Raw genomic sequence first — 72,089 nt, forward strand, 5'->3', positions numbered from 1 at the left:
AAGATAATGCAATGCATGTAAAGCCCTAAATTGGGTGAAATGAACAGAAATTCCTCAAGTCTTGGGCCCACAATTCATTGAACAGAATTTAGATTGCCATTGGATAAATGTTTGACAAATATATGTTTAAAAGAATGAATTATGATAGCATGGAAAATAATGAAGATTAGGAATTAACTGGAAGTTAACTGTTAAAAAAAAAAAGGAATGAATAAGTAAGGAAGATGAAGAGAGAAACATATTCCCAGTAAATAATCCAAAATTAATAGATGTGGATTCATAGATAGAGCACAGACCAGCCTGATTCAAATGGAGTTGTGCTTATTTTTGTTTCAACAAAATGTAATACTGTGAGTTATATTTACTAGGTGCTGACAGTATAGAAATAACCGAAGAAAGCTCTGCTCCGGTTAAGATACCCCTGCTGCACCCTCACCAGTGGATACTTAGTGAGAAGCTTTGAAAATAACGTTGAAAAGGCATGGTAAACTCAAATGAAAGAATCTTCAAATTCTAAACCAAGAGTTGATATTCCATTTAATTCGATCCCTTTAACAATGGTAATGTTTTGTCAGCATGACAGAAATATAATGAAAGATTATAAATATAATTTCTAAAACATTAGAATGATAAGAAAAATAGGGAGAGAATGACTACTGTCATTCCTGTATACAGTTAATATTCTTACATGTTGTATCTAATTTTGGTTAACATACCTGGTTCTTATTACAAACACTGCAACATATATGGTATTCACTGTGTCTATTCGGTACATACTTCCTATGTGAACTGTGTAGTCCAGGAAAACAATGAAGATTTCAAACAGGAGATCTAGACTGTCTTCCACTGGCACACCACTCCATGTGGATTAACATCTGCGTATTTTCATACAGTACCTGAACCCATTATGTTCCTACTCAGTCACCTTAATAGGCATTCAAGAATAAGACACATGGTCATTAAAGCACTTTGGATGGATGGTACATTGGTATTCCATGAATGCAAAGCCTTCTTATTTCAATCAGAAATTATCATTTGAAGCAATCTCTGGTTTTACTTTATACTTGCTTGTTAGGCAACAAAGCTTGGTGAAATCACTCGCTGTAATTACTTTAAGAATGCTTCACTTTCTTCATCTCTAAATTGCTAGGTTAAAAAGAAAGAAAACCTCCAGGTTATCAGGGTTATGCAATAAAATAGCAAGTCTTATTCTATGACAATTATTTTGACAGAATGGAGAAAGAAGCAATATTCCATGGAAAGGAATTAACAGATGTAATTAATATAATAGATTATACACACACCATCTAAATTGATGCCTCTTCTTGACAGTTACGAATAAACCCTAGGATGGGTAAAGTTAGAATTGGAGCAATGCTGCAGTCCACAGACTTACAGGCCTATGTAGCTCATCCTGTCTATTCATGATTGGTAAGTCTCTGTGCCTGGCATTAGCAGGTACTCAAGAGCATGTGGCATTATCACAATATTGGTGGTGCTAGGGAAAGACATAGCAAATTAAGAAAATTTACAGATGGGCCTGATACTCCAGATTATCAGCACACTTGTGTTGTTGTAAAATAAAATACCCTCCAACTGTTCCCATATCTCTTTTGCATTACTGTTGAAGAAAATGGTATTCTATAGGCTCCATTTTAAGCCCAGCTATCATGATAGTGGTTTATTCTATTTTAAAGGTCAAGTAAAAGTGGCAGATGACACAATGCTGAAAATATTAATTCATAAAACAGAAGTTGTTTAAAATTAAGCAACTTTTTTCTTTACCCATTTCTCAATTTCCAGTGAGGTTTACTTGAAATCCGTCGTAATTCTGTTTTTCTTCTTCTTCAGAGAATACTCATAGCCAGGTATGATTTAAAAAGATATATCGGTAACTTCAAAGACGTAAGGAGTTTCCCTTCATGCCGAGGTAAGCTGAAGGCACATTTTCCCAACCTTTCTCATGTCCCTCATCAATACTACCAAGACTTTAAAAATACAGCAGGAAGAGAAGTTGATCTGAATCTATGAAATCTGCTTTACTTCAAATCTGTGTCTTTATGGTAGACCAGTTCAGCAACAAGAAAAATTTAGTCTTGTACCTGGAACAAAACATAATTTTGTGGTATACTATTGACTAGAGCTGTATAAACAACAGCAGTGGTAATTTGGATTTCAATATATGTAAATAAATGTGCTACAAAGATTTAATAGCATAGTCAGGTGTGTCCCTTCTTATATCTCAGAAACGTAAGCATGTTGGCTCTTCCCGTTGTCCTTTTTGTTTTGCCTTCAACCCCAAATAAAACAATTTCTGAGCAGAATAGTGGTTTCCTTTAGGGTAGTCATGATAGATAAAGCTTGCCCTCAAACCCGATCAGGGCTCTCATTGGTCATTCAATAGTTATCAAGTATACAGTCTTTTCTTGAGAAGCGTGGACAGAAGGACACTGATTTTCAGATGGTAAGGGTTAGGTGTTCTTCACAAGCTCTTATTTTTTCTTATTATAACTTTCGAAATTAAAAAACTGACATGCAGAATGAAGTCTCTGATGCTAAATCTTTCTCTGTGGGTAAAACGATGGAAATGTATATTACTTCTCCTCATGATAAGTAGACAAAGCATACATATATATCATACATACATTTGACATACATCAAATGTATACTTTATCTCCTCAAGTCTGATGGATCTGGCATTTTAAAATAGAGAAATTTTATTTTAATTCTGTGAGTCCTTTCAAAATTGTTGTTTAAGTAAGTTAATATGGAGAAAAATACTCCAGTGAATAATGCTGTAGTATCAATTAGCTATTAGTTTTCTTGAGTAAAAATAATTTATATTTTTTAACTTTTAATTATACATTATTTTAGATTTTAGAGAGTTTTGCTATCAAATATCCTGCATTTGAAATACTATTTAATTATAATTTGCTTCTTTGGGGAACATACCATCATTTGATTTAATTTGGTATCTACCCTGAGGGGGAGCATATTTCAATTATAAAATATTTCCTCCAGAAACAGTAATGATTCAATGATTTATTTGAGGATGCTGTTATTAAATGGCTATTGAACTAGAATTTGAATAAAACTGAATTCTAAAATATAGTATAGGTACCCCCCCACCCCCATGCATGAGAAATAAACACAAGTGCTTTTGGGCTCACAAATAAAAATTATATTTATATATTTTTTCAGTCTTTTCATTAATACTTCAATTATTATATCTTGAGAAAAGAACTTAGCTGAGAGCTATGAAACATTTATATTATTATCTCTTCAAAAAGTTCATTTTTGGACAAGTATCATTTGGATAGGGATTAACTTAATCAGAGATTTTGAATCTTCTCTACTTTAATTTTAATCTCTTTTTAAAAAATATGTCGGAATCTTTAAAAGACCTAAACCTGTAGTCACAAAGCACTGCTTCAATAAAGAAAAAAAAAAAGAAGGGAAAGTTTTTAAAGCAGCCACCGGCTGTAGGAGAGATAGTGCAGGCAGCAGATTTGTGACAGAGTGGAGCATGAAACCCATCAGCTGATGAGTGAAAATCCCTGGTTTCTAATTAATCGAGGTACACAGGCCAAGGGATGAAGAGGATCAGGGAAATGAAATCAGGAAAAAGATACCATCAGTCATTTCTGCGGCCCATTGTCATACTTCAGAATCTGCTGTAATGAATCACTCAGGCATTCCACAGATACATTCAAATGGTGAAGAAAATTCATTGTCCGGTGAAGAGCGTTTGATAAAAATCTTTCTTTTCCCCCCCTCTTTGTCAGAAGCCTATGATCAGAAAAGGAAATCCAGACAGCACAACAGGTGTGCTTTTGCAAGCCTGGTGAAATCTGCAAATGAACCACGTATGGAAGAATTTTTTTTGTATTAATTTTTTTTCTCCAAAATGTGTGTGGGGAGGGTGGTGGGATAGAGCATTCAGTAAAAGGGTTTTTTTTTTTTTATTATTAAAAAGGATTGCAAAAAAGTATAAGATTAAGAGAAGCAGAGGAATCTCTTCCTGCAGTGGAGAAATGAATTCTCCTGTAACATCTTAACTAGGGAAGTAAGGTACAACATTGGGAAATATAGTAATAGTTTATTTAATTTAATGTATGAAGAGAGGCATTTCCTTTGAAGGGCAATTAGTTCAATCAGGAAAGCATTATGCACTACATCCTGGCTCTGATCAGAAAAGAAAAGCCTCATCCACAAAGTCAGATATGCTCTTAGGCCTATGGTTTCTGGGGTTTCCTAGAGAACTGGTTCTCTTTAAAGTCAGTGGAAATTACCCACGATGAATGTGCATTTCAGCTTGAAGGTTTTGTTCAAAGGTTTCCTGATTCAGGCCTCATTTCTTCTGAATTAGAGCTCACTTTTGTGGTGGTCATGTATTTTAATGGAGAAAATATTCATCGTGGCACCTAAGACACAGTATCTGTGTATTTAGACTAGGCAGAAGCGTTGTGACCCAGAACAATCCCTGGGAGCAGCTCCAAGTGCTGTCTGGCATTAGGTGACATGCAAAGATAATTGTTTTCAAATAATCAGGTACTATACTGAAACATATAAGGATGGCTGATTCATTTTAAATTTAATTACTATAATATAGGGTTTCGCTGTCTATATTATCAATCACCAAGACACTTTGGAGTTGATAATATTAAAATTGCAACAATAATGAGAATTCTACTTCATGATGAAAATAATTTTAATCATGGGTAGATTACAAATCCATTTACAGTTACGGTTACTGAGAATTCTATTATCTACCTTCTCTTGTAAAAGATGTTAAGACATGTTTTCAGGAAAGTATAAAAGATTATAGAAGTGTGCTGCATCTATAAAGTTTCAAGCACAGGCTTTCAGAAAACCTTGAGAAAGCTTCCAAATTGTCAAGACTTATGAGGCATGATGTAGGGCAGAGGAGACAGCTGTGATGACAGGTGGATGTAAAGGTTTGTCTTTCTGGCTCCTGTTTGCTTTATTCTTTCAATCAACAATTTTTGGGGGGAACCCTCTATGTAACACCCACTGGGCTAGGTGCTGGGGAGGCAGTAGACCAAGCAGTATGGTTCCTGCCCCATGTTTCTCATATCCTAGTTTTCTTTGATGACTGCCCTAGTCTTGAAGGTGTTTTGGGCTTTAAATGGACTTCAGTGGAGGGCAATGAACGAACCTAGCCAGACTAGTCCTCAACCCTGTCTTCACATTAGAATCTCCTGGGAAGTTAAAAAATTATATATCTGGGATGTGGCTCAGGCATAAGTCTTTTTAAAAAGCTTCCCAGAGAATTCTATTGTGCAGCCAGGGTTAAAAAACACTGGACCACCCAGCAAGAATCACATCTGAAAAACCAACTGTTGCTCCAGATATTAACTGAGATGACTCTCGGCTCATCTTAGAAGCCTGGAGTAAATTGTTTTCTAGTGTCAAATTGAATTGAACTAGCTCTTAATATTTTGATCCTAGAAGAATATCAGTTTCTCAAGAGTCCAAGAGTTTAATAATTTATTTTGCAAAGAATATAAAACTTGTATTATAATTTAGTGTCATCTTGGGAAGCTAGCTCTGACTATCTCTCCTCTTCTAATATAAAAAATCACCAGATTTGGTCTGATAATTGGTCCTAGCAAGAATTATTCATCACTGCTAGTGGATTATCAATATCATTTTTTTATTCATTTTAATTTTTACTTATTTATTTTTTTGACACGGGGTCTTGCTCTGTGGCCTAGGCTGGAGTGCGGTGGTGGAATTGTTACTCACTCCAACCTCGAACTTCTTGGCTCAAGCAATCCTTTTGCCTCAGGCTCCCAAGTAGCTCAGACTACAGAGACATGCCACTGCCCTTGGCTAATTTTATTTTTTTTAAATTTTTTGTAGAAGCAGGTCTTGCTTTGTTGCCTAGGCTGGTCTGGAACTTCTGATTTCAAGTGATCCTCCTGCCTCAGCCTCCCAAACTGCTGGCATTATAGGCATGAGCCACAATACCCAGCTCCTCAGTATCTTCTATCTAGGAACTTCAAAGGGTAAGTTTTATTATAGTAGGAGTGCATTTAAGAAGCTAAGTCAAAGAGATGCTAAATATATTTTCTGGGGACTAAATGGTAGGAAGGTAGTAGAAATTAATTAGTAATAGGTGGCCAAATCATCCCAGCTGTGTTCCCCTATTTCTTGTGGCTGTGCTCCAAAATCCCTGGTAAATCATATTCTGCTCTGAGAAATCTGGTTTCCTTATGCATTCGGAGAACTCTTGGTGTAGGCATAATAGACTTGAGTTATTTTCTGTGGGGGTGTGTGTGTACATCTATCTATCTATCTATCTATCTATCTATCTATCTATCTATATCTGTCTTACATGTATACATTTACACAATCACTAGACATAAAATTATAATTTCTACTGTCACAGTTACATTGTTCTCTTCCTCATATTTTTATTCTCTTGTCCCCTTTAGTGGGATTTTCTTTCTTTTCTCTCCCTTTCTTCACCCTTAACCTGATCCCCATTTGAGTATTTTTTTTCTCTGATTTTATTTTCTCTCCCTTCTCTGAAACTAACGAAGTCCCTAATCACAAATATCTCTAAACATTTACTTGATCCTTTACTCAGCGTTTGTTTTTGATAATACTCATATGTACTAGAGTGTGTGTGTCCATATGCATAGACATGGAAATAATTAGTTTTTAAAAATCAGTCTATTATTGTCACTGTCACTTAAAATATTCCCACAAGCGTGTAAACTGCGCCCCACACTGGTTCCCTGCTTTGGTGGAACTCTATGAATAAATTACATTTCTAGAGTCTGCCAGCTTTCTAATTCAGTTTACTGCACTTTGGAACAACATCTTTCCTTCATGTGTTGCATAATTTTTGTCTTTCCAGGTTTATATTTATCTTTCTGTTTCTCTGGCTCACCAATAACTCTTCAGTAAGAAATGGCCTCTCTCATGGCCAGAGAGCTTCTTCCGGCTTATGTATGTAATTAGGTCAAATTATTTGAGTGACAATTAAAACAGCAAAACCTACTTTCATGGCATTCAATCAGGAGTATAATTATTGAACATATGTGTTTACATTTTAATTTTCAGAATTAAAAATCACATGGATACAAATGTAAGATTAAATTTTATTTTCTTCAAAGCAATAAACTAGGTTTATTGTAGTCTTCTGGCATTTAGAGAAATGCAAAGCATTGAGCTGTCAGATTTTACAATGACAATAGAGAACTGTTAATTCTGATTTTGAGGCACAAACATTGCAATCATTAACTTACATTTATAAAATGAGTTGGCAAAGGGAATAGAAACAAAAAGTTGTAAATAAGTTAATTGATTTGAGAAGATAGCACAGTCGTTGCACAGCCACCATTTTAATCCAGTCACTTTGCAAAATGAAGGCTATTTGGACATGTTTCATCAGAAATGAAACTGACCAGATAGTCCACAGGTGATCAGTTCCAAAGCTTCCCCTAGAGTCAGCCCTCCAAATATTTATCATATATGTATGTATGTTTGCTTGGATCATGATAAGGTACCAATTTGGGATTTTTGGAAACCGAGCTAGAATGTCACCTGAGACATCCCTCTGATTTGGACTGGGTTCAGAAGCAAAGTACCTTGAGAGGCCAAAAGAGAAAGAGGGTGAGCAGGAGAGCAAGCCGGAATGGACAGCCCGTGTCGCCAGCTCTAATATCCCAGTGCAATTATTTTGTGGACATCCACTCCTTGCCTGCACAGGAGATAGGGCTATAAGTGTATGTTATTTTTTAATTACAAGGGGGTAGAAAAAATCCTGATGATGGGCTGGAAGGTGCCATTGCATTGTTATTTTTTCCTCTCCCTTCGTTTGCTGATTATGTGAGCCGGGCTCCTTTGCTAGCCGATGATAAGCAGAATTTCCATGTTCTCTGCATAATTAATCCATCTCTGCCTCTCTTCATGCCAACTCGCCCGTTATCGCCGGCACATGCCTGAATTGCAAAAGAATCCGCTCTTCAATTGGAACTTATTGATATTCTAAGAAAAAAAAAGAGAGAGAAGGGGGAAAAAACTGAAAATCCTTAAGTTTAAGCCGCAGATTTTTAAATGGATTAATTTCGCTGCAATCGCAGCCATCTAAGGCGGGAAGGCAGGCAGAGCAAATTGAAAGCGTCTCCATGTTTGCAGAATTGGGTCCAGAACGCTGAAATGTACTGGCACAGCTCTCTTTTAAAGTCAGAAAATTACCATTCATTTACATCACATGAAATACTTTTTTATGTTAGAAATATTCAAGAGACGTTCTTAAATGCCTGCTAATGCTTGATAACATTTCTAACTTTCAACGTTTTGCTAGACTTTGATATGACATGATAGGAATGCCTTCCAGTAGAGAATATTATATCTCTCTTTATCACATATTAGATTACATCATCTTTTTCTTAATCATTCCCAAGTAGTCTTTAAACAATGAAGTCTGTCATTGGCTATGTAGGATTTTGTGTGCTGATGGAGGTCAAGGTTAGTCAGTTATTTTTTTGAGTCTACCTACAAATGAAATGTTTGTTTTTGTTTAATCTTTCTTCTTCAAATGCCTAGAGACCTTGGGCAAAAATAATAACAATATAATAATCATAATAATTTCTCAGTAGTCATTGTTTTGACTATTTGCCTCAATCTTATGATAAACTCTTGTTTTTTTAGAGACGTGTTTCCTTCTCATTTTAACTTATAAATAGTTACACGTTGAAATCCCCTTTGACTTAGAAAAAGGTCAGTAGTGGGAGTCATTCCACAAAGTGTGCAGTTCAAAAAATCACAAATACAGGAACTTTCACTTCCAGAATTCTTGTAATTTCCCAATAGAATTAATAAATCTTGCTTAGTTGTTAATGTCTTTTTAAAAAAAATTTGAAATATATTGTATGTTAATTCCCTAACTCCTGGAATAGAACACTGGATAGCACTGAAAGTCTTCCTAATAGTCTAGTTTAGCTTCAGCAATTCGTTCTTCCCGCGGTTAGATGCTCACAGATCTGCAGTTTATGCTGGTCTGCATGACAAGGCTGATGTGCTTTCTTAGCTTAGAGAATAGAGTGGCTAATATTGACCAGAATTGAAAATATGCATTTGAATATCTAAAAATATTCACAATTAAGTAGTTTTTATTCATTTTGAACTCAGCAGAACTTCAATGGGAAAATAATAATAATTTTTAAAATGCCAACTAAGTTGGGTGGTACATTTCCTAGGGAAAATGAATATGTAAGCAGTGATATTCTTTGGAGATATTTGTTTCAGTTACAAAACAAGGATCTACATAACTACAGGTCATTTCAACATAAAATATTGGCATTGACATGCAAAAGTCTGTGTATTAGTGAGCAACTTAAATATTGACATTGTATTTTTTCCTCAGAAATAAACCAAAGCAAATAAAGAGGTAAAAAACACATTGCAGAGGAAAGCATTTTTATAGTAATAGTAAAATAATTAAGAAAGTGATGATTACTATAAACATAAGAACAAATTATATAATCTTAATGTAATCATCTTAATTATAAAATCTTTCATAATTCCTAGGCTACCTAGGCTTGTAAATAGAGGAAACTGCTAGTTGCACATTGAGTAATTTTGTATAGTCAGCTAAACAGTTTAAACCAATTTTTAAAATGAAATGAAAAATGACCCTTCTTAAAATAGATGTAGCAAAAACATTTTGACCATAAATAACAATTTCACTGACCTTGTATACTCAACCCTTTCATTTAAAGGTGTGAATTAAAAGGACTTGAAAATTGCAGGTATATTTAGGGAAAGGAAATGTCTCCTGGGTATTCTGTTGTGAAAAGAATAATTTTGATATAAAACGCAATATGCTACAGTATGCCTTTACTTCGTATTTTGAACATTCTATACAAGAGAGTTATAAATATATCAATTGTAAATTTTTTTCTTAAAAATTATATTTTGTATCTATGCTCTAAAATCATTGGCATTTTATCTATATATAATTAATAGTTGTAACTTGGTTCATATAGTTTAACACAATTTTTTCTTGTGAAATATGAGTTATGCTGTTTTCACTATTATATTCCAAATTCACTGAGTATTTTAAATAAATATAAGGTATTGCATTCCTAATTATTACCATATGTGCAGATCAGAGCAAGAAGAGTGATGCAAATGGTTTTGAGATGTTCTTTGTCAGATGACAGGCTAAATCAAACAGCAGTGATTCACTATGAAGTGGTGACTACAAATACAATATGAATTAGCTATTTCACTGAAAAAGCTAAGACACTCACATGGATTCATAAATGATGAACTGACATAATAGAAACAATTGAATGAGACTTTTTCTTTCTTTTAAATTTAAGGATGAATCGAAAAGTGAGAAAGGCTATTACAAATGGTTTCCTTGGTGTCAAAAATTACTAAATAATTCTTTTTTCAACATTAGGAAAATGAGTGACAGGCCTTTATTTGTATTGTGCATGATGGATGGATTCCTTCATCACCCCCCTTCTCCTTCCTCTTTTCTTTGTCATTGGATGGAATTAAACTATTTACCACCTCTAAGCTGGCATTTTTCTTATCAGATGCCACCATATCCTAAAACTGAAACCTCTCCTACATTTGTAATCAAAGAGCCAGACATATCAATTACATCTTTCTCACAGATGTAGCAATATCATGTATCTCTTCAAAAATGAAATATTTAATGATTCTTGATCCATTGCCTTTTCTTGCTGTAACTCCAAGAGCCTTAAACATTGTCAGTCCTGGAGAAAACATACTTGAACACTTTTCTCCTTTCTGTTGATTCCTTCCAGGTCGGGGTTCTTTTGATAAGGAAAAAAGGTTCAAAGACCTTTTAATTGTTCATATTTTATGCCAAATTCTCCAATATATTGTTCCTCACACCAGTTTCTCAAAAGCTCTCACCATGGGTCACTGAATATTGATATTCATCAATCTAAAGTAGCCATTGAGAATTTTCTATTTATCCTTAACACTGCTCTGGGCACCAAAGACAGATTGTAATTTTGTTACTTACCTAAATGTGTTAAGTGGTCTTTCCTGGGCAACAGTTTGCTGTAAAATGCCCACGTTTTGGTTAACTCTAACAAGATACATTCTATTAGTATCCAACTATTCTTTCATATGAATCTGGAGTTCATTTCTTTGAATATATTTGAAATCATTTTCCAGATTGGTAATTCTCAAGTATAAACAGCTTAACCATGTCTTTGATTGATGTCAGGTTACCCCAAATTTTACACGTACAGTATAGCCATCTATATTTTAAAATAGCTGAATTAGAGTCTCTCAGAGAACATCAAGTTGTGCTTTAAAAAGGAGGCACTGGAACAGAAAGACCTTCCCACATACCTGGGCTGGAGAATAATAAACCAAGTAATGTTCCCCTATCTTCAAAATCTCCCTAGAAAGTCTTCCACAGCCTTTTGTGTAATAACTGCAGTCTTAATTAACCAAAAGAAGTTCAGGTGTTTTCTTTTCTCTGTTAAGAAAATAAGAAAAAAGCAGCTATTATTTCTTATTGTAACTAATCATATATCATCTTTATGACATTTATAATGGGCCTTGATTTCCTCATTTTTATAATTTCAAAAATAATACCTGTATCAAGGAGTTATGATACTATATTTCCTGAAGCATTGTCATGAAGTTAGTATCCTTATGTGTTGACATTTGGTCGTTATTTTATAAGAGACCTACTACTGGAAGAAGAGAGGGGGCTGAAAAGAATATTTTGTGTGTCTGTGTGTTTTCTATCTTACATATATTAGGTATTTCTATTCAAACATTGAGAAGAAATGAAATTTTTTCTTGTTTTTTTTTCAGGTACTTAAATAACCCATGTAATCTTCTGAAATAATCTCTTCATATTTATTGCAAATCTTATAAAAGATTAAAAATTAGAAAAGAAACAATAATTTTTTAACACTGCTGCTTTCATATAAAATGGCTTTCAGTCATCAGAGGTTCTGGTTCTTAATTTGTAACCTCCATAGCAGCAGGCTGGAATTAGTGATAAAAATGGTGATTTTTGGAGCATGGGTAAATAGTTAATAATTTGAATCATATATATTTTATGAATATAATTTTGAAAGATAGGACAAGAAATTATTAAGAAAAAATTAATATAGTGTTTAAAAAGATGTGTCCTCTAAGAAGTAAAATACAAGTTAATCATTTTTATTTTCTAAAAGGCTGATTTATATTTGAGAAAAGTATATATTTAAATAAATAGTTATCCTGTTTAAAAATAAAAGCCAAAGCTAAATATATGGTTTTTGTTTTTAAAAATATTTCAGGAAAAATTAAACCTGTGTAATTTATGATGTATAACAGGATGTTTTGAAATAGACATACACTGTGGAATGGCTACATCAAGCTAATTAACATATACATCACTTCAAATATTTATTTTTTGTGGTGAGAACTCTTAAAATCTACTCTCTTAACAATTTTTAAATACATAGTATGTTGTTATTAACTGTAGTCACCAAGATGTTCAATAGATCTCTTGCACTTACTCCTCCTGTGTAACTGAAATTGTGTACCCTTTGCCCAATGTCTCCTAATCCCAAGGCTTCTACCCCCAGACCTAGGTAGCCACCATTCTATTCTCTGCTTGTATGAGTTCAAGTTTGTTTAGATTTCACATATAAGTGAGATCATGTGATACTTATCTTTCAGTGCCTGGCTTATTTCACTTAATATAAAGTCCTCCAGGTTTATCCATATTGTCACAAATGATAGGCTCTCCTTGGATTTTTAAGCCTGAATAGTATTTCATTGTGTATATACACCACATTTTCTGGATCTAATTTCAAATGCATCTTTTTGTTGTTGCTGTTATGGTCGTTGTTTTAATTTTTATTCTGGGTTCAGAGATGCGTGTTCAGGTTTGTTATATGGGTAATTTGCATGTCACAGGGGTTTGGTGTACAGATTATTTCATCAGCCACATAATAAGCGTAGTACATGACAGGTAGTTTTTCAGTCCCCACCCTCCTCCCACTCTGCACCATTAAGTAGACTTCAGTGTCTGCCATTTTCTTCTTTGCGTCCATATGTACTCAATGTTTAGCTCCCACTTAGAAGTGAGAACATGCAGCATTTGGTTTTCTGTTCCTGTTAGTTCCTTTATCTGTCTCCATCCATGTTGCTGCAAAAGACAACAAATGCATGCTTTTATTCGTAAATAATTGATTCACATTTCATGAAGAGCTTATTAAGGAAATGATCGATTAAGATTCCTCTAGTTCTTGGTTTGTATTATTATTTGTATAATTGATTGTATCACATATTATTATTAAGCACTTATTGGACCAGATTATTTTAAAAATTGGTTACTTTCATAGAAAATTCTTGGTATTAGAATCTGCACCACTATTTTCTTAAAAATACATAACTACAACATGATAAATTTTTTATTTTAAATGTTGATAATAAAACAATTAAAATATTAATAATGAGCAACTACTGTGTGGAAATCTATGTGCAGATAAATAATTTTTTATAATCCAATTATACAATAAGGGAGAATATGATAATTTCCAAGTCCCATGAGAACACAAATTAATTCCAACTTCAATGATATGTGTTGCTCTGAAATGTTATGGAATTTGCATCCCACTTCCACCTCACTCTATATTTGTCCCTGGGTTTTATTGAGTCTTACTTGAAAGAGGTGGACCACTCACCAACATTTGAGTCTCCTTGGTCCATCCACAATTATCATCACAATGACATTGTGACAATAAAACTTGATCAATACAAACAAAAATATGTAATCCATGTTGAGGTAACACAAAGTAAAGACAGGGTCATGGCTGATAGTGTATGGCTGTGTCCCCACCCAAATCTCACCTTGAATTGCAATAATCCCCATGTGTCAAGGGGCGGGCCAAGTGGAGATAATTAAATCATGGGGGCAGTTTCCCCACATACTGTTTTCTTGTTAATGAATAAGTCTCATGAAATCTGATGGTTTTATAAATGGGAATTTCCCTGCAAAAGCCCTCTAGGCTGCTGCTTTATAAGACATGACGTTGCTTCTCCTTTGCCTTCCACCATGATTGTGAAGCCTCCACAGCCATGATGAACTGTGAGTTTATTAAACCTCTTTCCTTTATAAATTACCCAGTCTTAGGTATGATTTTATTAGCAGCATGAGAACAGACTAATACAATGGCTATCAGGAATTACAAAAGTAAGTTTTTCCAGAAAGGCTTTCCAAAAAGGTACATTTTAATTTGAATTTTTGTAAAGAAGACAGAGCCATGGCATGGATTCACAGGAGAATAAGTAAGATGTACAGAGGGAAAAAGACTAGGGGAATGTGGTTCTTAGCTAGAACCTTAAACCAATGTTAGAACTTCGGGTAAAGGAAACAATAGAATGTATATAAGTTGATACCTAAGAAAAATTGAAAGGGAGCAAGAGCTTTGAAGAAATTATTTTCACTTTGGATATGGGAAGGAGTAGAGATTAAAGGCCAACATCAGGGGCACTGTCAGACTGTCAGTACTAGTGTCAGGATTCAAAGGTTGTTCTGCACTGCAACCCCAAGGCAATGCTTCTGAGATAGATAATTGGATGAAAGATGTCGCAGCAGATAAGGAATGTATGGACACAGACTTTTATTTTACTTAAGTGACAGACTAATTTTATAAATTTAATTTGAAAACTGAAAATAAAACTATATAATGTTCTAACATTAAATGAGGAAAGTAAACACACATAACCCCATTTTACAGAAAGTAATCTTGTTATTACAATGCATTTATTTGTTGCATAGTCGAAAAAATAAGTCCAAGTAGTAGGAAAATATTTCTAGCTTCTAGACTTATAACATATTGCTCTAACTAAAGATAAATAAATGTATATGTTTTATTTAAAAAATTTATTCCTACAAGTAAGTCAATATACCTATTGAAATGCTTAATATGAAAATTCACTTTGCAAAATTTTGAGATCTCCTTGGCAATTGCCCCCACTTTTTTCCCTGAAAATGTATTATTTCTTTTGTTAGTTTACTTCTGTTATTTCAATTCTCAGTCTTAAAGTTGTGATTTAACTACATGGTCTCTGGTGCCAGACTGCTTGATTTAAATCCCAGCTGTGCCACCCACTAGCTGTGTGATGCCAGTCAGATTACTTCCCTCTCTTTGGGCTTGTTTTCTCATCTATGCAATAGAGATGATAATAAACTGTACCTTAAAGAATTGTGAAGAATTGCTGTGAATCATTTCATACATATAATCAATTAGAATGGTGCCAGGAACACACAAAGCACTTAATAAAATTAGCTTTTATTATTAGCCTTTGCCCTTAAAACATCAACTTCTTTCAATAAATGATAATAGGTGTGATTGTGTGTGTGTGCACTTGTGTGTGCATGCATTTTTGTGTGTGTGTGTGTGTTGTGATGTATTGGATAGAGGGACCCATGCAAACTGAAAACATTTAGAGGGTGATATAAATCCGTTCAATAAGCTGTGCTTTCTGGTTATTTTTTTTTTTTTTTCAGTTTTAAATAATAAGGCCCCAAATAAAAGTAACGTTGCTGATTTTCATGATGAGGTAATTATTAGTATACCCACCCCAAGAAAAGTGCCTATTTGTGTCATTCTCATTCATGTTATTGTCATGCCACCCCCATCTCTTTTTGGTATCTATATTCCAGAAGAAATTCCCAGTCCTTTTCACTGAGAGCTGTAGTTCACTCATCTCAGTTCTGAAGGGGGCTGTCCGGATCTGAAGTCCAGGCCTGGTCTGACCACTGAACAACTCCATGAGCCTATTTTGTCCCTTGTCCTAAGCATCAGTAAACCATGCCACTTGCATGTTTATCAAGTTTTTGGTTTATGTTTCACCATTAATTAACTAAATCCCTTGGATCTTTTGTCACGTGGAAACTGTTAGCCAATTATGACATGCCACCCATCCCTAGTTCACCTTTTCTAATGAAAATTCAAATGGAATAAACAATTTAGCAGCTGTTACAAGTTTGTAACATTTTAAAAGCCATAAGGTCTAATTTTTCAATATGAAAAGTTAAGTGGTGGTACAGTAATTCTGTATTACTTAAAGTAACACTAGTTGCTGTTTGAAACAACCAAAAAAAAAAAAATACAATGATGGGAAGATGAAAGAATTTTATTTTTTATTCATGTAAAATTCTCTGATGATTCAGGTCTCAGGATCTTTCAATCTTGTAGTCTTCTCATGTTTAACTTGTGATTTTCAAAATTACTCCAAGGTAAAAGAGGAAAGAGCATGGAAAATCACACGTAGAACACCCCCATCTGTTTCATTCATTCATTTTCCACCAGCTGTAACTTAGTCACAGAGCTGCACCTAGCTGCAAGGAAATGTAGTCTAGCTGTGTGCCCAGGAAGAAAAGGAAATAGGTGTGTTATGTAGAGTCAGTCTCTGTTATACATAATGCTGTTTGTGAGTATAATTGAATTTATGGTAGGTAGTACTAAATGCTATGTTGATGGATATTTAATGACATGAAGTTATACTCATTTTTAGATTAAATAAGCATGTTACAAACTAGATTAATATTGTAATTCAATTTCTTTTCTTTTCTTTCTTTTTTTTTTTTTTTTGAGACGGAATCTTGCTCTGTCACCAGGCTGGAGTGCAGTGGCCCAATCTTGGCTCACTGCAATCTCTGCCTCCTGGGTTCAAGTGATCCTTCCGCCTCAGCTCCCAAGTAGATGGGACCACAGGCACGTGCCACCACACCTGGATAATTTTTTTGTCTTTTTAGTAGAGACGGGAATTTACTGTGTTGGTCAGGATGATCTCCATCTCTTGACCTCGTGATCTGCCCACCTTGGCCTCCCAATGTGCTGGGATTACAGGCATGAGCCACCACACTCAGCCCGTAATTCAATTTCATTTAAATATATATTCACATATATATGTATTGTACATGAAGCATGTATACATATGTGTATGTATTATGAAGCTATTCAGTTCTATACATATGCTATAAAGACTGTAAGGTTAAGGTAGGATTAAAGTTGATATTTCATTTTTTATTTTTGCTTTTTCAATTTATGATCTGTCAACTTAAGTATATATTATTCTAAAATAAAATTATATTTGTAAACATAAATCGTATTTAGCTTGATCTCTTGAAGTGTATGATTTTAATTTAGGTCATTTGTTCCATTTATCAAAATATTTTTCTCTTTTGACTTACCATCTCACATATTTATATTTCCTTCTAGCTTTGTTCTACCTGGAGTACTCAAAGTGTGCCATGCATTGTATATAAGTCAGCGATTAAAACATTGAAAGGAGCAGGACCTCTTTGTCATGACACTAAGTTCCTTTATTTCTCCATCTCTGTGTCCCTAGTGCCCACTTCAGGGCTTGGTACATACAAGGAGCTGAGTTAACATTTATTTAAATAAATGAATAAGGGGTGCCGATAGTAATTCATTAATCAGTACTACGTATTTCTTTGTGTTCATTCAATCCATAAAAATACAGATGGTTTAACTTATGATTTTTCAACTCTAAAATGGTATGAGAGCAATATACATTCAGTATGCTAGACTTATGATGGTTCAAATAAACCCATTGTAAGTTGATTTAGGATATTTTTGATTTATGATGAATTTATCAGAACTACATAATAAATTGGGGAACATCTGTATACGTCTTTGTCATTTCCTAAAGTTTGTTTCTCCACTTTGTCCTAATTTGAGACATGTTAACATTGATAATAAAAGTTAACGTTTATTCCCCTAACTTTGTGCCAGACATTATTCTAAGTTTTTTACTGGAAGATTCATCTAATCTTCCCAACAAACCTATGATGTAGATCCTATTATTATTTTCTTTTTTATGTTGAAAGGTACAGAGAACTTAGGTGATTTGCCCAAAATCAGACAGTAAATGGCAAAACCAGACAGTCTAGCTCCAGAATCTTTTCTTTGAATCATCATCTTCCATTCCCATATACAAGTTTTTTCAAAGTTATCACATTATGTGGCTGTCTACTACAACTGGGTCTGTTGGATTTGTGTACACAGTCACGCAGTTAGAAAGCGGAAGAACTGAAATATACTGTTATCCTTTTTATGCAATATTTATGTGCTAATAGAAATTCCATTAGTGGGGCATAGCTTACTTATGGTGAACCTCTGTTAACTCTTAATGATCATTGCTTTCTTTTCTCAATGTTTTATTTTATTTTATTATATTTAATCTATCTGTTTTGAGACAGGGTCTCGCTCTGTCATCTGGGATGTTGTGCAGTGGCAAAATCACAGCTCACTATAAACTCAAGCTCCTGGGCTACAGCAATCCTCTTGCCTCAACCTCTTGAGTAGCTAAGACTGTAGGCATGTGCCACCACATCTAGCGATTTTTGTTTGTTTGTTTGTTTTTATAGAAACAGGGTCTCACTCTGTTGCCCAGGCTGATCTGGAACTCCTCCACTTAAGCATCCTCTGCTAAAAGTGCCTCAGCCTCCCAAAGTAGCAGGATTACAGGCATGAGACACCACACCAGCTTCTAGATGTTTTTTAAACCAATTTAATAATAAATCCTAGAATTTTTAAATGTGTTAAAATTGAGCCTCCCACTGTCTAATTTTATCCCTTTAATTTTTTTTTTTTAAACAACTTTTAAGTGTTTTGAGCTTTCTCACACCCCTTCCATTGGGGATTGCACAGAGGTTACTTGTGCTGTTCCATGCTCTCGGCTGAAACTTCCTGCAGTGCTGTGGGAAAAAATCTTTCTGGGCAGAAACTGGAACTCCTTTTTATAGCATCTCAGCACTTGGCTGTTTACCTATCTTAGGTTTCAGTTCCTTCAACCATGTTTGTTTTACCTTTCCCAGTTTAAAAATCATTCTCTTCAATGGAAAACAGGAGACAAACGGAAGTGCATCCATGTTCTCTCGTTGGTTGACTTTACATTGTCTGTTGCATGAGGTTCACCAATTCCTTCTTGTTCTTCTTGCTCCAGCTGTATGTAAAAAGGCCATTTCTATTATTAGCATTGCACTATTATTATTAACATAAGCATAAGCATTTTTGAAAGTCTACTTCTGGTTTTGTAATTTCCTGAGACAATCTTTAGTTGCTCACACAACGTTTTTGGAATGCATTTTTTTTTTTTTTTTTTTTTTTTTTTTTACTGTGTACATGCCTCTTTATTCCATCTTTTATAACTATCATTTAAAGTTCAAGTTAGTCAGAGATAGCCCTAATGAATCAGGCTAGAACTGAAAACAAATGTCCATTTTTAAGAGCTTTCTCTATTTTATGATTCAATGAACATAACATAATTAATTATTTAGGAAAAATGGTTTGCATTATTCTTTGTAGATGATGCAGTATTCACATAGGAAAGAACCTATTCCTTTACTCAAACAAAAACCCAGCTACTTTGGCCACTTCTTAGTTAATACTTCATTATGTTATTTACAGTTGAGACCTATGTTGAAACGTATTTTAGTGATCTAGAAATACTTTCATATTGGTCAATGCTCTTTCGGATTTTCTCAGTGTTTGGGTTTGTTTTGTCATTTTTGATCAACCAGTTTGTTATTTTAGCTTTTAGTACAAAATATGCTTCTAGCCAGATAATCCACTTATCATTGAAATATCTGCAAGGAAAAAGGTTTGTTATGATGAATCTGTCACTATCTAGAGCCTAACCCCTTCTATTTTCCCTAAAACAATTATTTTTCCAATGCAATTTTTGATAGCTAAGAGTTTAGAGGAAATGAAACCATTGTGTCATTGCGAAACAGATGGTAACTAATGTATTATCAGGGAACAGAATCAGATTTGGGGGGGATACTTCTCATTTCTCTAATACTGAGATTATTTGTATTTGTGATTTTATAGTTCAAATTTCTTTAATTTAGGATTTTCTATCATTATTAAATTATCTTCCTCTAAATAAATGCTGGCTGTGGAACTATTGCTATAGTTAGATCTGAACTATGAAACTTTACCCAGTGTTTTTCTGACTATTTTGGCCTTTAAGACAACATCATGGTAACAGTCTCTTCATGTTTCTATCATGGGTACTTCTCAAAGTGATTCACATTGGTTGTATAGTCTCCATCAATACCAGTTAGAACTTGGTGGTGGTAAGTAACCAAAACCTTAGCAAATAAAGGGAATATTTAGCTCCCTAACTGGAAAGAAGAGGGGTGAGGTTAGTGTCAGACATGTTTGGCTCTGATGTCAGCATTAAAAGCTCATTCTCTGTTTTCACGGCCTGGCTCCACTTCCCTACCCAGGCTCCATTTTCAATCGGGCTTCCTCAGATGGTTTGGAAGATGGTTTCTAGTACTCTTACAGCTTATAATGAAAAAGAGGGAGAGAAAGGGAAAGAGAGAGAGAGAGAGAGAGAGAAGAGGACAGGAGAGGAGTAGGGTTGGGAGGGGAGAAGAAAGGAGAGAGAAGAGAAAGAGAGACCCTCTTTTTCCAAGTCAGAGATTGGTTAGCTCTGCCTAGGTGACTTGCCCATCTTGAGCCAATTATTGTACTATGGGTGGATGCAGCACTCTTCTTAGCCAGACTGACTCACATCTTACCCATGTAGCCAGGGGTTAAAGTAACATTAGTGTGACAGCCCAACTCAAAGTACATGGTATAGAAACTTGTTAATTACACATAAAGAACCATAGAGTAATACCACCAAATGGAAGGCAAAACAATGCCATTGCATGCTAAGATAAAGTACATCTCCTTTATTCATACTGACTCTTTACTCTTCTGTTTGAGAGTATAGCAGAGCAAGTTCAGGTGCCCTGCTTTATCAGAATGTGATTTCCAAGTAAATTAAGTTGTTTACATCCCTACTATGAGGAAAGCATTGTGCTAAAACAATGGCTTGTCCAAAATACAAGTTTTCTGTATCCTAAACACTGTTTTTAAACAGTCCAAGTATTATAATCTATATTAGGAAATATCATTACTCTCCTGCTTAGCCAAATGCTTCTTATGGGCTTCTTATTTATTGCTGTGTAACAAACTCACTTAGAACATAGCAGGTTATTTAGCTCACAAATCTGCAATTTGTGTAGAAGTCTGTGACAGTATCTTACCTCTGCTCCATTTGTCAACAACTTGGGCAGTTTGAAGGGTGGGTAATTTCTAAGGCTTACTCACTTACATGTCGAGTGGTTGACACTAGTCATTGTATAAGATTTCAGCTGTGGCTCTTGCCTGGAATATTTGCATATGACCTCTCCATGTGGTCTGGGCTTCCTTACAATATGGTGACTGGGCTCCAATGGTGAACATCCAAGAAAGAGAGCCAAGTGAAATCTACGTTGCTTTTCATAACTTAGACTTGGAAGTCACTCAGGATCACTTCTGCTACATTTTATCATTAAAACACCTACAAAGAACCTCTCAATTACAAGGGGAACAGAGATAGAATCCAATTATTTGCTGAGAGGATTGTAAGGTTCTGGAAGAGCATGTGAGAAAGATCATGTGAAACTGGACATATTTCTGTGGCCATTTTCAGAAAATGCAATCTGCTGCACTGATACCTCTAAGAATGATAATGTAACTTGCTTGTGCTTCTTTGTCCTTTATCTTTTTCCAAGAGCTATTTATCACTCTCTGTACTACCTTCTGCATCATGGATCTAATTTTCTCCAATAAATGTGAAATATATATATATATATATATATATATATATATATATATATATTTACTGTTGTAAAATACAAGGAAAAATACAAATGTGAGAAAGACTGCATAGCTAACTTCAGAGAGTTTACCTAGGCCTGACCTCTTATATCAGAAGAAGAGGTATTGAATGAGAAATTTCTTCAATTATAATATCATCATTAGAATGAAGAGCATATTTTCACCTTCTTAAAGACAGCAGCTTATATTTCTTTATTTACTGTATCCTATGCATTGACATTTAAGTACATAAATACAAATGACTTGTTTCAAAATTTCTTTTCTACTATTTTTTCTAAGGAAACACTTATTTACTACGTTTTCCCCTCTATCATACATGTTGTCTATGGCAGAGAAATTCATACTTTTATCTAAATCACTCTTCAAGTTGAAATTCTTCTAGATAATAAGTCACTCAGTCTTTCTTATTTTCTCATCGATAAACATTGCCTTTTTTGCTCTACAAATTCATCTCTTCTGTAAATATGTCTTTCTCAAGAAACAGCATTTATCTACATTTGTCCACATCATCCTGCTCCTATGCCCGTTAAGCTAAAGTATTAATAATAAACAACTCAGCTTTCTCTGTTGTCTCCATATTGAGAACTTCAGAAAACTGAGTGACCAATTATGTTGACTCAGAAATAAAGATTGTCACTATGTGGCAGGTGCCATACTCTGTCAAAAAGGGATATAACATGCCAATGATAGCAGAAACATTTTCGTATACATCAGATTTATAATAGATATTATAAAAATCATTTTTAAAGGCTTGGTTTATTTGATGGCACAGGGTGGGATGTTTCACAGAGCCATATGCAGCTCTTTTTTTGAAGCCTTTTTTCCAGATTTTTCTTCCAACTGTTATGCTGCATCTTCAAAATCCTGCATTTTTCTATACTTCTTTTTCCTGCAAGGGTCACTGGAGGGTCACTGAACATACCTTCATACTCAGCAGTCTGTAATTTTATACATAATTTAGTACAATTATCAAGGTCACCCCCATTCAGCCCTTTAAAGCTACCCCTCTGAGCAGACACAGCCTTGCAAGGGTAAAGGTATGGAGAGGTACACACAGGCTGAATTTCAGCCCTCACTACCCTTGTCAGGCCAGCTAGAATGGGCAGCCCTGCCTCTCTGATGACTCCTACAGGGCTAGAACATGGTGAGCATTTCAGAGCTGTGAAGTGTGCCAGATCCAGTCTGTAGGCAAGGACAGCTATAGCCTTTCTTCTAAAGAATATGTTTTAAGAAATAATTTATGTCTTTCTCTCTACACCCTGAGCTAGCACAATACGCAAAACTGTCTTCAGAAGGGAAATCTTATTTTTTTAAACTACGTTTATTATGAAAATCAAACCAAACAGAAATCCCCTCATATCAACAGAGGATGGAGTCAGAGTGCAGCCTTTGGGTGCCAGATGTTGGTGAATTCTGGTTGGTCAGCTTGCCTCTTTGGAACACAGAACACACAAACCTGCTGTTTGGGTTAAAGGGATCCATTACTGAGCAGATAACTGGCCAGAAAAATACCGACAACTGGGCAAATCAAAAAGGGTGGTGTGATTCTCAGAAGCTTAGGGGAAAACTGATAAGCAGATTGTTTATTCTATATCATTGTAGACAAACATGGACAGTCCTAATTTAATAAATAAATAATACACAAGGTGGTACAACTGAAGCCCCTCACCAGACTGTGGAATGTAACACTTGCTGTAATGGAAAGGGGGTGGGGAACAAGCTATTTTGCCAATAAAATTCAATTTGGGAAATTATCTCTTGTTAATTTATAAAAGGTCCAATTCTCTATTAATAACCTCATTTCTGTGTTTTCATGCTAGCTTTTGTGCAGTGCCAGCCACTGAAGAATTAAATGTTGCATAATCTAGTTTGAAAATTTAAAAAAACACCTATAACTTTATTTTAGATCTACAAATAATAGTAAATAAATCATAGTAGCTATAATTTCAATGTTTACCACAAGCTGCACATTACACATTAAATTTGTTATTTCATTTAATTTTTACAACAAAGTTACAGATGGCTTCCAATTTCAGATCAGCAAACCACAGCTTAGTGAGTCTAAGGAACTTGCCCAGGGTCACTCAGCTGGTAAGTGGAGAACTGGGATTACAACTCAGTTGAGTCTAACACCAAAACCCATGCTCTTAGCTTCTCAGTAGACTCCCTTACTGCATTGAGATTCTTTAGTACCAATCCATGTACTTTGGTTTTAATATTTTTGCAGTCTCATTCAGTTTGGATAATTTTCAGGTCAAATTACCTACTGATGTGTAGCTAGTTGATTGAGAAGTTTGAACTCAGTAGGGTATAAAATGATTTGCTTCCTTTTCATCATTGCTTTCATTTGTACTCTGTGGAATTGCCCTGTCCCGTGTTTTTAATGAATCCTTGGGCAGATTTCCTAACTTTCTGGTCATTCTTGCTTATTACAATGTAGTTCAGTCTACTTTGTACATTTCCTGTCCAATTCAGTGTTTTCTTCTCCCCTAGGCTGATCAGGTTTGTCATTAGAGGATAGGATTCTGGAGGGGGCAGTTCTGTTTTACTGTTCTCCACCTCCTCCCCCATCTGGTCCACAAAGTCTTTTTTGGGCCCAGCGTCTACACAGTTGGTCACTGAAAGCTACATCATTGTTATGGAGGTTTCCTCTGCCTGTCTCTGCCTCCCTCAGGTTCTGCTTAGGGCTAATGTGATGTATAATTTCTTTAGATCATCCAGCCCCTTCAATCACTGAAAACTCCCTCTAAAAGAAGGCAGCCGTTTTCTCCTTTTGGTCCCTGCCAGCAATTTCATGTGGTCTACTCCCATAAGGGTGAGAGGACAACTCCTATTGCACTCTGGGCCCCTCCACATGCAGCAAAGGCCTTCCACCTTCCTACACGGCATTGCAGTTCCCTCTCCTCCTGTGGCAAGGCTGTCAGCATCTCCTACTTTTAGGACTATTCAGACAGGGAGCGTATGTCACTTTCTCAGATCGCTGTCTCTCCATGCTCAACTCCCTTCTAATGGAGTGAAGAGCCAGAAATACAAACATCCAGACAAGGACCAAGGCATAGTACCACCTTCTAGAATTTTCTACTTCACTTGCTTTTTGTGGGAGATAATGTACCATTAAAAAGGAGGAGAGAAAAGACGGCAGGAAAAAGCTTCTCGGCTAAACTCTGCACACACTCCCCTGGCTTGTTCCCCAGAGAACTTTCTCTGTGTCTAGAAGATGGTAGGTGGGAGGGAATTACGACTGTGTTAGTGGGCTGGTTCTTTTGCATCTTCTGTGAGTTGTGAGGAAGGTTCTGGCACCAGCTTTCAGTAGCTTAGTGATAATTTTAAAAATATGTGTGATTTAAATTCTCCTCTATTCAGCTTTGGGGCAATTCAGCTTTGGAGCAACCACCATTTCATCAGAGGAGAAAAAATAAGATTCAACAATGTATTAAGAAACAGAAAACTAATTTTGAGTGGAAGTGGGTGCAATTTTTTTCATCAAGAAATATTTTATGTTTTTTAAAAAAAAGCATTCCAGCAGTGCTAAATAAAAGTGTTCACATTTGTAATAATACATCCATCTTAAGTGTCTTAATTTACATTTTGAATCTCAACAATTCTGTACTGGAGATGAAGTGTCATTATTACCATTTTACAGATGAGAACACTGAGGCTTATACTGTTAAACAATTTTTTTAAAGTCTCACTCTTAATTGGCAGTGCTGGATATTTGTGTGTGTGTGTGTGTGTGTGTGTGTGTGTGTGTGATTATACTTTAAGTTCTGGGATACATGGGCAGAATGTACAGGTTTGTTACATAGGTATACATGTGCCAAGGTGGTTTGCAGCACCCATCAACACATCATCTAGATTTTAAGCCCCACATAGGTATTTGTTCTAATGCTATCCCTCCCCTTGCTCCCAACGCCAAACAGTCTCCAATGTGTGATGTTCCTCTCCCTATGTCCATGTGTTCTCATTGTTCAAATCCCACTTATGAGTAAGAACATGCAGTGTTTGTTCTGTTCCTGTGTTAGTTTGCTGAGAATGATGTTTTCCGTCTTCTTCCATGTCCCTAACCAAATTCCTTCCTTCTTCACCATTTAATGAGCTGGTGCTCTACAAATACATGTAAGACCAAGGAATATGAAGTATATTCCAGGCCCCTAAGTAATATACATCTTTTTTATGGCTGCATAATATTCCATGGTGTATATATGCCATATTTTCTTTATCCAGTGCTGGATATTTGACTCAATGTGTTGCTCAATCTTTAGGTACTTGTCTTAGGAGGGTTTTCTAGAGCACGGCCTCCAATCCCCAGGGCATGGACAGTGGCCTGTTAAAAACTGGGCCACACAGCAGGAGGTGAGCAGCTGGCAAAAGACCAAAGTTTCATCTGTTTTTACAGCTGCTCCCATGGCTGGCATTACTGTCTGAGCTCTGGCATTCAATTCTCACAGGAGGGTTAACCCCATTGTGAACTGTGCATGTGAGGGATCTAGTTGCAAACTCCTTGAGAATCTAATGCCTAATTATCTGTCACTGTCTCCCATTACCCCCAGTTAGGACTGTCTAGTTACAGGAAAAGCAGCTCAGGGCTCCCACTGATTCTATGTTATGGTGAGTTCTATAAATATTTCATTATATATTACAATGTAATAATAAAAATAAAGTGCATAGTAAATGTAATGTACTTGAATCATCCTGAAACCATACCCCCACCCCCAGGTCCATGGAAAAATTGTCTTCCACAAAACTGGTCACTGGTGCCAAAAAAGCTGGGGACCACCGTCCTAGAGAAATAACCTGAGAATTGGACTCATGTGCTGGAGAATTAAGTTATACCGTTGGGAGAAATCTGTATGGGAATGAGGGAAGCAAAACAGAAAAGGGGAAGTCCAACAAGGAGGTGGTTTCTGGAGAAATCTGGACTCAGCCTGAGCCCAAAGGGGCAGCACTACAGTATAAGATGCCCCATAGAGTTTGCTGGCCCTTTACACAAGGAGCTGAATTTTTGTGCCCTTCACTACTCAGTCACCGGCCATTGGTTGCGCTGTAGAGTGTGGATTGGGGGATGCAGTAACTCTCTGGCTCCTCAGGGTGAATGGAGGCACCAACAGAGCCAGCTACCATACTACTCCTCTGCCTTTCAACATGTTAGTAGTTAATAGAGACATATAAGGCAACCAAAGAGAAGATTAAGGGAGATGTTTTAGAATAAAATTCAAAAGGTCAAGAGAAATGGCAGTATTGTTATATTGCCCTTTGTTTGAATAAATATATTTACTCTAGCTTTACCTGGTGTTTTCAGTATAAACAGATCATTAAAATCTGTTATTTCTTAGAAAGACTTTTTGAAACACAGCTCAACTAGATTATAATGAATGTGCTTGTTGAAGGAAAACGCCCAATTTTATGACTTCCTTTTCTAACTTAGGCAAAGAAGAGTTCAAATGCAAAGCAAATTATGAGATTCAAGGCCATGTCTTTAATGAAAAAGCAATTTTTGGCTCAATAGGCAGAAATTACATGGTAAGTTTGAATGAATATTTATTATTTTTCACTTTAAATATATTCTGTGTGTACAATTTTGCCATTATTGCTAGGTATTTTTAATAGACAAAAAACTAATATGATCAGCCTTCTTTAAGACAATTACTCATGTTCATTTAAGGCACCTAACCAAATTCCTTCCTTCTTCACCATTTAATGAGCTGGTGCTCTACAAATACATGTAAGACCAAGGAATATGAAATATATTCCGGGCCCCTAAGTAATATACAGCCTAACAGCTGGAGGACCTTAGGTGTTTGGGCTTTGAAAGTTTCCTGGCTGCAGCTGATTTGTGTGGAACTGGGGCAGAGCACTTTCATTTTCTCTTTTGGAAACTGAAGTGTTTGGATGGCTTCTAAAGTCCCCCGAAATTTTGAAAACAAAAATAATTCTTAATCTATAGTTTCATAATCTAAGTAAAGTACCATTACTTTAACTTGAATTCATGATAAATTTAAACTTTGTTCAAAAAACCATTATAGTATAATTGCATCACAACATTGATTTTTAACACATATTGATAGCAGGTCATGTGGCCGGAAATATTCAAAGTGCTGTATCTGTCATAATTTATTTGATCTTTATAACAATCATGGAGAATGGGTACTATTATCATTTTTCTTCCACAGATGAAGAAACTGAGGTACATTCAGTAACTTCCCCAATGTCATATGGTTGGTGAGTGATGGAGTCAATATTTGAACTCGGGCAGCATGATTCTAGGGCCCTGCACTGAGTATAAAATAGACTGAAATACAGGTTATTGATATTCATAAATTTTGGTGTTCATTTTTTGCCACAATACACGTGCTGTTTTGACTCCCTGTTTGTAGATTTTACAAATTGAATATTTAGAGAAAATCAATAATACAGTTGACAAAAACAAAACATAGAGGATCAGTAAGACAATAACTAGACAAGGACAGGTTTACATGGTGGTTATAAAAAATGAATGATTTTATTATATAAATTTATTTAATCTTAGATGTTTATAATTCAAATTCCATTGCTTTGTATTTTTGTTTTCATAATTTTCTATAGTTAATAAAAAGTTATTAGAGCATTGATTTTTAATTGTTTGATTATAAAATATACTCTTATTCTTTCCTATTTCCAAAATATTTCCTAAATCCTATATCTGCTCTTCCTTAAAAACAACACATATGCACATACATATAATTAAGTATGTATGTGCAATTCGAGTAAACAATGAAGACTTAGTGGAATATCTGACTTACGATGGAGTGGAAAATCGTTCATTTACCCCATCCTGACCTCAGCTCAACAGTTTCCTGTAATGTATTAGATGTCTTTTGGCGTCATATTTTAAACTATATTGTAGCAATCCATTCTTCTTCTCTCCCTCCCTTCCTCCCTTCCTTCCTTCCTCTCTCCTGCTCTTTTTTCCTTCCTTCTTCGTAACTTAATGAGCTCATGCTCTACAAAGCCATGTAAGACCAAGGCATATGAATTATATTCTGGGCCCCTAAGTAATATACAGCCTAACAGCTGGAGGACCTTAGGTGTTTGTGCTTTGAAGGGTTCCTGGCTGCAGCTGATTTGTGTGAAACTGGGGCAAAGCACTTTTGTTTTCTCTTCTGGAAACTGAAGTGTTTGGATGGCTTCTAGGGTCCCCTGAAATTTTGAAAAAAAAAAAAAAAATTTAAAAATAATTTATAGTTTCATAATCTAAGTAAGGGTAAACAAAGAATGAGAAATGCCAGCAAAATAAGTACATAAATATAAGGCATGATTAATAAAATGGTTAATAAACTAGTTTTTTTATTAATGTAAGCGATTAAGCCAAATACAAGAGGTACTATCAGGAAATTTGAAATGAAGACCCATAATGAATGTATAAAGGTGGATATATTAAGAATGGACAATAGAGATTTGCCTGAAATATATTTCTTTGAGCTGTATTACTGGATTTTTAGAAATCCTATCCTCATTTCCCGCTGGTCCAATTTCACACATGCAAGTCAACCCTATTCTTAGCTTGTCCTTTTGCCATATTATTCTAACACAAAAAGGAAAGACATTCATAGATTAGTTATAATATTATAGCTTTGCAGAAATGCTTCCAAACATCTTTGAAGTACCTTATTCTGTAACTATTATTATCAATATTTTTCCATATAAAAATTAACTTAGGGCCAGTTGTGATGACTCATGCCTGTAGTTCCAACACTTTGGGAGGCCAATGCAGGTGGATCACGAGGTCAGGAGTTTGGGACCAGACTGACTAATATGGTGAAACCCTGACTCTACTAAAAATATAAAACTTAGCCAGGCATGCTGTTGTGTGTCTGTAATTCCAGCTACTCAGGAGGCTGAGGCAGGAGAATTGCTTGAACCCAGGAGGCAGAGTTTGCAGTGAGCTGAGATAATGCCACACTGCACTCCAGCCTGGGCAACAGAGCAAGACTTCCTCTCAAAAAATAATAATAATAATAATAATAATAACAGTAATTTAGAAACATATCTCTTATTATATAGTTACAACTGCTTTCCTTTCAGAACAAAGCTTACATTGACTGTAGAATTTATTGCTACTTTCTTCCCATAAAGCATATCAAGTAAAATATAGACATTTTTCGCATTAACAAATTTCATTGACAAATACAAGATTTTTTATAAGTGGCACTGGCATTCTATATATTCATTTATAAGTGAGACTGGTATTCAACATATACATAATATAAAAAGTTAGAAATATGTTTTAATCATTTCACAATAAATTCTCTTAAAAGGTAATTTTACCAGTCAAGAAAACATTTATATTGCACAAGGCAATTTTATTAGTTTTGACATACCTTATTTCTTCACAATGTGTTCTAGGGTTTATACACATTTTGAATATTAATTTCCTCACCTGAAATTTCATACATTGTTAGCCAGCTCTCAAATCAGGGGATTTTAAGAGATCAATCGCATTTGCTTTTTTGCCAAAGCAAACAATGCCAAGATCCCAGTTTATTAATAATAAAAGGGACTAACTAGCCAGGACATGAATATTTGTAATTATGTTTCACAATATTGATTTTTGTTAAATCATGTCATATGGTATAGCATGTATTTAATTTGAAAATGAAAGTGAATCGAGATTCTTTTCGTGATGAGTACAGAAAAAAATAAAGAAAAAAAAAGGGAGATTATTCAGAGTTTCTGAGGCCAGCCAGGATCTGGGTCCCTCTCTGAATGAGCATTAATTACTTTTCTGCCAGGAGTAATGACTGAGTTGCATTTCTGCTAAGGAGTTATAAAGGTCGACATCAGTGTTTAGACTCAAAAGTGAAGTTACAGATACTAGTGACTCTTTGATTTTTTTTGTTGTTGTTGTTGTAATGGTGTTCCACTTTTTTCAGTTCATTTTGCATTTCCCACTCTGTGTCTTCCCAGACACTGAGCCCTATGCTGCAACTCTGCATCCAGACATATTCTAGGCTATAGTCATTTGCCAGGGTTGCCTCTCAGGCAAGAAGAGAAACTCAACATGTGTTAAGTTCCCCCACATTAGACTATATGGGTTTGATTCCTCATAAAACAAAAATAATGAACTTGGAATGGTGATACCCAGTGACTAATATGAAATATTATTATCTTTCAGGTTCTCTTCCAAAGAGATGAGTTTGAGGCTGTCATTGTAATCTAGTTTACTAAATGTACAAGCTTTGTGTTAAGAACCAGGATTGTTGGCAGAGAGGAACCAGGGATAAGTCATTAAAAGATTGGAAGGGTTTCGTAGGAGATCTAACCCAATCCTAATTTTAGAGCATCAAGCATACGAATAAATGATGATATCTTTTATTTACCTTTGTGTTTCCTTACTTTGAAAATCTTGTTTCCTAGTAGATTATTCTCTGGTTGGTAAATTACTGTTTGAGAGTTGAATTTAATTCAAACAGCACTTTCATGACACTTTAGAAATAGGGAATGATAATTTTAAATCCTTTAGAAATAAAACTGGCTTGTTATATTTTCATCCCTCTGACAGAGGCATAAGGAGAGATTTATTAACATCAATTTCCCACTTTTGATGCCCTCTGTAGGAGGTGCTAGTAAAATTCAGATATGTTCCCAAGGCCTCAATTGAGTGTCCTGCTGAATGACTTACTGAGATGGAAGTGATAGAACTGTTCTTCCTCATCATGTGATAAGTGAGCTTATGGAGGATTTATGCTAAATAGAGCCATTGATTCTAAAGAGAGCATTTTAAACTCTTTTTTTAAAAAAATTGTACTTTAGGTTCTGGGGTTCATGTGCAGATCATGCAGGACTGTTACATAGGTACAAACATGGCAATGTGGTTTGCTGCCTCCATTCCCCAATGCCTACATCTGGCATTTCTACCCATGTTATCCCTCCCCGACCTCCTCCTTGCCCCCCGCCCGCTGTCCCTCCCTTGCCCCACCAATAGACCCCAGTGTGTGATGCTCCCCTCCCTGTGTCCATGTGTTATCATTGTTCAACACCTGGCTATGAGTGAGAACATGCGGTGTTTGATTTTCTGTTCTTGTGTCAGTTTGCTGAGAATGATTGTTTCCAGACTCATCCATGTCCCTACAAAGGATACAAACTCATCATTTTTTTATAGCTGCATAGTATTCCATGGTGTGTATGTGTCATATTTTCCTTGTCCAGTCTATCGTCAATGGGCATTTGGGTTGGTTTCAGGTCTTTGCTATTGTAAACAGTGCCACTATAAACATATGTGTGCATGTGTCTTTAAAATAGAATGATTTATAATCCTTTGGGTATATACCCAGTACAGAGATGTAGACCAATGGAACAGAACAGAGGCCCTGGAGGCAATGCCACACATCAACAACCATCTGATCTTTGACAAACCTGACAAAAAAAAAAAAAAGCAATGGGGAAAGGATTCCCTGTTTAATAAATGGTGTTGGGAAAACTGGCAAGCAGTGTGCAGAAAGCAGAAACTGGACACCTTCCTGACACCTTACACTAAAATTAACTCCAGATGGATTAAAGATCTAACCATAAGACCTAACACCATAAAAATCCTAGAAGAAAACCTCGGCAAAACCATTCAGGACATAGGCATAGGCAAGGACTTCATGACTAAAACACCAAAAGCAATGGCAACAAAAGCCAAAATAGACAAATGGGACCTAATTAAACTCCAGAGCTTCTGTACAGCCAAAGAAACAATCATTAGCATGAACTGTCAACCAACAGAATGGAAAAATTTTTTTGCAATCTACCCATCTGACAAAGGGCTAATATCCGGAATCTATGAAGAACTAAAACAGTTAAACAAGAAAACAAACAAACCCATCCAAAAGTGGGAGAAGGATATGAACAGGCACTTTTCAAAAGAAGACATTTATGAGGCCAAGAAACACATGGAAAAATGCTCATCATCACTGATTATTAGAGAAATGTAAATCAAAACCACACTGAGATACCACCTTACAGCAGTTAAAATGGCAATCATTAAAAAAATGTGGAGACAACAGATGCTGGAGAGGATGTGGAGAAATAGGAACACTTTTACCCTTTGTGGGGGTGTAAACTAGTTCAACCATTGTGGAAGACAGTGTGGCACTTCCTCAAGGACCTAGAAATAGAAATTCCATTTGACCCAGCATTTTAAACTCTTTTTAAAGTTTTGTGCTCATATATAACCATGCTGCTGAGGTTCTCTGACATTTCTGGTATGACCAACAGTGTATCTATTGGCCACTCAGGAAAGATACTTCCCTCCAGAAGGGCCTTCTTAAAGTGGTAGGTTGTGTGGCTGCTGGCTAGCTTTAATCATTCAAATACTTTCTCTATCTTGAAATTAATGTTGTTCTCAGAATCCAGATGGCATGGAACACACTTCTTGTACATCTATGATCAAATATACAGTTAAGAAATTTTTTTCAGAGTAAACCATGTAGTCCAACTCATAAAATTTATTAATTTCAATAATACATTGGCCAGTAAAAGTATTATACATTTTACATCTGAGAAAAAATTATAGTATTAATAAGTTTATAAACAATTCATCACCTACTCAGATGATATAATATAGCAATTTTTCTGTATACTATGTGAATTTTGTCAACAGGGAATCCTCTGATGGAAAAAAAAGCTTAATATTAATTACTAGCACCATCTGTGCAAAACAATGGAAAAACCAATATTTTAATACAATGACTTCATGCATGTCAGTTATCTTCAACATTAAATGCTACAGTTTTATTGATTCAGTTTACCTGTTTATTAATTTAAATAATGCATGTCCTTACAGAGGTTAAAACCATGAATAAATGAATTAAAATTAAATATAATGAAACATCTAAATAGGTGTAACATGAATCTGATTCATTCTCCAGGAATATATCCTGTATGCATATATGTATATACAAATTATGGTACCATCTGCTAGGTTTTTACAGGTTGAGTATAAATTTTCTTTCCGCACCTGAAAGGCATATTGTGAATTCCTTGTAGTGAAAAGATTATTCAGTTGAAAAAGGTTGAGACAATTGGTGTAACTAATGCCTGGCAGTGGTCAGACTCAAAGAGTACCTTCAAAAGATAGGGGCACGGGTCATCGTAAGAAAGATCGTTTTCTATTTAAATTTTGAGCTCTCAAGCTAACATTTTGCTAATTATGACAACGGATGCTGCTCCGAGCACCAAGGGACCCCTTTCATCCGTCCTTTTAAACTGCCGTAACCTGCCACCTGGTATGGTCTTTTTATATCCACTTTATGTTCTGGCTTCAATAAATATTTATTGAAAAAAATTAATGGAATAATCTGGAGAAGGGAATGTGAGCAAAGCGGCTTTTCTTAGCTGTCAGTACAAGTTATCCTTGTAGTTGGCTTATTTAGACAGTTTAGTATCCCGCACTGCCAAAGTTCTCATACTAAACAAGGCATAGACTTCAGAGCCTCAGAGTACATAAGGTATGGCTGGTAATCATTATTGCTAGAAAACATATGGACAACCAGTAGAATTTTCATTTAGAGAGTCTCTTGGGAGATAGAAACCAATTAATCTAAACTTTTCGTTAACACTGAGCAATGATAATCATACGTCCTTAGTTTACCGTGTTCTGCTGCAGCTAGGAAGAACTTAGGTCTTTAGGCTCCACCAGCTTATCAGATAGTAAAATTTTCTGTGGAGAGGGGCGGATAGTGACATTACACTATTAGAATTTAGCTCTAACTCAGAATTTTCATTTATTATTTAAAGCAGTTATTTTGTATGCATGTTTCTTTAGATATTATTTTCAGATGAGCTTTAAGGGTGGTTTTACTACACAGTGCAGTGTTTTTAGAACACAGGTATCACATTCCTGGGTGATTTGATTCAAAAACTGATTTTTAAATTTCATAACTGTGTGACCTTCGACATAATTTTCAAGTCACTTCTATTTCTAAAATATAGTCATCCTTATACAATGGAAATGATGCTGCTTACCACTTACTAATTATGTGCCAGTATAGAATGACATAATATCGTGAGATCATTAATTATTATTTTTTGCTCAACCATTGAGGTAGAGAAAGTAGAAGATCAAAAAGGATATTAGCCTTTTAAAAAGTGTATGAATGGGCAATAACAGAATAAACATTAATGCAAATATAGATGCAGTTTCCCAAAGTCATTAGTTTTAAGAAAAAATAAAATTAGAGACCACAGGATAATTTTTCTCCCGAAATTGTAGTATATGGTATATCAAAGTGTGAGGCAGTAGACACCTTTAGGCAGCATATGAAGGCAGGTGTAATGTCTTATCTTTTTGGAAATTTAAAAGCACTTCAAAACCGTAAATTGCAAAACATAGGCTTTTTGACCCAGAATTTTACGTTTAGAAATCTGTTCTAAGGTGATTTTTAGCCCCATGTGGAACAAATGTGGATGTCCCCTTAGCCTCTCCACTCCCTCAGAAAAACATGAAAAAAAAAATACGAGTACAAAATAAAAAATACATAAGTTCAAAAAGAAAGACATACACACAGACCAGACATATACATGCACATAAGCGAAATAAGATAGCCTCAGTTTTCAAAATTAAAAAGAGAACTAAAAATCGAGCGTGAAAAGTGGATAATAGTCCATGTGAAATTTGATCTAGTAGCATTGAGGTTTTTGTTTCCTCTGATGCACAGAAGACTTCACTTCTGGTTAAATGGAACAATGGGCTGGAAGAAAGATTCTGAGATAAAACTTCCAGCTGAAAAAAGGAGCATTAGGAAAAGTGGATCCAAAAAACTCTATCCATTTTATCCTTTCAAAGTGTCCAAGTAACTCTCTGTCTTTCCAGTGTAGTCAGAAAAATAAAGAAAGAAAAGAACAGGAAAAACTCTAAAGGAAGGGATTGGAGGCAAAATCTGCAGCATTAGCTATCTATATTTTAAGTGATGGAGGCAGGATTAAAAACCTAAAAATGTTTTCAAGTTTCACTTATCCTTAAGTAATAAAGTTGCCTTTTTTCTTATAAAATTTATAGGCATATAACCAATTCTATCTGTTCTTTTGAGGGAGAAATGAAGCTGAGAGATACATTTTCCAATATGTTATAACAGTTGTATGGAATTCTCTGACCAGGTAAAGAATCTAACCAGTCAGGCTCCAGAGACTTTTACCGATATCATTTATGAAAACAACCAAGGCTGAGATGAGTTAGCAGATGCAACAAAAATTAGAGTAGTCTCAAAAACAGGAGAAAACTAAACAATTTAAATGAGATTATTATTTTAAATATTTTTGAATGATTGAGGAGTATACGAAGAAATAGAAATCTTCACAGAAGAATATGATACCACAAAAAATATTAGACAGACTTGAAAGAAATAAAGTAGAAATCTGAAAGTTAAAAAAAAAATTCAAAATGCAGTGGACTGCTTAAATGATAGCTAGACACAGCTAAAGAGGGGGTGAAGAAAATGGGGAGCTAGATCTCAGAAAAAGCCCCTAAAATGCAACCAAGAGCAATAAGAGGTTGGACACATGAAAAACGGTTAAGTGGAGTGAACATTAAAATGGAAATATTGAGCATTCATCTAAGTTTGTGTGTGTGAGAATAGAGAGGGAAGAAATATCTTTGGGAAAAAATATAAGCAAATGTCCCTAATTGAAATAGGCATGATTATTCAGATTGAGTTCTGCGTAAGAGAACTAAAGCGGAAGTCGTCTTCACTGAATGAGTTATCTTGACTGACAATGACTCAGCCAATCAATGGGTTTTCTCTGTTCTCTCTTGCCAGTTCTTACAGTATGCCCCCGACTTACAACTAGGAAGTGACTATATGGTACATCAGTGCACTCTTGCTCCCACCAGTTGAATTCTAATTTTAAAAGGTCTGTTTTGTTTTGTCTCTGTTAAGGAGAGTTGCATGGTTTTTTTTTGTTTGTTTGTTTTGTTTTGTTTTTTTCCTTTTTTTCCCCCCAGACTGATAAAATACCAATATAAAACAAAGAATTGTGTTGAGAGAAACTAAATTGAGTGTTTTGGGGGAATTCCATAAAGGTATGCCACTTAAAGAAATTAGCTGTAAAATTAGGTTTTAGAACAAGTGTAAAATTGTTAGTTAAAAGTCATAAATATCTAGAATATCATGAATACAAATACTTCCTACAAAGTCTTTTAAGTTCTTGTATTCACTATAAGACACTGGAATTAGAAATTGTAGAGAATGCATAATGCATGTAGTTCATGAAAGAAAGATAACATAAAAATGAGACCAGTAGGCCTGTCTCAAAGGAAGAGCCTTGTCTATTTTAAAACAAGTATTTTATTCCCAACAGTATAAATTTAATGCTTAAGATAGCTGGAGTACAGTAGCACAATCGTGGCTCACTACAACCTCTGTCTCCCAGGTTCAAGCAATTCTATTGCTTCAGCCTCCCAAGTAGCTGGGATTACAGGCATGCACCACCATATCTGGCAAATTTTTTTTGTATTTTTTCCCCAGATACTTCTTCATAATCATATGAGTTTACACATGAACACTTATTTACGTATGCCTATAAGTAAATAGCAGACAAAATGGGATCACACCCAACACACACTTTCGTAGTTTGCCTTTTCATTTAACACTATTCAGGAAATTAACTTTTTGTATTTTTAGTAAAGACAAGGTTTTACCATGTTGGCCAGGCTGGTCTTGAACTCCTGACTCTTGATCCACCCACCTCAGCCTCCCAAAGTGCTGGGATTACAGGTGTGAGCCACCAAGCTAGGTCTAATTGTTATTTTAAATGATTCCTACCTTTAGCAAATTTTCCATTTCTTTGGTAAGCTAATGGCTATAATAAGAGATCTTCCTCTAAAAACAACTTCAGAACATCAAAGTCAGGGAAAAAAAAGCAAATTACTTACCAGGAAAAACAAGCAAACAAACAATAGCAGAGTTAAATCAGCAAATGTATCTATGATTCCACTCCCAAATCTAAGGTCCTGATTTCCTCTATAATTTCTTCTAGGAGTTGTATTTTTTAGCTCTTGTATTGTGGTACCAGCACCATTGTTGAAGACTATTCTTTCTCGGTTGAATGGATGTGGCAACCTTATCAAATATCAGTGGGCTATAAATTTGTATAGGTTTATTCCGGGACTCTCGAGTCTTTTTTCTCAATTTATTTTTTATTTCAATAGGTTTTTAGGGAGCAGGTGGTGTTTACTACATGAATAAGTTCTTTCTGAGTGGCAATTTCTGAGATTTTGGTACACCCATAACCTGGGTGGTATACACTACACCCAAACGTGTAGTCTTTTATCTCTCACCCACCTCCCACCCTTCCCCATTAAGTTCCCAAAGTCCGATGTCTTGTTCTTACGTCTTTGTGCTGGACTCTCAATTCAATTCCATTGTTTTACATGTCTGTTCTTATGCCAGTATCACACTGCTTTGATTACTGTAACTTTGTAGTAACTTTCAAAATTGGGAAGTGTGAGTTCTCCAACTTTGCTTTTTTTTTTTTTTTTTTTTTTTTTTTTTAATATTGTTTTTGCTATCGAGGGCTCCTCTCAATTCCATATGAATTTGAGAGTCAATTTTTCCATTTCTGCAAAAAAAAGGCTATTGCAATTTCAATAAAGATTGCCTGAAATTTGTAGTCACTTTAGGTAGATATTGACATCTACACAACATTAAGTCTTCCAATTCATGGACATAGGATATCTTTCTATTATTTTCGGTCATCTTTAATTTATTTCAGCAATGTCATGGTTTTCATTGTACAAGTTTTTCACCTTCTTAGCTAAATTTATTACATGGTATTTTATTCTTTTAGATACTATTGTAAATAAAATCTTTTTTTGCTTTCTTTGTTGAATGCTCATTGCAAATGTATAAAAATGCAGGTAATTTGTGTCTGTTAATCTTGTAGCCTATATCTTTTCTGAATTTGTTTATTAGCACTAGTAGCTTTCTGATGGGTTATTTGGGATATTCTATATATAGTATTATGTTGTCTGTAAATAGAAATAGTTTTACTTCTTTCTAAAAAAATATTTGGATGCCATTTACGTTTTTTTTTTTTTGTTTTTTTTTTTTTTTTTTGTCGAATTGCTCTGGCTAGAATTTCCAGTGCAATGTTGAATAGCAGTGGTGAAAGAAGTCATCCTTATCTTGTTCTTGATCTTAGGAAGAAAGCTTTCAGTCTTTCATCATTTAATCTTTCATCATGTTAGCTGCAGGTTTTTCTTTATTATGTTGATTCACTAACATAAAAATATGACACTATTTGGATATATCTAAAAACAAGAAAAGGTAAAAAAAAAAACTCAAATATTTCAAAGGAGATTGAAATTAAGGCATTCTAATATCCTCAGGTTTTTCTGAAGGAGAATAGACAATTCATTAACACTTGTAAACATTGTTAAGTATTCTTCTAGTGCTTAATTTAAATGTTTAACATGCTTACTCGACTTATCAGAGTCTATATAACTAAGGAGGAAAACACAGGAAATAGAAAATAAACAAATGTCGTTACTTGGATCAAAGGAATTTTTATGAAGAGAAATTATCAGATTTGTCTTTTTAAAATTCAATAGCATAAAACTGAATAGTATATAACTATGAAGGAGACATCTGGAATATATTTAAAAAACCATGAGATAAATAGATGAAAAAAATATATACTAGGAAAATAACGGAAAGAAAGTTGTTCTACAATTTTAATAACAGGCACAATGGGCTTTCCGGAATTCTAGTCTACCTGATATTGGAAGGATACAGCTCCCAGAGTCAGTGACAGCAGGAAGAGGATGACTGGGAACACCAGGAAAAAAGGAAGCTCAGAAAGAATTCAGGAAGCAGGAAACATTGCAACACACTTGGGCAGGAATAGCCTGGTCAGTATGTTGCCACAGCTGCTGCTGCTGTCATCACCTCTGTTACTGCTGCTACTGTGAGGATTCTGGCCTTCAAAATTTCTAGATTTCTTGTTTCACTCACGTACAGTTCAGAGTCTCAGGAGCATACTATGAGGGGCTTGTAGGAAGGCTTGGATTCTATGATGGAGGCAGGCAGTAGGAATTAGTCTCTAGCCAACATGATCAATAGTGGAAAGCAGAAAAACACCAAAAAGAAATAGGAGATTCTTTATGAAGAATAATATATGAGAATTTTTTAAGTATCTGGAAAGAGATGAGCAATTAGAAGCATTTACTAATGTAGAAGGAAAAGGATAGACCAAACAGAATTTTTAAAATTCTGTATATTTATGTAGATTTTACATATTTTATGATAAAATTGTACTCATGTATGGCTTGTGTATTTTTTAAAAAATAGGCCCTAAAATTATGTTTAAAAAAGAATTTTTGCCTTTAAGAGTTAGAAATATCTACTCACAGCACTTTTAAACTTTCATGGTAATGTTGATGAAAATCCTGCTTCAGCAAAATTCAAGGAAGGAAAAATCTTCCTGGGACTGTAGAAATTTCACCATTGGCTAATGTACTTTCTTTTTTTTCCCTTGAAATGCATTGGCTTCATCTACCTTTAGAAGTTCCTTCTGTTGAAAACTCTGGTTGATTTTTTTCCTCCCTCTGAAGCCAGCTAGATACTTTGTAGTCAAATAAATTGTCAGAAAAATTGCTGAATCTGGAGATTTTGCTGTAGTAAAAATGTGGCCACTGCCTTCTCAGAGTAGCTCACCATTTGGGATTATATATGAAAATACATGAAAAATAAAAGCTGTCAAAATGACAAAAATTATGTTATATTTGCATTAATCATGTTTCTAGGGAAATTCAGTTTTATATGTGTATAGGGGTGTTGTCTGTGTCTATGTCTGAGAGAGAGTGAGCAGGGAGAGAGAGAAACAGAGAGACAAAGACAAACAGATTGACTTACTCCAACTCTGTAAGGCCATTGTAGCTATTTGTATTCCAGAATAAACAATCTGGAGTGTAAAATGGACTGAAATGTGTACCTTAACTAATAATACTTACCTAAAACTGTAACTGAAGTTAATTGTCTATGACATAAATCAAGAGCGTCACATTTTGGAGGTTTCTTCTGTGATACTTGTGGATCCATTCACTGGTATTTGATTCATTCAGTTATTCCTTTAGCAAACCTCCATTACGAGTCTCTTGTGTGGTAGTTTTTATGCTAAATAATAAGGACCAGAGTGAATCAAACAGATGATGAGGAGAGACACACAAGAAGTCAAACAATCAATATAAGACAATAAAAGCTTTGGAGACTTAGAAAGAAGACAATTACTAAATGGGAGTGAAGATTTTGGTAAAGGAATGTGTTAGGGTAATAACTTGAATTGTTAGAAATAAACTTGAGTCTGAAGGATAAAAACTACAGTAGAAAAAGTGAAGCGATTTTAAGTAACATTAATTGATAGGCTATGATCTCTGGGAGATTCTGGGACAATGGGGCAGAATATTTTAAGAATGTCATTATTTCTAGTGGGTTAGGACAGATTTCTTCTTGCAACATGTGTGACTCTGGATTGATGAGAGGGGAGTTATAGTGGCCATCAGCTATTTTTACTGTCCAGTGTCTATTAACCTTCTTTCAGGGAACATTAACCTGACCCCCATTCCATTTGAGGAATTAGCTCCTTCCCCACTTCTGGTCCCTTTGGCTTTGTAGAATATGACATACATCTTGTACACACATGTACATAGACACATACGTGCACACTCACCCTCCCAGCATTCCTAAGGGGAGCACAGGATCTCCGACTAACAACTACTATTGATGCCTTCAGCCATAGTAATTGATCAAGACTTGGGCATGTGACTTAACCAAAACTAAAGTAGAATTTATTTGGTAATTTCCAGGGAAGATACTCACTTTTTTCTGTTGGCCCTGAGGCCTGGAGAATGTTGGGGCTGAAGCTCCAAGCAACCCCTTGCTACCAAGTGGCACTTGAAACTGAAGCCAGAATGACAGAAGGCATAGTAAAGAGACGGAGAGAAACCAACTCAAAATTATATTTCCTGCACCCTGAATCCATTCTTGTCATTTTATGTGAGCCAATACATTTCCTTTTTTGCCTGAGTTTAGTTGTATTTTCTTTCACTTGTAACTAAGAATCCAGTTGACATAGCCCCCAAAGAGGAAACAGCAGGGTGGGGAACAGAAGAGAACATGCTAATATTTAAGCAACTACTTTGTTGCCCCCTTATAAAGCTAAGTACTGCTACTTTTTTTTTTTCAGTAAAGTTCACAATATTCCAGCAAACTAAATGACAGAACCCATCTTAATCCAAAGGTCTGCCTAATTCCAAATCCTATTTTTTTTTTTATAACACTGTGCTATCAATTTGGGCTTTACTCCAGGCCAGCATTGCGTAAACTGTTTCAGGGAATAATAGTGTTCTTTGAAATGTTCTTTGAAATAAATGCTATGTTGGGAAACAAGTCTATTTTTTGTTTTAGAAATCCTTAATATAGAAGAAAACATCCAACATATTTTGTATTGATCTTCTTGTTTCATATATCTTTTAGAAGTGATTCAAAGGGTCTGATGAGACATCACCCACAGAATGCATTATGGATGGCTAAAAATTATACATTGGTGGACAGGCAATGTTTTCAAAATACACAGTTGATACAGTTTGGCCCTGTGTTCCCACCCAAATCTCACCTTAAATTGTATAACCCCCACATGTCAAGGTGGGACCACGTGAAGATAATTGAATCATGGAGGTAGTTTTTCCCAAGCTGTTCTCGTGATGGTGAATGAGTTCTCACGAGATCTGATGGTTTTATAAAGGGCTTCCGCCTTTGCTCAGCACTCACTCTTTCTCCTGCCACCCTGTGAAGAGGCGCCTTCTGCCATGATTTTAAGTCTCCTGAGGACTCCACAGCATGAGAATGAAGTACCACAACAATGCGCTGATTTATAATTTTTATTTAAGGACTTAAGATTATGCATCCAACCTGTCCTGGAGATCTTATTCTATGTATTGCTATTAGAGGTTTATACCACACGTGGTTATGTGGCTGTCAAAGGGAAGTTTTGAATAAAAACACAAACTCCAATTGTTCTCAAATAAAACAATAAAGAAAACCAGAATTATTCTAAGTGAATATGATCAATGGCAACTATAAACTTGCCATAAAAATTGTGAGGTGAACTTTTCAAGAAGAAATAATTAACATATTTTGTAAACTGCCATTTTTAAGAGTTAAAACATTAAATTTGTGTTATTCTCTTTGCTACAATTTATTTTTGAAAAAGGAGAATTTTGCAATATTCTGGAAGTAAGACAAAATATTGGAATATATTTGATGCTGTGCTGAAAATGAAGATCTGACTCAGAACCATTCTTACTGTTTAGTAACTGCATGAAAAATGGCATAAAAATGCTGCTCTGTTACAAGGGATGCATAATTATATGGCACATTATATTATAAAAATGTATACATATGGTTTATTTCATGCAGATATTTTAATTATTTTGTTACTAATTTTTAAAAATAATTTGGTATCTTTAAAGGCATTTTAGTTCAGTTATAAAATTTTCAAGATATAGAAATAATTTATATTTTTTAAAGAATTTATTTCACCTGAGATCCTTTTGATTGTCTTCTACCATGGAAGAGAGACTTTTATTTTTTGTGCTTATTATTAGTTTTGCAAGTGGAATGATTGCATGATGATTTTTCTACCCTTAAAAATGTGAGGAGGTTTTGTGGGAGGCTCCTTATTCCACTGCCACGTCTCTGGACAGTCACTGCCCTGCCTTCTATCAGAGGGACTTATGAGTATCTCAGGCTGTCGACAGCTTGGGTACTTTCCTCACAGACTCAGTTGAAAGAAAATGGAATACAGTCTTGCCTGCTGGATGATGAATGTGAAATGGGTTGCTACTCTCTGAGAGGTTCTAGACAGGGTAAGTTTCATGAACTTGCCACCTCTGCAGTTACCCAGAACTCTGCAGTTAATTTAATGCTCTGCTGTCACTGTTTTGAGATTCTTCATAATTTTGAACACAACTCCCTGCATTTTCATCTTGCACTGTGCCCCATAAATTATATGGCTGTTCCTGCTTATAGGAGCTGAGTATACATAGTAAGTAAAGATAGACAAAACTGTTGTTCTTATGAGACTTACATTCTATTAGAAGAGACAGAAAATAAAGTATGAAATTTAAAAGTTTTTCAATAGAAGATTAAAATGTGTATATAAGGGTAGAGTATGAAATTTTAGGCAGGGTGACTAAGAAGACTTTAATGAGGGTGTGACATTTGAATAATGACCTGAAGATAATGAAGGAGTAACCCACACTAAGATAGGATAGAAAGATCTTCCAGGCAAAGGGACCAGCTTATGCAAAAGCCTGAGGGAAGAGGGTACGTAGAACAGTAAGCTGACCAAGGTAGCTGGAGAAGATAAATGAGCAGAAGAGTAGTTGTAGATGAGGTCATGTAAGGTAATAAAAGACTTTGGATTTATTCTAAGTGTAATGGGAATCCACAGGATCGTTTGGGCCAAAGAATGACAAAAACTAAAAAAAGATCACAGTGGCTGCTGTGTTGAGAATAGACTGAGGGAACAGAACTGACTGGACAAGAAGAATAGCTAATGGCACTTCAGTGAAGACTGTATAAGTTGTCCACTCAATAGAGACTACACAGTCTTGGGCTCATATGCTCCTAGATGCTGTTGAAGCATGAATCTTGCTCTAGTGGGTGCTCAAGCGGAGGTGGATTTTTCTAGATTTTAACTTGGCTTCTGTCTTCTGGTCTAGTCATCTTATCTCAGGTCCCTTGACCCTACTTTTTCTATACAACCTCTCTGTATCTTACCACTCCAACTGGGAATCCTTTCCAGTTGTGGGCAGAGAGGAGTCCTACCAAGGCTATGCATCCCAACAGTCTTCCACCTGAAAGTGTACTGGCTACTTAATCCAAGCCTCACTAGTTAAAGCTAGGAGTAGAGCTGTGGGAGAAAAAAAAGTCATTGAGGACTGGGCACAGTGGCTCACACCTGAAATCCCAGCACTTTTGGAGGCCAAGCCAGGTGGATCACCTGAGGTCAGGAGTTTAAGGCCAGCCTGGCCAACATGGTGAAACTTTGTCTCTACTAAAAATGCAAAAATTAGCTGGGTATGGTGGCAGGTGCCTGTAATCCTAGCTACTTGGGAAGCTGAGGTGGGAGAATTGCTTGAACCTGGGAGGCAGATGTTGGAGTGAGCCAAGATCGTGCCATTGCACTCCAGCCTAGGTGAGAAGAGCAAAACTCTGCCTCAAAAAAAGTCAATGAGAAGACAAAGGCCCCACTACTCAGTTCTCTGAATACTTGGGAGTCATTTAAAAAACAGATTCTGATGAATAAGAGTGAGAAAATGGTCAGCATGACTAGCAAATGGGAGCTTCTTGTCAAGTTGAGGAGAAATTCCACGGGTGGCAATGGGAGGACATACCTGCATGTCCATATGTTTCCTGCTATGAGGGAATGTACAACATATTGGTAGGATGCCACAGGAAGGGCATATGCATGCCTGATCCCAGTGGGCTGAGGGTTGGTGAATAGATCCCATCCTTCCCCTTTATATTTTCTGTACATTTCTTTACCCAATTTGCTGCCGTGGTGCTCAAACAGGCTTTCACTCTGTATTTTATCAAGTTCCAGCGCTCAGTGCACATTTGATAATTGCAAGTACAAGACCTTAGTTTAAAATTTCTTGTAGAGAAAAATTGTTTGACTGAATTTGGGTAAAATTTTCAACTCTGACCTAGGAAGTTGGTCACTGGGATCAAGATCAGCACAGCTTTCTGGGAGTAGTAGGTCATGTATTTTATTTAAGAAAAGCTTTGCCTGAAAGGAATGCTGAGGTTCCCTAGATTACTGTCTAATGATTTTATGCATTGTAATGTATAAACAACAGGAAAAGGTATTTTGGAACCTATTCTATAGTTCTGGAGTCTATACAGTCTAGGGATATACATGTAGAGAAAAAGTGGTTTTTTTAAGTTAATTTATTTTTTTACTTTGGATTATGGCAAAGATGAACTCACTCTCTCTCTGTCTTGACATTGTGATGAATTTCATTTATAAAGTAAATCAGCTGCTTAGATGACCACATTGATTAACATGATCAATTATTTGTTTTTTAATTATATAAGCTTAGAAGCAACTTTTTTTCAACTTTTATTTTGGATTCAGGGGTACATGTGCAAGTTTGTTGAAAGAGAATATTTCATGATGCAGAGGTTTGGAATATAATTCATTCCATCCCCCATGTACTGAGTATACTACTCAAAAGTTCATTTTTCAATCTTTGTCCCCCTCTCTTCCTCCTGCCTCCAGCAATTCCTGGTGTCTAATATTTACATCTTTGTGTCCCTGAGTACCCAGTGTTTAGATACTTTACAAAAGAAGACATACAGGAGGCCAACAAACATATGAAAAAATGCTCATCATCACTGGTCATCAGAGAAATGCAAATCAAAACCACATTGAGATACCATCTCACACCAGTTAGAATGGCGATCATTAAAAAATCGGGAAACAACAGATGCTGGAGAGGATGTGGAGAAATAGGAACACTTTTACACTGTTGATGGGAATGTAAATTAATTCAACCATTGTGGAAGACAGTGTGGCGATTCCTCAAGGACCTAAAAATAGAAATCCCATTTGACCCAGCAATCCCATTACTGGGTATATATCCAAAGGATTATTTTCTGTCTCTTTAATAATAACCATTATGACTGGTGTGATATAGAATCTCAATGGCTTTGATTAGCAATTCTCTGGTGATTAGTGATGTGGGACATTTTTTCATGTTTACTAGCCACTTCTGTGTCTACTTTTGAGAAGCGTCTGTTCATATCTCACTCAATTTTCAATGGAGTTGTTTGGTTTTTGTTTGTTGTTTGTCTCTTATAGATTCTGGTTGTTAAACTTTTGTTCAATGCATAGCTTATTAATATTTTCTTCTATTCTGTAAGTTGTCTGTTTACTCCGTTGATAGTTTATTTTGCGTGCAGAAGCTCCTTAGTTTACTTAGGTCCCATCTGTCCATTTTTTGTTATGTTGCAATTGACTTTGAGAACTTAGTCATGTATTCATTCCAAAGGTTGATGTCCATAATGGTGTTTACTAGATTTTCTTCTAGGATTCTTATAGTTTGAGGTCTTACATTTAGGACTCTAATTTGTCTTAATTTTTGCATATAGTGAGAGGTAAGGGTTCCGTTTCATACTTCTACATGTGGTTAGCCAACTATCTCAGGACTCTTTATTGAAAAGGGAATCCTTTCCCCATTGCTTATTTTTGTCAAATATGTCACAGATCAGATGGTCATAGGTGTGTGGCTTTAGTTGTGAGTTCTCTATTCTTTTTCATTGGTCTACATGTATGTTTTCATACCAGTACCATGCTGTTTTGGTTACTATAGGCATATAGTATAGTTTGAAGTCAAGTAAGTTGATACATTTTGTTTTTTTTCTTTTAGCTTGAGATGGCTTTGGCTATTCAGGCTATTTTTTGTTCCATATAAAATTTAAAATAGTTTTTTCTAGTTATAGAAAAATAACATTGATAGTTTTATAGGAATAATGTTGAATCTCTAGATTACTTTGAACAGTATCACCATTTTAATGATATTGACTTTTCCTATCTATGACTATTGAATGTTTCTCCATTTGTTCCTGTTATCCTTTTAGCAGTGTCATGTAGTTCTCCTTGTAAAGCTCTTTTGCCTCCTTGGTTGACTGTATTATCTTTGTGACTGTGTAAATAGAATTGCATTGTTGATTTGGCTCTCAGCTTGGTTTCTGGTGTATAGAAATGCTACTAGTTTTGGTAAATTGATTTTGTATCCTGAAACTTTGCTGGAATCATTTATCAGTTCCAGGAGCATTTTGGTGGAGTCTTTAGTATTTTCTACACATAGAATCAAATTGTCGGCAAAGGGAAATCATTTGAATTCTTCTTTTACTATTCAGATGCATTTTGTTTCTTTCTCCTGGCTGATTACAATGGCTTGAACTTTCAGTACTGTGTTAAATAGGAGTGGTAGGAGTGGGCAGCTCTGTCTTGTTCTAATTCTCTTGTCCCTTTGATGCCTAGTTTCTTGTGGGTTTTTATCATGAAGGGATGTTGGATTTTATTGAAAGTCTTTTCCATGTCTATTGGGATGATCATATTGTTTTTGTTTTTAATTTTGTTTATGTGGTGAATCATATTTATTTATTTCAAATATTGAAACTTACATCCCAGGAATATAGCCTACTTGATGATAGTGAATTAACTTTTAAATGTATTGTTGGATTCGATTTGCTACTATTTTGTTTAGTATTTTATTAGCAATGTTCATTAGGGTTATTGGCCAACAGTTTTATTTTCTTGTTGTGCTTTTCCAGGTTTTGTTATCAGGGTAATGGTAGCTTTGTAGGATGAATTATGGAAGAGTCCCTTCTCCTGAATTTTTTTGGAATGGTTCCAGTGGAATTGGTATCAGCTCTTCTTTGTATGTCTGGTTGAATTCAGCTGTGAATTCATTTGATCAAGGGTGTTTTTGATTGGTGGGTTATTACTACTTTTTTGAACCTGATATTGGGGTGTGTTATAGTTTAAATATTTGTCCTAGCCTAAATTTCATGTTGAATTCTAATTCCTAGTGTTGGAAGGGGGCTTGATGGGAGATGTGTGGATTATGGAGATACATCTTTTATGAATGGTTTCAGGTATCCCCTTGGTGATAAGTGAGCTATTGCTCTGAGTTCACTTAAGAGCTAGTCATTTAAAAGTGTGTGGCACCTCCCACCTACTCTCTCTCTTTTGATCTTGCTCTGGCCATACAACATGATTGCTGCGCATTTGCCTTCTGCCATGATTGTATGCTTCTTGAGGCTTCTCCAGAAGCTGAGCAGATGCCAGTATCATGCTTCCTGTAAAGCTTGCAGAACCGTGAGCCAATTAAACCTCTTTTCTTTATAAATTACACAGTCTTGGGTATTTCTTTATAGCAATACAAAAATAGCCTAATACATTCTGTTTAGTGTTTCCATTTTTTCCTGAATATTGGGAGATTGTATGTTTCCATAAATTTATCAATTTCCTCTAGATTCTCTAGTTTCTGTGCACAGAGGTGTTCATAACAATCTTGAAGGTCTTTTTTATTTTTATAAGATCTGTTGTAATGTCGTCTTTATTGTTTCTGATTATGCTTTTTTTTGGATCTTATCTCTTTTTTCCTTTGTAATCTATTCACTGGTCTATTGATCTTGCTTATCCTTTCAAATAGCAAACTTCTGGTTTTGTTCATTCTTTGTATGAATTTTTGAATCTCAATTTTATCACTTCTGCTCTGATTTCTTTTCTCTTGCTAGCTTTGGGTTTAGTCTGTTCATGTATTTCTATTTCCTCTAGGTGTGATTTTAAATCATTAATTTAATATATTTCGAACTTTCTGAGGTATGCATTTAGGGGTATAAGCTCTCCTCTTAACACTGCTTTTGCTACGTCCCAAAGATTTTGGTACACTGTGTCTCCCCATTCATTTATTTTAATGAATTTGATAATTTCTGACTTAATTTCATTGTTTACTCAAAAGTCATTCAGGAGCAAATTGTTTAACTTCTATGTAATTGTATGATTTTGAGAGATCTTCTTAGTATTGGTTTCCATTTTATTCCACTGTGGTTCAAGAGTATGGATGGCATGATTTCAGTTTTTTTGAATTTATTGAGATTCACTTTATGACCAAGCATATGTTGGATCTTGGAGTTCACTCTGTGTGCAAATTGGAAGAATATAATACTGTGGTTGATGGGTGGAGTATTCTCTAGATGTTTATTAGGACCAATTGGTGAAGTGTCCAATTTAAATCTAGAATTTGTTTGTTATTTTCTATCTTGATGATCTAGCTAATAATGTCAGTGGGGTGTTGAAGCCTTCCACTATGATTTTATAGAAGTCTAAGCCTTTTTATAGATCTAGAAATACTTATTTTACCAATCTAAATGCTCCAATGTTAGGTGCATATATATTCGGAATAGTTAAGCCTTCTTGTTGAATTGAATACTTGATCATTACATAACACCCCCTTGGTCTTTTTTTTACTGCTGTTAGTTTAAAGTCTGTTTTATCTTATATAGGAGTAATAAACCTTGGTGTGTGTTTGTTTGATTGATTGTTTTCTGTTTCTATGGTAGATCTTTCTCTAATGCTTTACTTTGAGCCTGTGGGTTTTATTATACTATTGAAGACAGTAAGTAAATGAGTCTTTTTTTAAATCCAACTTGCTACTCTGTGTCTTTTAAGTGAGGCCTTTAAACCATTTACATTCAAGATTAATATTGATATGTGAAGTTGTGAACCTCTTGTTAAGTTGTTACATGGTTATTTGCAGTTTTTATTGTGTGGTTGCTTTATAGAATCTGTGGGTTAGGTACTTAAGTATGTTTTTGTAGTAGCAGTTATTTTTTTGTTTTGCTTTGTTTCCAAATTTACAATTCCCTTAAGTATCTCTTATAAGGCTAATCTAGTGGTAACAAATTTCCTTAACACATGTTGTATGAAAAAGATTTTATTTCTACTTCACTTACGAAGCTTAGTTTGGCAGGATACACAATTCATGGTTGAAATTTCTTTTCTTTAATAATGCTGAAAATAAGCGCCCAATCTGTCCTAGATTGTGAGGTTTCTGCTTAGAAGTCTCCTGTTAGCCTGATGGAGTTCCCTTCGCATGCTATTTGATTTTTATCTCTTTCTGTAAGACTTTTTTTTTTTTTTAGCGTTGACCTTGAAGAATCTGGTGACATATTTCTTAATGACATTTGTTTTGTGTAGTATTTTGCAGGTGTTCTCAGGAATTCTTGTATCTGGATGTTAACCTCTCTAGCAGGATGAGGAAAATTTTCTTGAATTACTGCCCTATGTTTTCCAGCTTGTTTACTTTTATTTCTCTCAGAAATGCCAATAATTCATAGGTTAGGTAACCTGGAATCCCATGTTTCTTGAAGGGTTATAATCATTTTTAAAAATTCTTGTTTTAAAAGTATTTTTGTCTGACAGTGTTAGTTCAAAAGTCTTCAAGCTCTGAAATTCTTCTCCTTGATCCTATCTATTAATAAAGCTTTCAAGTGTATTTTGATACTCCTTAAGTGAGTTTTTAAATTCTAGAAACTGTAATTGATTACTTTTTAGGATGTTTATCTCCTCCTTTATTTCACAGATTGCTTTAGAAGTTTCTTTGTGATTATTTTCAACCTTGTCTTGGATCTCTTTTAACTTCCTTGAAATCCATACTTTGAATTCTTTGTCTGTCAGTTCTGAGTTTCCATTTTCCTTAGGGACCACTGCTGGAGAGCAAGCATGATTCTTTGGTGATGACACCACATTCAGGTTTTTAATGATGCAAGAATTCTTGTGCAGGTTTCCTCTCATCTAGAGATGCTGGCACTTCTAATTTTTGAATGCATTTTGTTTTGCAGAGAGATTTTTCTTTTTCTTTCTTTCCACATAATACTATTATTTGTTTATTCTTTCCTTTACCCTTTCTTCTCTCCCTAGAGGATGTGAATTTAGAGGATTCTGGGTAGGGCCTTTTGGCTTTTTTTTTTTTTTCTATAGCCCTGTGAACTTCTGATGGCAAGTTTTATACTGGGCTGTGCAGTTTGACCTACAAGCCGGAAGATGGCACTTACAGGGAGGAGCTGGCTGCAGTCAATGTGGCTGGCTTATATTTTTCCTGGTTTACCAGGCGAAGATCTCTGTTACTTCAGGCAATGAGTTTATTTGTGGGTTTCACAGTAGTCTTAGCTCCCTGCTTAGTTTTGGGAGAGCAGGGGCCAAGATTAGCAGGTAGGTCTGTTTCCATGTCCCCCAATAGCAGGGAGAAGCAACAGCACTAAGGGATAATCCAGTGGGTGGCTACCAAGTGCTAAGAGGTATGCCTAGGCATGGAGCTCGTAAACCTCAGCCCCAAGTTCTCTGCATGGGGATGAGGGACAGCCCAACTTCTTTAATCTGTGAGCGTGGGTGCACCACATACCTGAAGATATGCCTGGGTGTGTAGCAGAGAGGGCCCCCTTTCACCAGAATCTCTGCACAGGAAGGGTGGAGCAGTCCATGTTGCTGTTCTAGGCAAGTGGTTACCCTCCATACCTGAAAATATGCCTCAGTATACAGCACAGAGGACCTCCCTGCACCTAGATCTTTGTCCCAAAAAGGACAGTTTGTCTCAAGCTGCTGATTTAGGCGAGATGGTGCTCCACATGCCTAGAGATTTGCCTGGGCATGGAGCAAAGAAAGACTTGCTGCACCACAATCTAGTCCCAGGAAGGGCAGGGCAGCTCAGGCCACTAAACCAGGTGAATGGGTGCTCTGAATGCCTGAATATCTTCCTGGGCATGGGGTGGAGAGGGCCCCACTGCACCTTGATCTCTGTTAATGAAGGATGGGACAGCTCATGCTGATGATTCAGGCAATCAGTTGCTCTAAATGCCTAGATATATGCCTAGAGGTGGGGTGGAGATGACCATCTCTCTTAGTGCTGTAGCACTAAAGAACTATAAACCTCTTCTACACATTTAAGGATGGCAAATGGCTCAATTATTTTCTGAGCAATTTTGTTCCCTTTTCTGAATGGTAAATTTAGTGTTCTTAAATAATACACTACAGTGATTTAATCTTGAATAATTATATCAAAGGACACAGTTTATTTTATTTCCAAGAGTATTCCTTGTGAGTATTTATTTTATGCTTGCTTATACTTGCTAGAACATATATGAATCTATCTATTCTGTACTACCAATATTGAATAACAACAAGGGTGTTTGGCAGACTAGTAGACAAATATTTAGAAAGCATAGTCTGTTTAAAATTTTAATTTTCATAGAGTCAGGAGTAATCAACTCATAACTAACCTATAAATTAATGTCAATATCCCAAAGCCAAAGAGAAGGTCCATAGGAAACTAAGAAAATAGATGTAAAAAAAGGGTGCTTTTAGATACATGAAACGAATTCAGCAACAATATAGACCATTTCCCTTTGTGAGAAATCCAGAAACCAACTAAAAGGTTCCAGCATCCCAGGCAAATGCAAACCCAGCTGCACCAATGCCAACAGGAAGATTCATGGCAAACACACCAAAGGCCCTCTTTCTCAGTGCGATGCAATTGGTAGAAAACTCACAGGTCTCAGCTTCTCCCTGGGAATGGAAAGAGAAGACTGAAACATGTTTCCAATGTTTAGACTTTGTCAGGAGCTACCCAAAGGACTGGTTTATGTCCTTACTAAATAAACTACTGATAGGAAAGGGTGCCAGATTGAGAGCTGCTGAAAACAAAGGCAAAGATTTAGACCCCTCTCTGGCCATGGTCCCTTCTGCTGGCTCAGTGAATAAAGAGTAGAAGAAAACCTCTAACTTTTAGCTTCCTCCTGGAGAGGAAAAGAGATGAAACCAACATCCAAATTTCTGGCCTTTGGGAGCCTACCTGAAAGGACTAGTTTTTATCCTGCAATCTCAGAGCCATATATGACAAGCCCATAGCTAATGTCTTACTCAATAATTAAAAACTGAAATATTTTCCTTTCAAGTCAGGAACAAGGCAAGGATGCCCAATCATGTCACTTCTGTTTAACATAGTTCTTGAAGTTTTATAGAGAGCAATTAAGACAAAGAAATAAAAGGCATTCAAGTCAGAAAGAAAGTAAAATAATCTCTATTAGCGGATTACATGAGTACGCAAAAAAATCTCGAGTCCACAAAAAAACATTTTTAGAGCTAACAAATTCATATTGCAATGTTTCAGTATCCAAAATTACCACAAAATTTACTTATGTGGCTATACACTAACAATGAACTATCCAAAAAGAAAATTAAGAAAACAATCCTACTTACAATATCATTGATAAAAATAAAATACTTAGCAATAAACTTAACCAAAGAAGTGAAAGACTTCTACACTGAAAAATCATAAAACATTACTGAAAGAAATTAAAGAAGACACAAATAAATGAAAAGATATCCCATGTTCATAGACTGAAAGACAGTATTGGAAAAATGCCCATACTGCCCAAAGAGATCTAAAACTTCAGTGGAATCCCTGTCAAAATCTCTGACATTTGTTGCATAAATAAAAATGCATCCTTAAATTCATATGGAACTATAAGAGAGCCCAACTTACCAAAATAAATTTGAGAAAAAAATTTTAAAAAAGCCTTACACTTCGTAACTTCAAAACATGTTATGAAGTTTTAGTGATTAAAAATACATATAAGGGACTGGCATAATTACAGACATATAGACCAATGTAATGGATTTAAATGGCCACAGATAAATTTACATGTATATGATTAAATGATCTTCAATAAGGATGTCAAGATGGAACTGTGGGAAAAGGAAAGTCCCTTCAGCAAATGATGTTGGGAAAAGTCGACATTCACATGCAAAAAATAGACATTGGACCTGTATCTTATACCATACACAGAAATCAATTCAAAACAGATTTGAAAATTAAATGGAAAACTATAAACTATAAAATTCCTGGAAGAAAATGTAGAAAGAAACATTCATAACATTAGTCTTGGCAAAGTTTTATTAGACATGACACAAAAAGCACAGGCAAGAAAAGTAAGGATAGACAAGTAGAACTGCAACAAACTAAATAGCTTCTGTGGAAAAAACCAGTCAACAGAATAAAAAGAAAACATATATAATGGGAAAATTGTATGCAAACTGTATGTCTGATAAAGGCTTAATATCCAAAATTTATCAGAAAATTCCACAACTCAATAGCAAAACAAAACAAAAAATCAAGTAACTCATTGAAAAATAGATAAAGGAAATAAAGTATACAATTGTTCAATCAATATATGAAAAAATGCTTACATCATTAATCATCGGGAGAATGTAAATAAAAAATACAAGGAAATATCATCTTACATCTCTTAGGATGACCATAATTTTTTAAAAAAGTAGAAAATAGCAAATGTTGGCAAGGATATGGAAAAAGTAACCCTTGTGCACTCTTGGTGGGATGGTAAAACAGTGAAGCTGCTATGGAAAAGAGTACAGGGTTTTTTCAACAAATTAAAAATAGGACTTCTGTATAATCTAACAATCCCACTTCTGATATTTATCCAAAAGAATTGAAAACAGGATTTTAAAGAGATATTTGCACTCCCATGTTCAAATGCAGCATTATTCACAATAACCAACAAGTGAAAACAAGCTAAACGTCCATGGGCAGAAGAATGAATATATCATCTATCCATCCATCCATCCACCCATCCTTCCATCCATCCATCTAACCTATAATATTATTCTTATTCAGATTTTTTGTCACTAGGCTGGAGTGTAGTGGCACAATCTCAGCTCATTGCAATCTCCCCCTCCCAGGTTCAAGTGATTCTTCTGCCTCAGACTCCCATGTAGCAGGGACTACAGATGCACGCCGCCATGCCCAGCTAATTTTTATATTTTTAGTAGAGACGGGGTTTCACCATGTTGGCCGGGATGGTCTCAATCTCTTGACCTCATGATCCGCCCCCATTCAGCCTCCCAAAGTGCTGGGATTACAGGTGTCAGCCACTATGCCCGGTCTATTCAGCTTTTTAAAAAAGGAATATGTTGTATGCTACTACATGGATGATACTTGAGGACATTATGCTAAGTGCAATATTCTCTCAGAAAGACAAATCCCGCATGATTCAACTTATATGAGGCATCTAAAGTTGTTAAGCTCAGAGAAGCAGAAAAAATGGTGGTGCCCAGGGGCTGCAGGAATGGAGAAATGTTCAATAGGTATAAAGTTCAGTATGTGCATATGATTAATAATGTTGTATTATACACTTAAAAATTCTTTAAAGGATAGATTTCTTATGTGTTTTTTTTTACCACACGAAGAAATGAAGAAGCAGATTCTAAGCAATAGAAAAATTGACAAAAGATATGATATGACTGACTTGGTGACAAGAATAAATTTTTTCTTAAACAGCAAACCTAAGACTAATAACAAGAAATCAAATACTCCAAAAAAGAAAAAGAAAAATGTATATAAAAATTATTGTCCAAATATTGGGCAAATGCAAACTAAAATAGTGCAAATTTTAAACAACTATGGAGTCTCAATAGATATTAGGTTGGTACAAAAGTAATTGTGGTTTTTGCCATTTCACCTATGTATTCGAGTCATGTTCTTTTGATTTGCTTGACAGTCTTACTGTTTAACCTATTGTAAAAGAGATATATCTTAGCACACTGATTACACACTAAGTCTTATTTAGAGTTATAATAATATAATTGTTGCTTTTCAACTTAAAAATTTATGGATGAAACAGAAGAATTAAATAATGCTGGAGGACAGATTGTAAAATTTTCAACTTTAATAATGTATAAAAAAAGGTAAGGTAAGTTTAGCTGACACATGTTGAGAAGTTGAAAGAGAAAGAAGAGTGGAGAAAAGTGTGGGTGCTTAATATTCCTAATGTGGTGTTGAGTGAAAAGATGCTGTCTAAAGTTTTTGAAATCTGGAAGATTGAAATTGGTGTCAAACACAAAAGGCTACAGGGTCTACATCTGCAATGTTAATGTGAATTAAATTATAGCATATAATGTAGTCTGTGACATGCAAATTATTTTCTCCTCTTCCTCCTCCTGGCCTCCTTTTTCACTTTGTCTCCTCCTCTTACTCCTCTTTCCCTTGTACTCCTCATCTCTTTATCCTCTTTCTTCTTTTGTAAACTGAACTTTCAGGCAAAACAAATTTCAACCATGCTCTGTAAATTTGTGGCCTATAAATGTTTAAGTATTGATGCTTTTTTTGTAATTCCTTACCCAAAGAAGAACAGAAGTGACTGTTTTATTCTGCATAGACACTACACTGTTTCTTTTGACATTTTCAACTTTGAGTTCCAAAACACACAGCCTTTGCTGGTTAAAAGTCTTAGTTGTCTTGGTTATGATGCAAGCCAAGAATTTATCTTCTTTGTTCTCTTTGTATTCTTTTGTATTTTTCCTAATGAAGTGAATATGTTAGAGACAAAGATACACAATAGAAGAAAGTGAGACAAAAGTAAAAAAGAAGGTAGGTTTTATACGTGAATTTTTATTTTTAATGTTTGGTCATCAATTGACAATGCATTAAATTATTGATCACTTAGTAATATTTGAAGTTAAGGAGACAATCACTAGATGATTTTTTAAATGAAATACCTTTTTATAAGCTTTTGCTTCATGGAAGTAAGGCTGAGAAGGAGAAGAGTGAATTCAGTGAATGTGTCTTTTCATTATAAACTTTTATTATTTTATGTTATTTTGCTGTTTATATGAGTTATTTGACATAATTTTAACATTTTGGATAATGAATAAAAGCTACTGATAGTTTGTGTAAATTGTGCAAGGGAGATGCAATCAAATGCATCTTAAGGAAAACACTGCTTCTTTTTGGACAAAATAGATAAAGGGTGTTTTTGTTTTGCAAAAGGTTGCAAAGCCAGTGTAAGAATAAAGTCTAAAGACATAAAAAATAAGAAGTTAAACTATTATAATCATCATTCTTATGACCAAAAATCCATGGTCTACACTAGGCTTCAGTCCTGGCATGTTAAATTCTCAGTGTTTTAATGTGTATATAAAGACAGCTATTTATCATTATAGTATAATACAGAATACTTTCACTGTTCTAAAATTCCTCTGTGCTCTGCCTACTCATTCCTCCCTACCCTAATCCCTGGCAAGCATTAATATTTTTATAACCCTATAGTTTTTGCCTTCTCTAAAATGCTATATAGGTAGAATCACACAGTATGTAGATTTTTCAGGATGATTTCTTTGACTTAGTAAATATGCATTTAAGGTTCCTACATGTCTTTTTCAAACTTGATAGCTTATTTCTTTTTAGTGCTGATTATTATTTCATTGTGTGGATGAAATATTATCCATCCAGGATATTTATCACTTACCCACTGAAGAACATTAGTTGATCTATCCACTAAAGTGCTTAAGAACATCTTGGTTGCTTCCAAGTTTGGACAATTATTAATAAGCTATATAAACATCTGTTATCAGATTTTTTCTCAACATTAGTCTTCAATTCATTTTGGTAAATACCAAGGAAGGTGATTCATGGATTGTATGATAAGAGTGTGTTTAGTTTTTTAAGAAATATCCAAGCTGCCGTCCAAAGTGGCAGTGCCATTTTGCATTTCCACCAGCAATGAATGAGGGTTGCTGTTTCTGCACATCCTTGCCAGCATTTGGTGTTGAAGGTGTTTTGGATTTTGGCCATTCTAATAGTTGGGTAGCAGTATTTTATTGTTTTAATTTGCAATTCCCTAATGGCATATGACATAGACATATTTTTATATAGTTACTTGCCATCTGGCTATCTTCTTTGATGAGGTATTGGTTCAGGTCCTTACCATTTCTTTTTAGGTTGTTCATTTTCTTATGATTGGATTTTAATTGTTCTTTATAATTTTGGATAATACTTCTTAATCAAATACGTCATTTTCAAATATTTTCTCCCAATCTGTGACTCGTATTTTTTGTTTTGTTTTATTTTTTAATTTTTGTAGGTACATAGTATGTGTATATATTTAAGGGGTATGTGAGATATTTTGATACAGGCATACAATGCATATTAATCACATCAGAGTAAGTGGCATATTCATTACCTCAAGCATTTATACTTTATTCGTGTTACAAAAAAACCAATTATACTCTTATAGTTATTTTAAGATCTACAATAAATTATTGCTAACTATAATCATCCTGTTGTTTTATCAAATGCTAGATCATATTTATCTATTTTTTTGTACCTGTTAATCATCCCCAATGCCTCACCCCCACTAACAATCCTTTCCAGCCTCTCATAACCATCCTTCTACTCTCTATCTGTATACATTTGTTTTTATTTTTGGCCTCCGTAAATAAGTGAGTACATGTGAAGTTTGTCTTTCTGTGCCTGGCTTATTTCATTTAACATAATGACATCTGGTTCCATCCATGCTGTTACAAATGACAGAATCTCATTCTTTTTTTTGCATCTGAGTAGTACTCCATTGGGTATATGTATCACTTTTTCTTTATCCACTTATCTGTTGATGGACATTTAGGTTGCTTACAAATCTTGGGTATTGGAATAATGCTGCAATAAACATGGGAGTGCAGATATATCTTATATCTTTAATATACTAATTTCCTTTCTTTTGAGTATATATCTAGTAGTGGGATAGCTGGATCCTATGATAGCTCTATTTTTAGTTTTTTGAGAAACCTCCAAACTGTTCTCCATAGTGATTGTATAAATGTAGTTTTCCACCAGCCGTGTACAAATTTCCTTTTTCTCCACCTCCTTGCCAGCATTTGTTATTGACTGTAATTTGGAAATAAGCCATTTTAACTGGGATAAGGTAATATCTCATTTTAGTTTTTATTTGCATTTCTCTGATGATCATTGATGTGGAGCACCTTTTCATACATCTATTTTACATTTATATGTCTTTTAATAAATGTCTATTCAAATATTTTGACCAATGTTTAATTTGATCATTGAATGTTTTCTTAGAGTTATTTGAGCTTCTTGCATATTCTGGTTATTAATCCATTGTCATATGGATAGTTGCAAATATTTTCTCATATTCTGACAATTGTCTCTTCACTTCGTTGATTGTTTCCTTTGGTGTGCAGTAGTTTTTTAATGTGATGTGAGTGTATTTGTCCATATTTGCTTTGGTTGCCTGTGCTTGTGGAGTATTACTCAAGAAAGCTTTGCCCAGTCCAATGTCCTGAAGAGTTTTCCAAGGTTTTTAGCTTTTTTTTTTTTTTTTTTTTTTTTTTTTTTTTTTTTAGTAGTTTCATAGTTTGAGATTCTATATTTAAGTCTTCAAGCAATTTTGATTTAATTTTTGTATACAGTAAGAGATAAAGGTGTAGTTTCATTCTTCTGCATATGGGTATTCAGTTTTCCCAGCATAATTTATTGAAGAGACTGCCTTTTCCCCAATGTTTGCCTTGGCACTTTTGTTGAAAATCAGCTCACTGTAGGTGTGTGGTTTTATTTCTGGGTTCTGTATTCTGTTCCATTGGTGTATGTGTCTGTTTTCATGCCAGTGCCATGCTGTTTTGGTTACTATAGCTCTGTAGTCTAATTTGAAGCCAGGTAATGTGATTCCTCCAGTTTTGTTATTTTTGCTCAAGATATCATTGGCTATACTGGATCCTTTGTGGTTCCATATAAATTTTAAGTTTTTTTTTCTATATCTGTAAAAAATGTCATTGGCATTTTGACAGGGATTGCACTGAATTTATAGATTGCTTTGGGTAGCATGGGCATTTGAACAATATTTATTCTTCCACTCCATAAAAATGGAATATATTTCAATTTCTTTGTCCTCTTTAATATCTCTTATGAGTGTTTTATAGTTTTCATTGTAGAGAACTTTCACTTCCTTTGTTAATTTCTAGAAATTTAATTTTATTTGTGGGTATGATAAATGGGATTACTTTCTTGATTTCTTTGTTATATTCCACACTGTTGACATATAGAAACACCACTGGGTTTTGTTTGTTGATATTGTATCCTGAAATTTTACAGAATGTATCAGTTCTAATAGTTTTTTGGTGGAGCCTTTAAAATTTTCCATTTATAAGATCATATCTGCAAAGAAGGATAATTTAATGTCTTCCTTTCTCACTTGTATGGTCTTTATTACTTTCTCTTGTTTCATTGCTCTAGCTAAGACTTCAAGTACTACATGGAATAGTGTTAGAGGTGAGCATCCTTGTCATTTTCCAGATTTTAGAGAAAGGCTTTCAGTTTTTCTCTATTCAGTATGATACTAACTGTGGAAGTGTCACATATGGCATTTATTGTGTTATGTTCCTTCTATTCCCAGGTTTTTGAGGATTTTTTCAAGAAGTGATGTTGAACTTTATCCAATGCTTTTAGCATCAAAAACGATTATATGGTTTTCATCTTTCATTCTGTTTATATGATATATCACATTGATTTGCATTATGTTGAGCCATCTTTGCATCCCTGGGATAAATTCCACTTTGTCATGATGCGTGACCTTTTCAGTGTATTGTGGAATTCAGTTTGCTAGTACTTTGTTGAGGATTTTCACGTCAATATTAATCAGATATTGACCTGTTTTGTGTCATTGGTTTTGGTATCAGGTAATATAGGCATTATAGAATGAGTTTGGAGGTATTCCCTCCTCTATTTTTTGGAAAAATTTGAATAAAATTTGTATTAGTTCCTCTTTAAGAGTGTAGTAGAATTAAGCAGTCCATTGGGTACTGGGCTTTTATTTACTGAGAGATTCTTTATTAGAGTTTTATTTCATTACTTGTTATTGGTCTGTTCAAATTTTGGATTTCCTCATGGCTTAATCTTGCTAGATTTTATGTGGCTCAGAATTTGTCCATTTCTTCTAGATTTCTTAATTTGTTGGCATATAGTTGTTCATAGTAGACACTAATGACCCTTTGATTTTCTGCAGTATCAATTGTAATATCTTCTTTTTCATCTCAGATTTTATTTACTTAGGTATTTTCTTTTTCTTCTTAGTTATTCTGTCTAAAGGTTTGTCAAGTTCATCTTTTCAAAAAACCAACTTTTTGTTTTGATGATCTTTTGTATTGTTTTCATTTCAAATTCATTTATTTCTGCTCTGATTCTTATTATTTCTTTTCATTTCCTAATTTTGGTTTCTTCTTTTCTTGTTCCTTAAGCTGCATTGTCACATTACTTATTTGAAGTTTTTCTTCTTTTTTGATGTAGGCACTTATAACTATAAACTTTCCTCTGAGTGCTGCTTTTGCTATATCTCATAGGTTTTGGTAGTGAGTTTTCACTAAAATTTGTTTCAAGAAATTTTTCAGTTTCCTTCTTAATTTCTTCATTGACCACTTGCCATTTAGAAGCATATTGTTTAATTTCCATGTGTTTGTGTAGTTTTAAAAATTCCTCTTGATAATGATGTTTAGTTTTATTCCATTATGGTCAAAGAAAATGTTTGATATTATTTCAAAATTTTGAATGTTTAAAGACTTTTTTTGTCACTTGATATATGATTTATCCTTGAGACTGATTCTTATGCTGAGGAGAATATGTATTCTTTAGCCATTGACTAAAATGTTCTGTAAATATGTATTAGGTCCATTTGTCCTATGATTTTCTGTCTGGAAGATCTCTCCAATGCTGAAAGTGGGGTGTTAAAGTCTGCAGTTCTTTTTTTTTTTTTTTTTTTTTTTGAGATGGAGTTTCGCTCTTGTTACCCAGGCTGGAGGGCAATGGCGCGATCTCGGCTCACCGCAACCTCCGCCTCCTGGGCTCAGGCAATTCTCCTGCCTCAGCCTCTTGAGTAGCTGGGATTACAGGCATGCGCCACCACGCCCAGCTAATGTTTTGTATTTTAAGTAGAGACGGGGTTTCACCATGTTGACCAGGATGGTCTCGATCTCTCGACCTCGTGATCCACCCACCTCGGCCTCCCAAAGTGCTGGGATTACAGGCTTGAGCCACCGCGCCCGGCAAGTCTGCAGTTCTTATTATATTGGGGTCTATCTCTCTCTGTGTCTCTAATAATATTTGCTTTCCATATTGGGATGCTTTAGTGTTGGGAGCATATGTATTTATAACCATTGTATCCTCTTACTGAATTTACCTTTTTATCATTACATTAATGACTTTCTTTGTCTTTTTTTATAGTCTTTGACTTGAAATCTATTTTGTCTAAGTATAGCTACTTCTGCTTTTTTCTGTTTTTCATTGGCATGGAATATATTTTTCTATCTCTTTATTTTCAGTCAATGTGTGTCTTTATAAGTGAAGTGTGTTTCTTGCAGGCAACAGAGCACTGAGTCTTATTATTATTTTTAATCCATTCAGCCAATCTATCTCTTTTGTTTGGAGAGTTTAGTCCATTTGTGTTCAATATTATTATTAATAAACTAATTTCTGCCATTTTACTTGTTTTCTGAGTTTTCTTTTATAGTTTTTTCTTCCTTCTTTCCTTCATTCTTATCTTACTTTTGGCAAAGGTGAATTTATCAGATAGTATGTTTTTATTGCTTGCTTTATTTTTTATGTATCCATTGCATGATTTTACTTATAGATTACCATGAGGCTTGCAAATAATATCTTATAACCCATTATTTTAAACTAATAAGAACTGAACTTTAATTGTCTAAACAAAGAAACCAACAAAGAAGCAAAAGGAAAACTAATAAAAACTTTACACTTTATCTTCCCACTTTTAAACTTTCTGTTGTTTCTATTTATATCTTATTGTACTATGTCTCGAAAAGTTGTTGCAGTTATTATTTTCAATTTATTCCCCCTTTATCTTTCTAGTCAAGATATGACTAGTTTACAATATTATAATATTCTCTTTTTCTGTGTAGTTATTATTACCAGTGAGCTTTGCCCCTTCAGATGATTTCTTATTGCTCATTAACATTCTTTTCTTTCAGCAGTATACTTCAGATGATATTGGTGTGTTCAGGATGATATGGACCTAGACACAGCTGTATACTTCAGATTGTTGGTTCTTGTTAAATAACTGTTTAAGATTCACATTCAAAAGAAAATCATGTTACATAAAAATTGTCCATGATTTTGTTCCAAAAAATTATTCGATAAAATCTAAAAAGTACTATTGTAATTATGTCTCTTGAAGAAGAAAACATCATTCTACATGTAAACAGATTCACTCAACTCTTTTGTTGTAGAAAACTTCAGAGTAGGTAAGTTCCTGTCTAACTTCCTACTCCATGCATTGCCAGAGAAAAGTGAGCAATACCTTCTGTGCCAGCATCCTTTGGGGATGAAAAGAACCATTCCACATAGCTGAAGAGGGAATCCTTGTGCTTTCAGAGAAAGGCAGTGAAAACCACAAGGAATAAAGTACTGAACACCCTATTACAAGTTTTCATAAGGGGAACCACACTGTTAGCTACTATAAGGACAAAGACCAAAAGGACTGCCATGACAGCTAGGAAGATGTCGATTACTTTATCCAGAAGATTCCAGGCAGTGGCATTCTCTGGCCCTTCTAGCTCCAAAACCTCCTAGTGTTGCATCTTGAATATCCAGCTCCATCTTGAAGATGCAGGTCCAGCATGCCTCCTAGATTTCCCAGGTCCGTCCACAGGACTGATATACAAATTTTTCCCTGCTAGCCAATTCCTACTTCAAGTTCAATATTTCATTCTGGTGAAGCTTCTTTAGTCATTTAGTTATTCTTCTCATCATGCACATCTATTTCACTCCTCCCATAAAGTCTTCATTACTAAGAAATTGTCTCTCTGATAATGTTCCTTGAGGTTATCAAATGATTTCTCTAGCCTGGCCTGGGTTTTCCAGATCTCCTGGATCTCATGTAATAATGCATTAAATTCTGAGGTCTGTATGTGCAGGGTATTCTTTTCAGAGCTGGATGCTCCTACAGTGATGCCACCAGTGGTACTGTTGACTCCCACTGAGCCTAAAGTGGTCCTAGAACAATCTTCCTGACTACCATATTGTAGGCATCACTTGAAGTTCAAAATCACTCTCAAAGCCTTCCCCTCATCCACTCACCCTACCTCTAAAGAGTCCTTCAGGTTATGGATGTTGTTTGTACTACCTAATTTGTTCCAAGTCATTGAGGCAAACTCTCTGGGCTTGGAGACCATGATCCCTGCTAATGAACAGTTGGCCTGAGAGAAACTGGAAAAATCCACCTTTGACACCACTCACTACACTTTCACTGAAGCCACTAACCTTTACTTCCACATCCGTCAGACCCTGCTGAATATTCATAAAGACATTCTTTGGTTGCTGGGGGGATTCCATTCTGCTCCACCTCCTTAGAGCAGCCTGTGGTAATACTCAAGCTTCTTTTGTACCTGGAGGATGATTTGGGCAGATTTCTGGTTCTTCTCAAAGTCCTGCTTGATTCAGCCAACCTGCTGCTTGTCTGAGCTGTTGGCAAGCTTCAAGTACGCAGCAATGCTGTCATCCCAAGCCGTTTGTGCAATCTTGATCTGTCATGGGAGGATCCAGCTCTTCTGCTGCAGGTGAACAGTAGCAGGCTTTTTTTTCCCTTTTGCACTGAGGGTCTGCTGTTCCATCCATGGAGTCTGTGTGAATGCTGCCGTTAGTACTGCAGACCACTGCTCTAGATATCTGGGTGAGGCTGCTTGCCTCCAACCATTTAATCCACTCTACAGTTCCCTCTTCTCTTGGTAGACATGCAGCAGCATTGGCACAAGTTATTTCCTTTACAGTGGAGCTGATAGGGGCATCAATTGAGGATGAAGACCTGGGTTGGCCTGACTGCATAAAAGCCGCGATATCCTGGCCAGATTTCCTGATTTGGTAACTTTCCTTTGGGGCTTCTGGCTTATTCTACCTATTGTGCAAGCTTGTTCCTCTCTTTATCTAAGGTGGCATTTTAATCTTCTGTAGGATATGATTTAGAGCTGTGGAGTCAGTGGAGACACTATCAGTCTCGGCACATGCATGTGGATTTCCAGATCCATTTCAGGTTCTGGACTGGCCTAAATAGGCTGCCCGTGGTATGGAGACACTGATGCCCTCCAGTGCTAGTGTTGGAAGAGATCCTTCAAGCCTTAGCCAATCAAATTAATGTTTTTCCAAACATTGTGGGTTATTTTAGACAGCTTTTTTCCTCATTCTGTGTGCTTTCTGGCCTCTGCATCTTGTTATTTGCCTCTAGGATCAGAGTCCTTATATAAATGTTCATGCCCAGAGGCTCCACCAGTAGACTTAATATGCTTATTTGCAAACTTATTTTTTTTTAACACACAAAGAGTGTTAGATTATGTAGGAATTTGCTTCAACAGTGACTGTGCATACAGCCATGAGATTAAGGGTTTATGCTACCTTTATCACTCTTCCTCAAGCACTTCTAAGGTGTATAAGAATCCTTTTAGGAAAAGCCCCTCAAAATCCCAGCAATATCTTTACTTTCTTTGCCTAGAAGAGGATGAACAATTGTAATCCAAAATGTTTTCCAAAAAGTTATCTTCAAAAACAAGCATAGAGATAGAAGATCCATTTGAAAAGAGATCCAATCTGGGAGGATGGATAGTGTGTCTTCCAAATCTTGTGACCAAGAGTAACTATTCACCAAATGTCAGCATCTGAAGAAAGTACTAACCATGAATGTGTTTTCTCCAGAAAGTAGTATTAGTGGGAAGAGGAGGAACAGCCAGAGTCTCCACTAATACCTCTTTCAAGCTCAAGTGCTGGCTCCAGCCACTGATGGCACTGTGCCCTAGTTGATCACTTCCAACCAACCTCCTCATGCACCTCACCCCAACTACCTGTTACCACTGCTTATGGCTTATCCTTTAATTCTTTTGACATCATCTTTCATAAAGGAGGAGTTTTTAATAAAGTTCAACTTACTAATTATATGTTCTATGGATCATGCCTTTGGTGTTTTATCTAAAAAGTTATTACTATTTCCAAGATCATTTAAATTTTATTTTTGCTTATCTTTTAGAGTTTTATAGTTCGTATTTTAAATTTAGGTTGATCATCCATTTTGAGTTAATTTTTGTGAGAGATGTTAAGTATGTATCTAAGATTTATTTTTTTGCATGTAGATGTTCAATTATCCCAGCATCATTTGTTGAAGAGACTGTTCTTGTTCTATTGTATTGCCTTTATTCTTTTGTCAAAGATTATTTGACTATATTTATGTAGGCCTACTTATTGGCCCTCTATTCTGTTCCACTGATCTACTTGTCCATTCTCTTGACAACAACACATTGTCTTGACTACTGTAGCTTTACAATAAATCTTGAAGTTACGTACTGTCAGTCATCTGACTTTGTTCTTCTGCTTTAATATTGTGTTGGCTCTTCTGGGTGTTCTGCCTCTCCATATGAAGCTTACAATCAGTTTATGGATATCTATAAAATAACTTGCTGAGTTTTAAATTTGAGATTATATTAAGTCTATAGATCAACTTGAAAAGAACCGGCAGTATTAAGTCTTCCTACCCATGAATATGGTATACATTTACATTTATTTATTCTTCTTTATACCTTTTATCAGAGTTTCACAATTTTTTTCATATAGATCTTATACATATTTTGTTAGATTTATACCTAAGTATTTCACTTTGGGAAGTGCTAATGTAAATGGTAAACTGTATCTAATTTCAAGTTCCACTTGTACATTTTTTGCATCTATATTCATATGTTGAAAAGTGGTTAATTTTTGTATGTTAACGTAGTATCCTGCAATCTTGCTTTAGTCACACATTAGTTCCAGGAGTTGTTTGTTGATTATCTGGATTTTCTGCATAGATGATCAATTCATCTGTAGCCATAGAGAGTTTTATTTCCTCCTTCCAATTTTACCTTTTCTTGTTTTATTTCAGTAGCCAGACACCCAGTATGATAGTAGAAAGAGGTGGTGAGAGGAGATATTCTTGCTATCTGCCTGATCTTAGTGTAAAAGCTGCTAGTTTCATACCATTAAATGTAATGTTACCTGTAGGGTTTTTTTGTGAATATTTTTTTCTTAATTTGTTGTGAGTTTTTATCATGTGTGGGTGTTGGATTTTGTTGAATACTTTTCTGCATCTGTTGTTATAATCCTGTGGCTTTTCTTCTTTAGTCCATTGATGTGACAGATTACATTATCTGATTTTGAATGTTAAATCAGCTTTGCATACCTGGTATAAAACCCTTGGTCATGGTGTATAATTTTTTTAGACATTGTTGGATATGATTTATTAATACTTTGTTGAGAATTTTTGCATATATGTTCATGAGCAATATTGGTCTTTAGTTTGTGTGTTTGTTTATTTGTTTTTTCCTTGTGATGCCTTTGTCTTGTTTTGGTATTAGAGTTATGCTGGTGTCACTGACTGTGTTCAAAAATACTTCTTCTGCATCCATCCTCTGGAATAGATTACAGAAAATTGGCATAATTATTCCTTAAATGTTGGGTAGAATTCCTGGTGGTTTCTATTTTGGGAGGCAATACATTATTGATTCAAATTATTTACTAGATTAGCCATGCTCATATTGTCTATTATTTTCTTGAGTGAATTTTGTCATATTATATCCTTCAAGCAATTGGCTCATTTTATCTATGTTATAAGATCTGTGGGTATAGAGTTGTTCATAGTAATTCTTTATTAGCCTTTATGTTTCAATACAATCTGTAGTGATCTTACAATATTAGGAATTTGTATCTTTTCTCTCCTTCTCTTTCCCTTTGTCTCCCTCTTCTCCCACCACTTCTTCCCTTTTCTTTGTTAGCTTGGCTAGATACTTATCAATATTATTGATGATTTCAAAGAATCAGCTTTCAGTTTTGTTAATTTTTTCTATTGGTTTTATTTTTTCAATTTCATTGATTTCTGCTCTAATTTTTATTATTTATCTTCTTCTCCTTACTTTGGATTTAATTTAAACATTTTCTCATAGTTTCTTAAGGTGGAGGCTTAAGTGATTAATTTTATATTTTTTCTTTTCCTCAGAATATGTATTCAATACTATAAATTTCCCTCTGAACATTCTTTTCATTGTATCCCACAGATTTTGATAAATTATATTTTCATTCTTATGTAGTTCAAAATATCTTAAAATTTCTTTGATATGTCTTCTTATTTAGTTCAAAATATCTTAAAATTTCTTTGAGATGTCTTCTTTGATCCAGGGGTTTCATAGAAGTGTATTGTTTAATCTCCAAATATTTTGAGATTTTTCAGATATCTGTTTTTTCAATATTATTATTATTTTTCAGTTCTGGGATATATATGCAGGATGTGCATGTTTGTTACATAAGTAAACATGTACCATGGAAGTTTACTACACCTATTAACCTGTCACCTAGGTATAAGCCTAGCATGCATTAGTTATTTGCCCTAATTCTCTCTCCACTGCCCATCCTCTCCTGACAGGTCCCAGTGAGTGTTGTTTCCCTCCCTGTGTTTAAATGTTCTTATTGTTCAACTCCATCCATGTCCCCGCAAAGGATGTGTTATCATTTTTTATGACTGTATAGTATTCCATTGTGTACATGTACCACATTTGCTTTATCTGATCTATAACTGATGGGCATTTGGGTCTTTGCTATTGTGAATAGTGCTGTAATCAATATGTGAGTGCATGTATCTTCATAATAGGATGATTTACATTCCTTTGGATACATACCCAATAATGTGATTGCTGTGTCAAATGGTATTTCTTGTTCTAAATCTTTAAGGAATTACCACATTCTCTTCCACAATGGTTGAACTAATTTATATTCCCACCAACAGTGTAAAAGCGTCCCTTTTTCTTTGCAACCTTGTGAGAATCTGCTGTTTCTTGACTTTTTAATAATCTTCATTCTAACTGGTGTGAGATGGTGTCTTGTGATTTTGATTTGCATTTCTCTAATAATCAGTGATGCTGAGCTTTCTTTCATATGTTTGTTGGCTGTTCGCATGTTTTTTCTTTTTTTTTAAGAAATGTCTGTTCGTGTGCTTCGCCTACTTTTTAATGGAGTTGTTTGTTTTTTTCTTATAAATTTGCTTAAGTTTCTTATAGATTCTGAATATTAAAACCTTTTCAAATGGATAGATTGCAAAAATACCTCTCTGCAAGTAAACTGGAAAATGAGAAGAAATGGATAAATTCCCAGACGAATACACCCTCCCAAGATGAAACGAGGAAGAAGTTGAATAGCCTACCAACCAAAAAAGCCCAGGTTCAGATGCATTTGCAGCTGAATTCTACAAAAGGTACAAAGAGGAGGTGGTATTATTACTTCTGAACTGAAAAGTAGGGACTCTTCCCTAACTCATTTTATGAGGCCAACATCTTCCTGGTACCAAAACCTGGCAGAGATACAACAAAAACAAAAATCACTTCAGGCCAATATTTCTGATGAGCATCAATGCAAAAATATTCAGTAAAATACTGCCAAATCCAGAAGCACATCAAAAAGCTTATACACCACCATCAAATCAGCTTCATCTCTGGGAATGCAAAGTTAGTTCAACATATGCAAATCAACAAATGTAATTCACCACATAAACAAAACTAAAGACAAAAACCACATGATTATCTCAATAGATGCAGAAAAGTCCTTCAATAGGGACATGGATGAACCTGGAAACCATCCTTCTCAGCAAACTGACACAAGAGAAGAAGATCAAACACCGCATGTTCTCACTCATAGGCAGGTGTTGAACAATGAGAACACATGGACACGGGGAGGGGAGCACTACACACTGGGGTCCATTGCGGGGAAATGGGGGAGGGATGAGAGCTGGGGAGGTGGGAAGAGATAGCATGGGGAGAAATGACAGATATAGGTGAGGGGGAGGAAGGCAGCAAATCACACTGCCATGTGTGTACCTATACAACAATCTTGCATTTTCTTGACATGTACCCTAAAACTTAAAATGCAATTAAAAAAAAAGTCCTTTAATAAAATTCAACATCTCTTCATGTTAAAAACTCTCAGTAAACTAGATATTTATACCTCAAAATTATAAGAACCATTTATGACAAACTCACAGCCAATATCATACTGAATGGGCAAAAGCTGGAAGCATTCCCCTTGAAAACTGGCACAAGACAAGAATGCCCTTTCTTACCACGCTTGTTCAACATAATATTGGAAATTCTGGCCAGGGCAATTAGGCAAAAGAAAGAAATAAAGTGTATTCAAATGGTAAAAGAGGAAGTCGAATTATCTTTGTTTGCAGAAGACATGATCTTACATGTAGAAGACCCCATTGACTCAGCCCAAAGGTTTATTAAGCTGATAAGCAACTTCAGCAAAGTCTCAGGCTACAAAATTATTGGGCAGAAATCACAAGCATTCCTATACACCAACAACAGACAAGAAGAGAGCCACATCATAAATGAACTCCTATTTATAAATGCCACAAACGGAATAAAATACCTAGTTATATAGCTAATGAAGGAAGTGAAGGGCCTCTTCAAGGAAAACTACAAACCAATGCTTAAGGAAATAAGAGAGGACACAGCAAATTGAAAATCATTCCATACTCATGGATAAGAATAATCAATATTGTGCAAATGGCCATACTGCCAAAAGCAATTCATAGATTCCATGCTATTATGTTATTAATTACAGTTTAATTATACTGGTCTGAGAACAGAAAATTGTATGATTTATATTCATTTAAACTTGTTAAGGTGTTGTTTTATTATCCAGAATGTGGTCTATCTTAGTGAATGTTCCATGTAAACTTGAGAAGGTAATCTCCTGTTTGCAATAAAGCGGTCTATAGACGTTGATTAAATACGGTTTATTAATAATGCTGTTCAGTTAGGCCATTCTTACTTGTTACTTATTTTCTGCCTGTTGGATCTGTTCATTTCTGACAGAAGGGTGTGAAATCACCAACTATAGTAGTCAATTTATTTGTTTCTCTGGACGGTTATATCAGATTTTGCCTCATGTATTTTGATACACTATTATTAAGTGCATACATATGCACATTAATCATTATGTATTTTTAAAGTATTTGCCCGATAATCATTAGGTAATGCTCCTCTATCCCTGACAACTTTCCTTGCTGTGAAGTCAGCTCTGTCTGAAACTGCTCTTTCTTTTGATCAGTTAGCGTGGTATACCTTTGTTTGCTTTTTATCTATATGTGTCTTTATAACTAAAGTGAGTCTTCTACAGACAACATATAGTTAAGTCTTGTTTTTTTGATGCGATTTGGCAATCTCTGTCTTTTTTTTTAATGCATTTAGGCCATTGATATTAAAAGTAACTATTGACATATTTGGATTAATATTTACTATACTTTTTAACCCTTACCTTTTATTTTACTTGTTCTTGGTTCCTATTTTTGTCTTCCATATTTTTTTGTGTGGTTTTAAATGCATTTTATATTATTCCCTTTTCTCTCTTTTCTTGAAATATTAGTTATAATTTTTATATTTTTTTAGTGGTTGTACTAGAGTTTGCAGTATACCTTTGCAACTAATACAGGTCCACTTTTTAAAAAGTATTATTATTTTTGAGATGGAGTCTCACTCTGTTGTCAGGTTGGAATGCAGTGGTGCAATCTCAGCTCACTGCAACCTCCGCCTTTTGGGTTCAAGCAGTTCTCCTGCTTCAGCCTCCCATGTAGCTGAGACTACAGGTGTGTGCCACCATGCCCAGCTAATTTTCTGTATTTTTAGTACAGACGGAGTTTCGCCATGTTAGCCAGGATGGTCTTATCTCTTGATCTCATAATCTGCCTGCCTTGGCCTCCCAAAGTGCTGAGATTACAGGTGTGGGCCACTGTCCCCTGCCAGGTCTACTCTTGAATAACATTATACCACTTCATGGGTTATGCAAGTACCTTATAATTTTTAAAAATCTCGAATTCCTCCCTTCTGTCCCTTGTA

General features: G+C 35.2%; 1 long non-coding RNA gene and 1 pseudogene across 1 annotated transcript; both read right to left on the bottom strand.

Moving 5' to 3' along the window:
• Positions 1 to 7,136: 7,136 nt before the first annotated feature.
• Positions 7,137 to 53,086, bottom strand: LOC141581405 (uncharacterized). Its single transcript, XR_012513990.1, has 3 exons — positions 52,826 to 53,086; positions 34,342 to 34,410; positions 7,137 to 8,022 (listed from the first exon to the last, which is right to left on the bottom strand). It is a non-coding gene; the product is annotated as an uncharacterized LOC141581405 (long non-coding RNA).
• Positions 53,087 to 63,449: 10,363 nt separating this feature from the next.
• Positions 63,450 to 72,089, bottom strand: part of LOC101051231 (transmembrane and coiled-coil domains protein 1 pseudogene) — a 9,487-nt pseudogene continuing 847 nt past the window's right edge.

The sequence above is a fragment of the Saimiri boliviensis genome, chromosome 15, assembly GCF_048565385.1.
Source record: "Saimiri boliviensis isolate mSaiBol1 chromosome 15, mSaiBol1.pri, whole genome shotgun sequence".
Taxonomy (NCBI): Eukaryota; Metazoa; Chordata; class Mammalia; order Primates; family Cebidae; genus Saimiri; species Saimiri boliviensis.